Raw genomic sequence first — 70,804 nt, forward strand, 5'->3', positions numbered from 1 at the left:
TGCCAGGTGATGATACAAACATGTATGTTGTTGCCTGAGCCAAGGTTTCATGATGCCGTATCAAAGGCAAGCTATTCACTGCTAGTTGGAGTTCCAAATGCATTGCATCAAACCAAAAAAAGTACAGATACACACAATGGACTATGGTATTAACTGTAAACAGTCACCTTTTATACATCCGATTCATCGTTATGTAGAACACACTCTGTTGTCATGTAAACTTTATGGTATACGATGCTGAGGTACACGTTATTCCACTTTTCAGCAGTCCTCACTGTCCTTCAATGAAAGCGCTCCTTTCTCTGCTTCTCTTCTGTGAAACAGACAAACAGATAAAGACAGATACAATTGGGTAGACGGACGGACAGACAGACAGACAGACAGACAGACAGACAGACAGACAGACATACAGACGGGGGTAGCTAGACAGACATACTGGCAGCCAATGGATAGACAAAGACATTCTAATATAGGCCTACCGCTTTAATTAGTGAGAGAGAAACCTCATGCTGTATCTGGTGCTGCTGTGTCATGGAGGGGTTGGAATACAAAGAGACTAATACAAAACAGAGGGAGACAACAAGTTAGACTTGTTCAAAAGCTGTATTAAGCATCACACCAACCTGCACCAAGTTCAAACACTATTTTCCCAAGGTAGGCTACTCCAGGCTACTCCAACTCCATGTATGCAATTCCATAATGGCACACTGAGACAGCATGAGAAATAATGTGCCTAGTCACATAAGTACAGAATATCCATTCTGTCCTTGCTCACCTGTCCTTCTCTTCTGGTTCCACATAATAAACCCATCTATGCTGATGAGGGCTGGGAGGATGACAGCCAACACAACTCCAATGATGATGGGGCCAGATTCAGGAGGCTTGTCTGAGTTTATGAACACACACACACAGTGAATATTATCGTAAATAATGTATTTCTCTGTCATACTATAAGATATGATTAATCTTACCACTGTTTGTTTTTTTTATCACAGATTGATCCAGTTTGATGGTGATGTTTGCTTTGTGTTCAACCACACAGGTTTAGTTGTTGTTCTCCCAATCCTCAGATTCCATTGTGAGGCGAATACTTTTCTGGAAGGTTCCATCTTCATTAGGGAGTCTCTCCGTACTCCACATCTTCATGGTGATCTTGTCCGTCTTTCTGCCAGAACACCATGACTCCACTGGGGTAGAAACCTGTAGCGTGGCAGGTCACTGGAGAAGATGGGGTCTTCTGGAGCAGAGACACTGAAGGAGGAACTGGAGAAGATGGGGTCTTCTGGAGCAGAGACACTGAGGGAGGAGCTGGAGAGAAGGAGTGAGAGGAAAGAAAAGGGAAGAAAATAAATCAACTATGAACTCAAAACAGCAGTGGAGGAATGATGCTGTTGTGCCTCACGCCAGAAACAACTGGTTATAGATTTGGATTGAATGGGACGCCATGTGTCTCAGTGTCTGTCTGTACCTATCCTCGTCAAAGTGCTGCTGGCGAGGTTCAAAGTGTCAACACACTCCTTAGTGAAGTACCATTTGAGATACTGGAGATCATTGGTGTTGTTGTTCCACTTCTGTTTGATGGTGTCTACCTGCTGTACGGAGACTATCCAACTCATGTTGTTCATGTCCAATGAAATGAAATCCTCACCATCGTATACATATTAGTGGAAATAATCTTTGAGTTCAGTCTCATCATTCCACTCACAGCCGTGCAAGTTGTGGATTGTGTGACCATCTGAGAGAGTGAGAGGAAGAGAATGAAAGAGCTGTCTGTGTACAGTAATTAGTGTGTGTGTGTGCGTGCATGCATGTGTATGTGTGTGTGCGCACACATGTTTGTGTGCATAACTGTGCCTATAGTTTTTTTGGGATACTTTTTACCCCTTTTTCTCCCCAGTTGGTAGTTACAGTCTTGTCCCATCGCTGCAACTCCCATACGGACTCGGGAGAGGCGAAGGTTGAGAGCCATGCGTCCTCTGAAACACGACCCTGCCAAGCTGCACTGCTTCTTGACACACTGCTCGCTTAACCCGGAAGCCAGCTGCACCAATGACTCTCCCGAGTCCGTACGGAAATTGCAGCGATGGGACAAGACTGTAATTACCAATTGGCTATCACGAAAAAAGGGTTAAAAAATATATATACTTTAAAAAACTAAGGGGTTGAACACTTATTGACCCAAGACATTTCAACTTTTCATTTTTGATTAATTTGTAGAAATATCAAAAAACATAATTCCACTTTGACATTATGGGGTATTGTGTGTAGGCCAGTGACACAAAATCTAAATTTAATTAATTTAAAATTCAGGCTGTAACAGGGGCGGTGTGTTCATTAGGGCGATATGGGCGACGCACTGCCAAACGGGAAAAGGAAGGGATTTTTTTTCTAATCAATTATATCACGGCAACAGTAGTTATCAGTGTTCTAATCTAGACGTCTGATCTGCCACTAAATGTCCAATCAGGCTAAAGTCGTGCTTCAAATGTCCCCGCCCGTTTTGGGGCGATTTCAGTCAGGTTGAAAATCGCCCAGAAGTCTCTCGTAGCCTCTAATGTAAAATCAATTTTTTTCAAATATCAGAGCTTTCAATACAATCTCTATGGGTTTCTGAGGGCTTGCACTTACGCGCTTACGTCATACGTAACATAACCATGAACGTAACTAAGAAAAGAGCGGCTAGCCTCATCAATCAATTCACTATTACTGTCAAAATGGCTAGCCTTCAGTGCAACTCGATTATCTCTTTGAAAGAAGTTCCTTTTTGTCGGCGAACAAATCAAGATAAATTGGCAACGAAACAATTAGGACCTCCCAGACCAAATTTAATAATTCAACAGGTTTCTACTAAGCAGAGTCGTGAAAACTGTCTACGAGAATCGAGACGACCTCATAGAATGTTTTGAAGCCATTCGGACGGGTTCATTGGGTTCATTTGACCAGCCCACCGTGAGAGAGGCATCTGGCTACGTGAGGATGCTACATGATGAAGATTTGATTTTTTTCCTGCGGCTTTTTCACAAAATCATGCCCCACGTCGACATTCTGTACCAGAAGCTACAGAAGAAGGACATCGATGCTGTCTTTATCAAACGTGCCCTCGACAGCTTCACAAGCAGTGTGCAGGCCATAAGGTAAGATTAAACAATATCATTCGATCTTTCTCAATGTTCATTTTTACAAATCTATACAATTGGCCAGAATATGGTTGTTCATATTTACAAATCTATACAATTGGCCAGAATATGGTTGTTCATTTTTACAAAGCCATACAGATAGCTGTGTTTACCTTTTCTAGAAATTACTTTCAAATTCTGTTTTCAGGCAAAATGTCTATCACTGTTCATTTTCACAAATCTATACAAGAGGGCAGAATATGGAAGTCTATAAAAAAGTCTTATTACCAATAACTTGCATCAATGTTTTCAGTAGCCTCTATCAAAAGCTCCTGCTTGCTTGTTGTGAATTATGCTCAGGTGCACATATTTCCAATTCAACCATGAGGCAAAAAATGTGGTAAAAGCTCTTGTTGATCCTGCAATCTGAACAAATACCAAGATGCTGTATTTTCAGCTGATATTTCATTTGTTTATGGAAATGCATATTGTTTATGCAGTGTTGAGGAATGTGAAAGAACACCCTTGATTATTTTTACTGTGATAACTTATTTTGATTTTGTAAGCCAACACTTTTGAGATCAGTCAATAAATGCTTCTGGTATTGACTTATATGCTGCCCCTGTCTTCATGTTGTTGCTGGACATATCTTTTAAAAAATGTGTGTAGGTCACCTAAATCATCAGAAAAATTGCCCCCCCTGAGAATTTTTTCAGGAGCCGCCACTGGGCTGTAACACAACAAATTGTGGAAAAAGTCAAGGGGTGTGAATACTTTCTAAATGCACTGTATACCAGATGTGATAAAGGAAAAAGACACATCAGTCTCTTTGTGACAATTGACAATAAAGTCATATACAGTGCATTCGGAAAGTATTCAGCCCCCTTGACTTTTTCCACATTTTGTTATGTTACAGCCTTATTCTAAAATTGATTAAATTGTTGTTTTTTTCTCATCAATCTACACACAACACCCCATAATGACAAAGCAAAAACTGGTTTTTAGATATTTTTTTGCAAATGAATTTGAAGCACCATTGGCAGCAATTACAGCCTCTTCTTGGGTATGACGCTACAAGCTTGGCACACCTGTATTTGGGGAGTTTCTCCCATTCTACTCTGCAGATCCTCTCAAGCTCTGTCAGGTTGGATGGGGAGCGTCGCTGCACAGCTATTTTCAGGTCTCTCCAGAGATGCATCGGCTACAGTGAAGGATGAACAATGCCACAGTGCCATCTATAAGTAGACTGTAACTCTCCTCACTACTGTTTCAAATAAATCACCTGACGAGTCACTTGACTTTTGGGTGTCTCTGTCGCTCCGTGCGTGGTAAAGTTTCCCCTAAGAACAGATCTAGGATTAGCTTCCCCTCCCCCAATCCCAACCTTAACCATTAGTGGGGAAAATGTAAATCTGACCCAAGATCAGCGTTTTAGGGAAACTTCACCCTACTCAGTCTCGGTCATCAAAATAGATGTTGCCTCACCATAAATCTTGGATCAGATTACCCTATTCCTTCTTGCCATCTTGTTTCTCTGCATTCTGCAAACAGTCAGGAAACTCTGTGACATTCCAATTCAGGAAGAATGAAAAACAAGCTATTTAATTTTCTATTTAAAAGGTAGCAGATTTCACCTGTTGACTGGATATACAAGACAGGCAGGGGCTAACTCTTTTATAAAATAATGACCTATCATGTATTAATTCATGCCACTGTATCGAAATCCATGTGACGTTCGTAATTTCGAACAGAAGCAGCCAGCCAGGTATAAACTCTAATGTCCCCAGATTCCAGTTTCAAAGAAATCAAGTGATCTTGACCACTCTGGGACGCGTTTGAAAGTAGTGTTGGAGCACCATCTTGTGTTGAGTGTGCATTCTGCAATGTGTTGACGTCGTCGTATTTCTATGCGCGGCAAATCATGTTGTGCACGAGCTCTCTGAGTTTGTAACATAATTTAGTTTTCACAACATATTTATGCAATTTGTGCCTCATAAAATCACTGTATTGACTTAACCTAATATTGTACACCATGGTGGTTTATCATTATCTATGCCTCGTCTAGCTATGCGCATGTCTGTCTGCAAAATGAAAGTGAAAGTAGTTTCTGCAGGGGAGTTGCAGGCTGCAGGGGAAGTCCGACGACAAAATCATATTTCTCCATGCTTTTTAACAACTTCTAACTACACCAGAACAGTCGGTGACACTTTCGAAGACAACCATGGCCAATATTTCAACAATTTACAAGCTATCGTTTCTAGCCTTTAATTACTTCATACACGGTAAAATTGTCGACTTTTCTTACTGTATTTCCTTTCAACTCTCCAGCATCTGTGTAGCTTTTTTGTTTTTTAAATATTGAGGAATGTTGAACATGTTTAATATGTGATACAATTTGAAACAACTGCTGCTCTGTATCTACTTCAACTGTATTCACCTGTGATACTTTGTTACTTTGTAGCTTAGACATTTAGATCATTGTGTGAAATGACAGCCACACATAAACAAGCATACAGCATATATGCATTCATACGCATGCAATTGTATTTTTATTTATTACAGGTCAATAATAGAGATTTACAGTAATAGAGTAAACTTAGAGAATTTTTGTTTTCACTGTCTGAATACTAAGCATCTCTATTTGGTCTTTTGATTGCCTTTTCATATCCATTCTTACTAAGCTAATATACAGTAGTTTACATCTTCTCAGCTATCCACATTGCTGGTCTCACATATTATTAACACAACATATTAATACAACTTTCTCATGCTTCTCTCTTCCAGTCTATGGGACAAGCTGTCCAGTTCTGGAGTGCTGGTTTGTCCAGGAGAAACCAGGTCGAGGTGGGGGATTCCCTGCTGCAATGATGCAGGAGAAGTCACTACTGTATATCAATACAGACCCAGAGAGTGAAGAAACCAAGTCACAGCAGGGACCATCTGCAGACATCAACCATGATAGAGTCTACTACATCACTGGTCAGTACTTATCATAATACATTAAATAGGACAATCTCTAGAAACTATGACAGATTTGAGTGACAAACCAGTGGCTGTTAAAGGTGCAGTCAGTCAATTTGGTGTTACAGCCCAACAATTCGCCATCTTCTAACACCAGAGGGGAAAAAACTCTAGACCACCTTTACTCCACACCAGTGGCGGCTCCTGAAAAAATTCTCAGGAGGGGCAATTTTTCTGATGATTTAGGTGACCTACACACATTTAAAAAAAGATATGTCCAGCAACAACATGAAGACAGGGGCAGCATATAAGTCAATACCAGAAGCATTTATTGACTGATCTCAAAAGTGTTGGCTTACCAGGGTTGGTGGAGCCCTCAGTTTCATCTTTGCCTCGCAAAGCTAACTCAAACACTCCGCAAAACTTCACACACTGGATTAGCCGGCTGAGGATGTGGCGGTTCTTGCTAATGTCGTAGTAAATATATTTGTTATAGTGAATATGGAATATGATATGTTGAGTAAAATGTTGTGCTAAGATCTATTTAGGTCAGGAGCTGGTTATAAGTTCTGTTCCTATCCAATAACAATGGACAAAAGGGTCCTATCTTGTCAGCCTTGTCAGCAGGTGGCCAAGGACAACACCCACGCCATAGGCCTCTCAGTTCTTCCAACTCACGAGTTCTTGCTCTGAGGACACACACACACACACACAAACACACACACACACACATCATCACTGTTAAACACACACACACACACACACATCATCACTGTTAAACACACACACACACACACACACACAAAAATCCCCTCTCTTAGGCTGAACATTTGAAGACAGAGAACCCGACTCAGAGCCAATGCAACAGTGACAGTAGCCTGGAGGTGACCTCGCCCAACTCATCAGGACCAATCAGAAGATCAGAACTACTAGATTGAACCTACTTCATTTATTGCATAAAATGTCTGCACACAATGTTTCGGGGCTCTCTTCAGATAATAATAATAATATGCCATTTAGCAGACGCTTTTATCCAAAGCGACTTACAGTCATGCGTGCATACATTTTTGTGTATGGGTGGTCCCGGGGATCGAACCCACTACCTTGGCGTTACAAGCACCATGCTCTACCAGCTGAGCTACAGAAAGTGGATACTCATGGATGCGCATTGCAATTGTAAAATATCAACACAATTGGAGACACCACGTCATTTTTGGAGACATGTTATTGACAGTAAACTATTGTAGATGCGACTGCTAACTAAATAAAACATTTTTGCTGGCTAGCTAATCATCTTAGCTAAATGTGGGGCAAACAATTCAGTTATTTACCGTTAATTTGAGGGATTGGGGTGAAAGAAATCGAGTTACATAGTGATACTTTACGATATACTGTATTGACAATATCGCAATATTTTAGCGCTAGTTGGCTGTACCTGCACCAAAACACCATTATTGTTCCTTCATAGCTTGTTCTCAATCTTTTCACATTGGGAGCCAATTAGTTTTCAGCACTTTTATTTCCATGACTGATCAAAACTCGTTCTCATGGCTTTCTGATCCCTCTGCAACAGACATATGGTGCGCAATAAAATCACAGTATCGAATCGCAATATGTATAGAATCATGAGACTCGCAATGCTGATGCATATATCTTATCGTGAGGTTCCTGGCAATTCCCAGCCCAAGTTCATTTGCCACAACAAATCTCTTCGCTAGCAAACGCGATGTCTTCTCCAAAACGACAATGTGTCTCCAGCAATGTTTACTTTTTTGACGTTCTATGGCATCTCCACTTTCCAAGCATATATGACCACATGTAATATTTTGGTAAGTGATGCAAATAGTGAACTATGTAGGGCCAGGATGTAAAATATATGTAGCTGCAGCAATTTCTCTTATCTGATATGGTAAGTAATGGGGCTTAATTTATAGCTCCCTAAGAGTTTGACGAACGGGTCCGTGAACGCGATTCCAGATATATTTACCTCTGAATAAACTGCCTTTATTACACCATATCCACATCCAGTAAACTTGTGATTATCAACACTAACCTCATCGTTGTGGCGGCGGACAGCTAGCCTGTATCCCTCGTCATCCAGTTGAGTGAGTGGCAATGTCTTTTTTCGTTCGTACCAATTTTTGGAAAATCCTCGGGTGTAGGACTTTCCGCCTTTAGTAGAAACCTGTTGAATTATTAAATTTGGTCTGGGAGGTCCTAATTGTTTCGTTGCCAATTTATCTTAATTTGTTCGCCGACAAAAAGGAACTTCTTTCAAAGACACAATCGAGTTGGACTGAAGCCTAGCCATTTTGATAGTAGTAGTGAATTGATTGAGGCTGCTACCTGGTCTTTTCTTAGTTACGTTCATTCGTGGTTACGTTATGTATGACGAAAGCGCGTAAGTGCAAGCCCACAGACACCCATAGAGAATGTATTGAAAGCTTTGAAATGTGAAACAAATAGATTTTACATGACAGGCTATGAGAGACTTCTGGGCGATTTTCAACCTGACTGAAATCGCCCAAAAAACGGGCGGGGCCATTTGAAGCACGACTTTAGCCTGATTTGACATTTAGTGGCTGGCAGATCAGACGTGAACACTGATAACTGCTGTTGCCGTGATATAATTTTTTATAAATTTATTTTAAAAAAATATTATTTTTTTAATTTTATTTTTATATAATTGATTAGAAAAAAAATCCCTTCCTTTTCCCGTTTGGCAGTGCGTCGCCCATATCGCCCTATTGAACAAGCCGTCCCTGCTCCACACACAGAGACGCATACAAAGCTCTCCCTCGCCCTCCATTTGGCAAATCTGACCATAACTCTATCCTCCTGATTCCTGCTTATAAGCAAAAACTGAAGCAGGAAGCACCAGTGATTCAGCTAATAAAAAAGTGGTCAGATGACGCAGATGCTAAGCTACAGGACTGTTTTGCTAGCACAGACTGGAACATGTTCCGGGATTCTTCAGACAGCATTGAGGAGTACACCACATCAGTCACTGGCTTCATCAATAAGTGCATCGATGATGTCGTCCCCACAGTGACCGTACGTACATACCCCAACCAGAAGCCATGGATTACAGGAAACATCCGCACTGAGCTAAAGGGTAGAGCTGCCGCTTTCAAGGAACGGGACTCTAACCCGGACGCTTATAAGAAATCCCGCTATGACCTCCGACGAACCATCAAACAGGCAAAGAGTCAATACAGGTCTAAGATTGAATCATACTACACTGGCTCTGACGCTTGTCGGATGTGGCAGGGCTTGAAAACTATTACAGACTACAAAGGGAAGCACAGCCGCGAGCTGCCCAGTGACACAAGCCTACCAGACGAGCTAAACCACTTCTATGCTCGCTTCGAGGCAAGCAACACTGAAGCATGCATGAGAGCACCAGCTGTTCCGGACGACTATGTGATCACGCTCTCCGTAGCCGATGTGAGTAAGACTTTTAAGCAGGTCAACATTCACAAGGCCGCAGGGCCAGACGGATTACCAGGACGTGTACTCCGAGCATGTGCTGACCAACTGGCAAGTGTCTTCACTGACATTTTCAACATGTCCCTGACTGAGTCTGTAATACCAACATGTTTCAAGCAGACCACCATAGTCCCCGTGCCCAAGAACTCTAAGATAACCTGCCTAAATGACTACCGACCCGTAGCACTGACGTCTGTAGCCATGAAGTGCTTTGAAAGACTGGTCATGGCTCACATCAACAGCATAATCCCAGAAACCCTAGACCCACTCCAATTTGCATACCGCCCCAACAGATCCACAGATGATGCAATCTCTATCGCACTCCACACTGCCCTTTCCCACCTGGACAAGAGGAACACCTACGTGAGAATGCTATTCATTGACTACAGCTCAGCATTCAACACCATAGTGCCCTCTAAGCTCATCACTAAGCTAAGGATCCTGGGACTAAACACCTCCCTCTGCAACTGGATCCTGGACTTCCTGACGGGCCGCCCCCAGGTGGTAAGGGTAGGTAACAACACATCTGCCACACTGATCCTCAACACTGGGGCCCCTCAGGGGTGCGTGCTCAGTCCCCTCCTGTACTCTCTGTTCACCCATGACTGCATGGCCAGGCACGACTCCAACACCATCATTAAGTTTGCCGACGACACAACAGTGGTAGGCCTGATCACCGACATCGATGAGACAGCCTATAGGGAGGAGGTCAGAGATCTGGCCGTGTGGTGCCAGGACAACAACCTCTCCCTCAACGTGACCAAGACAAAGGAGATGATTGTGGACTACAGGAAAAAAAAGAGGACTGAGCACGCCCCCATTCTCATCGACGGGGCTGTAGTGGAACAGGTTGAGAGCTTCAAGTTCCTTGGTGTCCACATCACCAACGAACTATCATGGTCCAAACACACCAAGACAGTCGTGAAGAGGGCACGACAAAGCCTATTCCCCCTCAGGAGACTAAAAAGATTTGGCATGGGTCCTCAGATCCTCAAAAAATTCTACAGCTGCACCATCGAGAGCATCCTGACTGGTTGCATCACCGCCTGGTATGGCAACTGCTTGGCCTCTGACCGCAAGGCACTACAGAGGGTAGTGCGTACGGCCCAGTACATCACTGGGGCAAAGCTCCCTGCCATCCAGGACCTCTATACCAGGCGGTGTCAGAGGAAGGCCCTCAAAATTGTCAAAGACTCCAGTCACCCTAGTCATAGACTGTTCTCTCTGCTACCGCACGGCAAGCGGTACCGGAGTGCCAAGTCTAGGTCCAAAAGACTTCTCAACAGCTTCTACCCCCAAGCCATAAGACTCCTGAACAGCTAATCATGGCTACCCGGACTATTTGCACTGCCCCCCCACCCCATCCTTTTTACGCTGCTGCTACTCTGTTAAGTATTTATGCATAGTCACTTTAACTCTACCCACATGTACATATTACCTCAACTACCTCAACTAGCCGGTGCCCCCGCACATTGACTATGCAACGGTACCCCCCTGTATATATAGCCTCCCTACTGTCACTTTATTTTATTGTATATATAGCCTCCCTACTGTCACTTTATTTTACTTCTGCTCTTTTTTTCTCAACACTTTTTTGTTGTTGTTTTATTCTTACTTTTTTGTTTAAAATAAATGCACTGTTGGTTAAGGGCTGTAAGTAAGCATTTCACTGTAATGTCTGCACCTGTTGTATTCGGCGCATGTGACCAATAAAATTTGATTTGATTTGATTTGAAATATCCCCCTCTCTCTCATCAGACCCAGCAGCCACCCTCTGCAGTTCCTCTCTGCACCCACCAGAGGGTTCAGTCCATAAGCCACAGTGCGAGATCAACCCCTTCATGCCCCAACCCTCCACCGTCCAATGGGCAGTCCCACTCACTGACTCTGCCCACAGTCCTATCTACCTACAAGCTGACTGGTACTCTGCCGCCTTGCAGGGCCTTGACAGACAGCTGGGCCTGTCCAGTGTCATGCGTGCTCCCACGGCAACCAAGGAACCCGCTGGTAAAAAGCCCTATGATTGAAAAGGAATGACATTCTTCTTGAGCAAGGGTTGTAAAAGTCAGACAGATTGTTGTATTTAACCATTACAAGTGATAAAGATGGACTTCTAATCAAAATTGCATACAGTTACCAACACCACAGTGGTAATGACTTATTATTAACCGTAATTGAAATGAATTTGTCATACGCCATGAAGAAAGAAGTATAAAAACCAGTGATGTTTATTACTACGTAATGTCACAGATAAAGTCGTGTAAAAGTGTAATGTCTCTCTCCTACCCCTCTCTCTCTCCCAGTGGTGCTCAGTGTGTCCAGTAGAACGCCCTTGGTCCGTTCCAGACTCGGGGAACCGGTGGTTCTAGACTGTGGGTTCTGGATGGAGGACACTTCTCCTCTCTCTGTCTCTGGCTTCGCTGTGGAGTGGCGCTACCAGTTCAGGGGCGATGGCCGTCTGGTCCTGGCCTACGACGGTAAGAGTGACCGATTTGCCGAGACCCAGGAAGAGGGAGCGGGGCTAGACTTCACGGCTCTGCACGAGACAGGAAATGCATCACTGATCCTGCAGGAAGCTCAAGTGCGCCACACAGGAACCTACATCTGTACGGTGTACTTGCCCTATCTCCTGGCTCAGGTGGCTGTGGAGCTGGAGATTGTAGGTGAGGAGAGATTAATATGCTTGATTAGTCTGCCAATACTAAAGCATTACAATGTTTGTTTTAGAACTGTTTGGTAGAATCTCAACCCCTATGTATTTACATGTATAGTATATTCACTGAAATAACTACTGTAACTCCATATACTGTACATTCTTATAATGGTATGTCATGGTCAACTAAATGACATTAGAATACATGCCATACGTGTGTATCATCCTCTCTTACCTCATTCTCTTACTCCTATTTCTCCCTCTATCTCTCCCAGAGCCGCCGTCCCTCTCCATCTTCCCCTCCCCGCTCCCTCTCTCCGTGCCTGGCCAGGTGGTGAAGGTGCAATGCGAGGCGTCAGGATTCTCCCCCCTCTCCCTGGAGTTCCACTGGGAGTTAACAGGGCTGGACGGTAGGGTCAGGCCCCTGGGTCAGGGCAGCGTGACAGGCCACAGGCAGGGCCCAGACAACACCTACAGCCAGACCACTCGTCTGGAGTTAGACTCAGCCAAGCTGGACCTTGGCCGTGGAGGGAAGGTCACCTGTGTGGCCGTCCACCCTGGAGGCACCCGGCGGGCCAGCGTCACCCTCAATGTCATTGGTGAGAGATCATTTAATAGAACTGCATTGAGTTGATGGATGTTGCCCCTGGGTCCACTGATTCAGAGCCAGATATTTATATCCCTGTAAAGGTAAAGGTTAGGATTGGGGTAAGGTAATCTGTGGTTAGGGGCAATACATGGGTCCATATAGCAGTGTCTCTAGGCCTACCAGTATAATTTCTGATATGCAATTACATTGATCTGAAAAGCCAAATAAATTGGACTTGACACAACACAACTTATCCTGAGTATGTCTTAAATTTACTCCCTATCTCCTCACCCCAATCAGGTATAAGTGGTCCCTCTATTGAGGACTCTATGGCGATGGTTGCCGTGGCCCTGGGGCTCTATGGTTTGATCAAGATCGTCTCCTGGACATTTAGCTCTGGTAACTACAATCGGTTTGAACTAAGATACACAAAAAAATATGTTGAAGCCATAAAGTTACTGTTTCCATCTAAAGAATGAATTTGGATCTTGTGTGTCAATCTAATGCTTGACCTTTTCTTGCCTTTATAGGGTCCGATGATACTAACTCACAAGAGAAGGTAATTGCGCTTTCGTTAATGTTGTCAGACATATTTTGTAGTTAAATGTAACTACTGTGTATCTATGTATATTTCCCAGCTAACACTGTCTTGCCCAAATTTGTTTTATCTCAAGCTGTACCCCTCTAGTTAAAACTCCAGCCCCTGGATTACTATGTAATATGATTACATTATGTTTTATGTATTAGTACATTTTGAATTAGGTTCTTGGATTTCTCCCATTGTCTGTTTTGTTAGTTTATACACATTGGGCTCATCCTTATCCTCTCTCAATTACAGAAAGTGAAGTAAATGTGTAAACACCTGGGATTCCCAGGTGAGTGTGTAATGGAACCAACAAAGCTGGAATTTCAGGAATATAAGTGTACCGTTTGTGGAAGGTGGTACATGGAAAGAAGATATTGAGTTTCTGACCGCAGTTGAAAATGAATGATCTAACAAGGGGTCAGGGGAGAAAAATATTTTAATAGGCGACTGATTTAAATATTGACATTACAACTGTGAATTAATCTCTAGAAGAACTCAAGAGCGTGTGTAAAAAGCTTGTGTGTACATGTGGATGTAGATCATTTTGTGTTTTGTGATTGAACCCTGTCATTATTTGTTTTTTTATGGATTCTGAAGGTGAATATAAGACAAAATCTTTTAAATTGGAATATCATTTTTTTTTTCATCAGAAAATTAGTAATTCCCTGGAAGTGTGTTTATATATTGTTTTCATTTTGTTTGTTTTGGGTAATATTTAATTTGATCTTGCCTTGTATAGACGGTATAGGCTACAGTGAATTGTTGTTTTGTTATTGATGTTCCTACCACCATATCAGAACTGTTAGATTAGTGTATTTGCCAGGAATGAGCAACAATTTTGAGCAAATGAGGACTATTTGTGATGGGATGTAATAAATTCTTCATCTTCAAAACAGTTTCCCACGTTGTTTAATTTCAAATCAAATTGTATTTGTCACATACACGTGTTTAGCAGATGTTATAATTTGTGTTATTGGTCATGTGATAAGTTGATAAGGAGTACTTATCATATGAAAATCCTAGGATCTTTTGAATAGGGGTGCTTCTGCTTCCACACAACTTGACAATGAAAATGACTTACAGTTGAAGTTGGAAGTTTACATACATTTAGGTTAGAGTCATTAAAACTCGTTTTTCAACCACTCCACAAATGTCTTGTTAATAAACTATACTTTTGGCAAGTCGGTTAGGACATCTACTTTGTGCACGACACAAGTAATTTTTCCAACAATTGTTTACAGACAGATTATTTCACCTATAATTCAGTGTATCACTATTCCAGTAAGTCAGACGTTTACATACACCAAATTGACTGTGCCTTTAAACAGCTTGGAAAATTCCAGAAAATTATGTCATGGCTTTAGAAGCTTCTGATAGGCTAATTGACATCATTTGAGTCAATTGGAGGTGTATCTGTGGATGTATTTCAAGGCCTACCTTCAAACTCAGTGCCTCTTTGCTTGACATCATGGGAAAATGAAAAGAAATCAGCCAAGACCTCAGAAAAAAAATGGTAGACCTCCACAAGTCTGGTTCATCCTTGGGAGCAATTTCAAAACGCCTGAAGGTACCACGTTCATCTGTACAAACAATAGTATGCAAGTATAAACACCATGGGACCACGCAGCCATCATACCGCTCAGGAAGGAGACGCGTTCTGTCTCCTAGAGATGAACATACTTTGATGTGAAAAGTGCAAATCAATCCCAGAACAACAGCAAAGGACCTTGTGAAGATGCTGGAGGAAACAGGTACAAAGTATCTATATCCACAGTGAAACGAGTCCTATATCGACATAACCTGAAAGGCCGCTCAGCAAGGAAGAAGCCACTGCTCCAAAACCGCCATAAAAAAGCCAGACTATGGTTTGCAACTGCACATGAGGACAAAGATCGTACTGTCGTATCGAGTACATGCTGGCAATTATTGCTGATAAACAAAGGAGTCCGCTCATACTGAACCTTTGATCATAAGTTTATTCGTATCACAAGCTTTCAGCATGATTTACAGGCGTCATGAGACCCGGAGAGCAGTGTCCTCGAATTGTAATGGCTGCTCTGACTTTTACTTCGTCCAGCATATACTTATAAACAATGCAAAAAGATGGGTTGCTCCCTCTGCGGTCCAATCACCAGTCTCCCCTGGGGCGTCACCCCACAAACGGCTACTTTTGAACTAACATAAACAGTTTTTCAGTTCCACATGAAAAAACATTAACAAAGACATAATCCTAATACACTACAGTACTTTTTGGAGAAATGTCCTCTGGTCTGATGAAACAAAAATAGAACTGTTTGCCCATAATGACCATCGTTATGTTTGGAGGAAAAGGGGAAAGCTTGCAAGCCGAAGAACACTATCTCAACCATGAAGAACGGGGGTGGCAGCATCATGCTGTGGGGGTGCTTTGCTGCAGGAGGGACTGGTGCACTTCACAAAATAGATGGCATCACGAGGAAGGAAAATTATGTGGATATTTTGAAGCAACATCTCAAGACATCAGTCAGGAAGTTAAAGCTTGGTCGCAAATGGGTCTTCCCCAAATGGACAATGACCCCAAGCATACTTCCAAAGTTGTGGCAAAATGGCTTAAGGACAACAGTCAAGGTATTGGAGTGGCCATCACAAAGCCCTGACCTCAATCCTATAGAAAATGTGTGGGCAGAACTGAAAAAGCGTGTGTGAGCAAGGAGGCCTACAAACCTGACTCAGTTACACCAGCTCTGTCAGGAGGAATGGGCCAAAATTCACCCAACTTATTGTGGGAAGCTTGTGGAAGGCTACCTGAAATGTTTGACCCAAGTTTAACAATTCAAAGGCAATGCTACCAAATACTAATTGAGTGTATGTAAACTTCTGACCCACTGGGAATGTGATGAAAGAAATAAAAGCTGAAATAAATCATTCTCTACTATTATTCTGACATTTCACATTCTTAAAATAAAGTGGTGATCCTAACTGACCTAAGACAGGGAATTCTTACTAGGATTAAATGTCAGTAATTGTGAAAAACTGAGTTTAAATGTATTTGGCTAAGGTGTATGTAAACTTCCGACTTCAACTGTACTTGAGGTTTTTCTTTGGTTTTAACCTAGCTGACTAAACTCAACTCCACGACTTACAATGGAGTTGAGTGGCGACGAGTGTGTACATTAAGCCTCAGTCGGTCGATACTTGTAAAAATGTCCATTCTTTAATGCCTACCCTGTACATGTTTGTCCTGTGTCACTGTGTTATTTTCTTTGATGCTGTAATCCATAGTTTTTTTAAATAAAAGTACCGTTTTATGTGACGTCTGTCAAACTGCACCCCATATCCACTGTTTTTCAATGGAGTAGGAAGTTACTTTAAGCACGTACTACCACTCCATACTTTTATCAATATCCATTATTGAATGCTTACTGTGTTTCTGTGCTTTTCATGATTGTTATAGAGTTGTCAGTTAGATTTTGAATCCATCGTTTTTTATTTTTAAAAAAATGCCTTATAGACTATGCATCCCCTGCCAAAACAAAAAGTTATACAGTTGAATGACCGGTTGCTCCTTCTCTGTTAAAACAATGGCTCCCTTGGCAGAGGTCGCGTAAAACACTCATTTTTTGCAGCACTAAATAAAAGAACGCTGATACACAGGACGAACATAGTCACAAGGTAGGCATGAAAGAATGGACATTTTTATAAGTATAGAGTGACAAGTGCAGTTAGCCCACTCTCATCGCTGCTCAACTCCATCGTAAATCGTCGAGTTGAGTTATTGGCTAGTTTTACCATATGGATGTACTCTCAATTGCAAGGAGCGCAACTGTATTCGCCTAATCCCTGATCCCAAATTAAATACACATTATTATTTTTTATGTTAATGCTATTAATATTTATCTTATGAGTCTCAGAAACACAAAATAACAAATTGGTTAAGGTAAATGCCCTATGCAGAAATCGCTCCGCCATTTCCTGGTTGCTAAAATTCTAATAGTTTCAGTTTATGTGATAAAACAAGCAAGTATAGTGTAGAAAATCATTTTACCATCTACTGTAAACCGTTGTGAAATATATTTTCCATAACAATTTTGTTTGTATTTTCAGCTGTTTGAAGCTGGTGTACAAAACCGAAAGTAAAAGACTCAAAAACGTAAGAACGAGAAGCATAGAAATAGAGCACATAGAACAGATCTAGCACTTCTTAAACTTGCTTTCAATGAAGAATGACAGATCCATAACGCACATTTATATGTGAATTAGTTCGGGTCGCCAAAAAAGTGACATATACAGCTTTAAAAAAGCTCACCGGCAAATGTAGACAATTTGGACAAAACACCTGACATGTGAAACTAGAGTAAAGTGAATAGCCAATGATCGACGATGTTACTGAGCGACAATCAGCCAACAACCAATGGTAGGCTTGAATGTTCCCGAGCTCTTCGGGGGGAGAAATTTCGGTATCAAGCGCGTAAGTTGACTATCATTGTTTTGTGCATAGCTAACCGTCTAACCACTGTCTTAAAACAGTAGCTATATTATATACATCTGCATTTCATACGTAAAGCTAGTAAAATTATTTGTTTACATGTTGTCTTTGTCATACCCCTACCATTTTACCCAGAGAGTTTGGCGCTTTCTTAACCAGCCAGCTAACGTTAGCTTGTTGCTAACTAACGTTAGCACGCTAGCTAGCTAGCCAACAAGGAAACAACAAACACAACAATGGTTTTTGGAGTGTTTTTGCAGTAAACAATCTAGTAAATGTGGTATTTTCCTGACAGAAGTTTCAATCAGCTCCATCTCGTTTAATCAAATAAATACTTAGTAATTAACTAGTTAGCAAGAGTTCCCTGATGTTAGCCTAGCTTGCTAGCTAAGGTTACTGTATGAACTGGTGGCCCGTGTCTGTTTTCGTTGTTGATAAGCCTACAAAGTACAAACAATGTTTGTTGTTATAATATTTGTTTTGATTCGTGCTTGTGAAAAAGGACAGGGGTGGAGTTTACAATGGATAATAGGTAGCAGTGGTGTTTGTGCCTGATCCTATGTCATTCTCGTATTGTTAAAATGGTTGACCATAAATATAACAACTTTGAAGGGCGTAGTGTATTGGATAGACTCACTAAACCAACACCACCTTATTTGAGCTATGAGCCACTGAACAGAGCAGACTATAGGCCTATGTTTCAGATGGCATAACAGTGGTATGTTACTTTTGAATTTTCCCAAGGCATCATTTTGATACTGTTATTTTTGCCTTCCCTCAGCAAAGAATAGTCCCTTTCTGATGGCGGTTGCCTCAGCAGCAGTGATGGACAGCATTGTAATCCTTGATGATGATGATGAGGAAGAGGAGAGGCCTCAGCCCTCTTCCTCCACGTCCTCTAAACTCTCAGCCAATCATCGTACTCCCCCTAAAATCCAACAGCCCGCTCCTACTCACATCACCCAATCTCCTTTCGCCACGGCGAAGAAAGAAAGCCATGTTCTTAAAGCAGAGAACCAGAAGCTCTTTACTGAGGTAAGAGGGTACATGGATGGATGGATGGATGGATGGTGGAGATGTTTGGTACAGTCACACTACAAATATGTCAGTGGAGCTGCAACACTGGCAAGCACAACTATGGCTGTGGCTATGAGTCTTTGCAGGCTATTAGTCCATCGCGATCATGTCAGATCACTGAAATCATAAGGAATTGGTGCGTGACCCTTTCGAATTGGGGCCTTCCCACATCACTCTTAATCAGTGTTTTTCAAATCCCATAGTTTTGCAGGCGTTTGCTCCATCCCAGCACTAACACACCTGATTATAACTAATCCACTAATCGTTAAGCCCTTGTATTGAGCTGGAACAAAAGTCTGCACCAACCCTGTGTCCCCCCCCTCCCAGTGCAAAGATTGAAGAACACTCTTCTAAACCCTTCTCCCTCGTTCACTCCCCTCCCTCGCTTTGTTCAGTTTGTAGAGTACTGCTCGGCCCACACGCAGGACTGCCCCGAGGTCATGACCTTCTTGCACGCCAAGCACTCCAAGGCCTCACCGGACTTCCTGGCCTCGGTGGAGTTCCGCAACACGCTGGGCCGCTGCCTGACACGCGCCCAGGCCCGCCGCACCAAGACCTTTGTCTACATCAACGAGCTGTGCACCGTCCTCAAACAGCACTCAGACAAGAGGAGGCAGACTGTCTTGAAGGTGAAGCCTACCGCCGGGGAGAAGAAGGCGATGGAAGAGGAGGCACCGAAGGAGGAGCTACCGTCTACCTCGGGGCAGCAGGAGGAGGAGGAGGAAGAGAAGGAGAAGAAGATGAAGAAGGCTTCCCGGAGACAGGTCAGCAGCACCAAGAATGGACAGTGTCCATGACTTCTCTATAGCTTTATCTCCCTTCCTCTTCTGCCCAAAGTGTGCACTTGGTCTCCCACAAGGGTTTAAAAGCATTGAATTTGGTGTAGATTACTGTAATATTTTGCATCAGATAGTTCATCATCATAAGGAGGAATGTGCCAGGCATATCTTCATCGCTCTCTCTCGCTCTTGCTCTCTTCTCTCTCTCCTCTCGCTCTCTCTCAGATTGCGTACCTGGAGAACCTGCTGAAGATGTACAATGATGAGATCCGGCGGCTGCAGGAGAAGGAGCTGAGTGTCAATGAGCTGGAGGAGGAGGACTCCAGCTACATCCAGGAGCACAAGCTCAAACGCAAGGTCAGCACACCAAGGCCTATTGGTTCCAATGGCTCAGTTGGTTGGGGTGTGACGCTTGTAACACCAGAGCTGTGGGTTTGATTCCTGCATGAGCCACATACTACATTTGTTAACTGTACATGACTTTGATAGATAGAAGTATCATGTTTTTTGAGCCACTGAAAACCTCTCCTTTCTCTCTCTTTCTCTCTCTCTCACAGATGATGAAGATCTATGATAAGCTCTGTGAGCTGAAGGGCTGCAGCAGTCTGACAGGCCGAGTGATCGAGCAGAGGATCCAATACAATGGGACACGCTACCCTGAGGTCAACAGAAAGGTAACTAACACATGACATAATCAACCAACTCATTGTTTATTGACAACCCAATGCTTTTTGACCACTGCTTATTTATGTTATATAGACTATGGATGAAAATGAAATTTAAAACTAACCCCAGTATGAGTGAAATCAAGGAATAAATAGGTAATAAATGCATGAAAACAATAACAAAACATTCAAATCTAAATCAAATGTTATTGTTCGCATACACATATTTAGCCGATGTTATTGCGGGTGTAGCGAAATGATTGTGTTCCTAGCAATTAATTTGGCTGTCCTTTTGTGTTTTGCTCATGATGATCCAGAACACTCTGACCCCTCCTCATCCTGCTCTTCCACTCCCACCCGCAGATTGAGCGTTTCATCAACAGTCCCGAGGCCCAGCTGAATCCACCCGACTACACAGACATCCTGCAGCATATCCGTCGGGCCAACGAGCGCCACGGCCTCAACCTCAGCAGGAAGCAGCTGACCCAGATTGCTCAGGATGCCTTCCGCGAGACTGGCAACCGCCTGCAGGAGAGACGCCACCTTGACATGGTCTACAACTTCGGCTCGCATCTCACAGACCTCTACAAACCAGGTAAGAGAACATAGAACACACACCTCTACATTCCTGGTTGGAGCTGTGTGTTTCCGTCTGTCTGACGTCTGTCTTTCTGTGTGTAAGAATAAAGAGAAATTACACACTAGGGCTTGGAATTGCCATGGACCTCACGACATGATACATTATTATCACCATACTGAGGTGCCGATACGATATGTATTGTGATTCTCACAATTCTATATGTATTGCGATTCAATACTGTGATTTTATTGCGATTCAATGTTCCAAACATATTGCTCACCATATGTCTGCTGCAGAGGGACAAGACCGAGCCATTAGAACAAGTTTTGATCAGTCATGGAAATAAAAGTGCTGAAAATAAATTTGCTCCCTATTTAAAAATAATATGGAGAACAAGCTATGAAGGAAACATACTGGAGTTTTGGTGCAGGTACAGCAAACTAGTGCAAAAATAATATTGCGATATTGTCAAAATGATACAAATATCGTCAAAAATAATATCCCGATATGTAACTACCCCCCCCCCCCCCCCCCCCCCCCCCAATCACTATTACACACTTCACCAAGCTGTGAAAACCTGGTAATTGACACAATTACACAGTGACACCAGTATGCTGCTTTGTGGATATCAGGTCGAACGTGTGGAAACTATTTAGGAAAATTGACTACGAAGTCACTAACTCTCACACTTCCTCTTTTTTCCCCATCTTTCATTTTCCCCGCTCTTACCAGCCACTGACCCTGCCCTGTTGGACCCCACGTTGGCCCGTAAGCTGCGCTCTAACCGGGAGGTGGCTCTCTCCAGCCTGGAGCAGGTCATCTCCAAATACGCCCTGAAGCAGGACGACACGGAGGAGGAGGAGAGGAGTAAACGGATAGAGAGAGAGAGGCAGAAGAAAGAGGTAGGTTTGAAGGAGACAATTTAATTTTTGAAATGACTGGAGATTGAACAATTTTGTGTAATTCTCACCTGTTATAATCAGCCAAAGCTTTTCCACATCTGCTTTGAAAATACATGGTATTTATTTACATAAAATTACTGTATCTGTCACCACTCACTGTCTGTCTTTTCTGTGTGTGTGTCAATGGAAGGGTCAGTCATCTGAGCTGGAGGCCACCACAGCCGATGACAATCCCCTGAAGAAGGGAGAGGATGGTGAGGAACAAGCTGAGGAAGAGGATGATGAAGATGACGAGTCGTCCGATCCAGACATCGAGGAGGAGATCCAGGCCAGCAAATCACAAGCAGGGCCAGGTGATGAGGATAATAATTAGCATTTACACAGCACCTTTCTCAAATTCAGTGTTTGAACCCGGTTTATCCTGGGTTTTGGCGACAACATGGAGAAATCAAATAAAAAATCTGGTTTCAACTGATTTGGGTTTTCTTTTTTTTCAGAGGATGATGATGATGATTATGATGAGGAGGAGGAGGACAACAATGAGGTAGAGGCAGCAAACGAGAGTGAGAACGAGGTGGATGGTGGGAGTGACGGAGACCAGGATGGAGGAGAGGAAGAAGAGAATGCTGAGGAGGACAAAGACTCTGTGATGAGAGGAACCAGCCCCGTCTCCCGGGGTGACACCCCACGGATCTCCTCCTTAGTCGACGAATCCCCCACAGACAGCCCCAGCCAATCAGAGGCGATGGAGGTAGACAAGGGGAACGAATCATCCAATACCAACCTGACAAAGGAAAACATTGTTTCCTCCAATCACGTTTCAGCAGTATCTGTAAGCACAAGTGTGGAAACTAAGGACTCCTCAGCCTCCCCCATGGCGGCAAATCAGGTCTCTTTGCCGCCGTCACCGGTGCTGATTTCGACCAATGAGGACTCCTGCACGGTCATCATTGAGACGAGGTCAGCGAATTGCAGCCCCCGGCCACCCAGTCCCAAAATCTCCAGAAGCAGGAAGAGAAAGAGGAAAGAAGAGGTGGACTCCAGGAAGACTCACAACGGAGGTCTAAGGCACCACAATGGGAGGTAAGGCTGTAGCACCCAAATGAATGATGTAAAAAAAATCCATGGAACATACCTATCCATCTTCAAATGTGGAGACTTGAATTAATGAATTAGCTCTCTCTCCATCTGCCGTGACCGTGACCTCCCTCTGGACATTGGTGTGGAAACCAGGAGCCCCCTGCAGGCGGACTCCACCAGGGCAGACACTCCCACCCAGGAGATGGTCACCAGTTCCCAGTCCACCCCGCCTCCCAAGAAAAACAAGGTGAGAGTAAATGATGATTGCTGATGTTTAAGTATCACGGCACTATACATTTTCCCCCACTTATGCTCAGCATATCATACCCTTGCACTGAAACATGTCTCACCCCTCTAAAACCCCCAAACATCTGTCACCTCTGTGTGTGTCGTGCTCTAGCTCCGCTGCCATGAAATATCACCAAAAATGTTTGTGGCGTAGTCACTTGTGTACAGTATGCAAACCTCTTACCAACTTCCATTTTGTGTCATTTTCAGGTCAACGTGGCCACCCAGTGTGACCCGGACGAAGTGATCGTCCTATCGGACTCGGAATGACCTCTGCCCCCACCCTACCGGGTGTCCAGGCTTCCCATTGCTAGCCTGGAACCAGGTCTGTTTATGCTGCACAAACTGATCTGGGACCAGGCCATCCCATCACTGCCTCTTGACTTCCAAACCAGTGCCTGCTAATGTGAACTCTTGAAAATGCACACATTTTCAGACGGGAGAGAGCAAACTTTTCATTACAGAGTGAAACTGGCGATGGATGTGGTAGTTTACCACCAATGTTTACATTTTGTATTTATATGCCAATTTTTGCCCAGCGTCTGGATTGTGTGAGGAGGGAGCAGCATCACGTCAGGTTATTTTTGTATTTTAGCTGTAAAAATGAGTTCAATTAGATATTATTTTACCCGTTTATATTTTTTTGTCAATTATTTTGGGTGGGTGAATGAATGCGTGTCTGTGTTAGTATTCTAGAATGCTGGCAATAGAAGATGAACCAGCTGAACACAGGAGTACTGTATCTTAAGATTTATACAGAGCCAATACAGGATCTACACATCAACTTTGTCAGGGCAATCATGGATCATTTGTTGTATGGTTGGTGTTGCTGTGTCCACATAGTGCAACCTAATGGCCTGAACACCGCTATTTCGCCCAAGTAATATGCAAGCATAACTAGGTGGCAGACTGGCCATCAATTTGTGTTCAAGATGCCAAACGAACACAATTGAGCAGATGCATTGATCTAAACGGCCAGGTACAGCTTTGCATTAACGTGAAATGTAGTGCAGTGTCCTACTTTATGCAGGCATAACTCCCTGAAGAAATGTTCACATTGACTTTGCAGAAATAGGTGTGTTCAGGCTGATGGGTATTGTTGTAGGGGAAGTCAATCTCAGCATGTAGTAAGCTGGTTGGTGTTTGGGTTGGTTTGCATCAAAGGAACGTTCATAACGCCTCTTGCTTGAGACCAAACAGTGGTAATGATTAATCAGACTCATTATTTTTCAAACCTCCCTAAGAAGCTTTGATTGGATTCCGATGTTTTGACCAATTCAATAAGATTACAGAGGAAGGCCTCTTAATTGTTATCTAATTTTCCTTTTAGTACACTGAGAAGCAAAGATCACATTTCCTTTAAATAAACGTTGATAATAAATTAGTGCTTTGTGGTAAATCTCGTCATTAAAGCAATTAGGTAAGTTGTCCTTTTAACATAATTTATTTAAGAACCACTTTTATCAATTGCCATTCCACCAGGGCCACGTTCAGTTGCCCAACGTTGTTGAACATGGCAGATAGATATGCCACGAATAGAGCCAACATTATTACTTATTCTACATGTCAGAGATGCATGTTTGTTCTACATACCATATTTCTATCTGAACGTTCCAAAACGTTGTCCAGCTGAACACTCCCCAAGTGTTTTGTGGGTAAAGGCATAGGAGAAGGTAAAGTAAAACATGAATTGTACATTTGGAAAACAAGAAGTGACAAATGCAAAAACAGGTTACAGAAATTAACGGAACACTTTATTTTATTGAACCTTTATTGAACTTCCAATTAAGAACAAATTCTTATTTACAATAACGTTCCTACCAAGAGGCAGAAGGCCTCCTGTGGGGATGGAGGATTAAAAATGTAGGACAAAACATATCACGACAAGAGACAACACTACATAAAGAGAGACCTAAGATGACAACACATGGCAGCAACACAACACAACACAACATGGTAGCAACACATGGTACAAACACAAGGACTTTAAGGTAGAGGCAACACATCACGCAAAGCAGCTACACGTGGCAGTAAGTGTCCATGACAGTCAATGTAGATTTGAGTCTTTTTTGCAGCTCGTTCCAGTCGCTAGCTGCATTGAACTGAGAAGAGGAGCAACCCAGGGATGTGTGTGCTTTGGGGACCTTTAACAGAATGTGACTGACAGAACGGGTGTTGTATGTGGAGGATGAGGGCTGCAGTAGGTATCTCAGAGGGGAGTGAGGCCTAAGAGGGTTTTATAAATAAGCATTAACCAGTGGGTCTTGCGTTGGGTATACAGAGACGGACAGTTTAGAGGCGTATAGAATGCAGTGATGTGTCCTATAAGAAGCATTGGTGGCAAATCGGATGGCCGAATGGTAAAGAACATCTATCTGCTCGAGAGCACCTTTACCTGCTGATCTATAAATTACGTCTCCGTAATCTAGCATGGGTAGGAGGGTCATCTGAATCAGGGTTAGTTTGGCAGTTGGGGTGAAAGAGGAGCGATTACGATAGAGGAAACCAAGTCTAGATTTAACCTTAGCCTTCAGCTTGGATATGTGCTGAGAGAAGGACAGTATCATCTAGCCATACTCCCAAGTACTTGTATGAGGTGACTACCTCAAGCTCTAAACTGAGGTAGTAATCACACTGGTGTGGGTGGGAGGGCATTCTTCTTACCGAACCACAACCTTTTGTTTTGGAGGTGTTCAGAACAAGGTTAAGGGCAGAGAAAGCTTGCTGGCCACTAAAAAAGCTTTGTTGACGAGCGTTCAACACAAAATCTAGGGAGGGGCCAGTTTAGTATAAGACACTATAAAGACAACTGAAGGGCTTTAAGAAAAGTTTTTTAACATAGATCACACATTGACACAAGCACAAGGCACAGCTTGCTAAATTGCACCAGGTATTGTTTTATTTTGCCCTTTGATACAGATTAGTAAAGATGATAACATTAATGTACTTAGCCTACAGTAACAATGTCTAAGAAAGACATGTTTTGGTACACCAGAAGTACAATCATTTCCAATGAAACGCCTGTTTGCCTTGCATCATTGCAGAGGCAGTGCGTTCTGTGTGGTGCATACGTTGGATTTATCGAACGTATGCAACAAATTGTATGCGTAGACGGCTTGACAGAAATGGTAGAAGGTGAATGTTGAACTTTTGTTGCACACATTTCCAGATGATGCTGTAGGTGTGATCAAAGCATTAGGCAACAACTCCGGTTCCACACGCATGTGCAACAACAATCATGTGTTCAATATCAAATAATATGTAACCCAAAATATGCACTATTCAGAAGTTACACATAACAGTATATTTCAGACCTAGTTTGCAGTAGCTACAAGCTTTCTACATTTTCCCTCACAATATTCCCTTTATGAAAAAATATATTTGTCCGGCCATAAAGATGACAACTGGATACTGGCTGTTAAGCCTCATACAATGGTACAAATTTTGAGATCAACTGATGAAAAGGTGCTACATGAAGTTGTGATCCTGTGATTATGTGACATAAATGCTATGAAATGCAGCCAGGCAAGTTATTGAACAGTCCTCTATTGAAACCATACTGTAAAAACTTGATACAGTCAATGGAATTCCCTTTCAATATCACACAAATAGCAGCCAACTTGAGTATTAAGAGGAGGGAGTCAATACGAAACTCACTATTGACCAAAAGCACTTTATCTCTATATACAGTGGGGTTTGAAATTGACACCCTTGATAAAGATGAGCAAAAATGACTGTATAAAATAATTCAAATACCGAGCTATATTATATGCTAATACAATTGCTCAGAGAAATAGATTTTGTTTAACGAGAAACTTTTTTTTCCCTCAAAGGTAGGGGTAAAAATGGACAACCTTGTGAGGATAATGGCATTGAGCCTTTTTCTAAAATGTTTTATGAGATTGGAGAACACATTGGAAGGGATCTTAGACCATTCCTCCATAAAGAATCTTTCCAGATCCTTGATATCCTTCGTATGTGCTTATGAACTGCCCTTTTCAATTCAAACCACAGGTTTTCAATGGGTTTCAAGTCTGGAGACAGATGGCCATTGCAAAAAGTAGATTTTGTGGTCAATTAACAATTTATTTGTGGATTTTGATGTGTGCTTGGGGTTATTGTCTCACTGGAAGATCCACTTGAGGCGAAGTTTCCTCCTCATGGCAGAGGCAACCAGGTTCTTGGCTAAAATGTCCTGGTACTGGGTCAAGTTCACGATGCCACGTTGACCTTAGTCAACCCCCAGTCTCCGGATTTGAAACCCATTGAAAACCTGTGGTTTGATTTGAAAAGGGCAGTTCATAAGCGCAGACAAAGGATATCAATGTTCTCCAATCTCATAAAACATTTTAGAAAAAGGCTCAGTGCAGTTATCCTCGCAAGGTATTGAAAACAGGGATGTCAATAATTTTACCCCTACCTTTCTTAGAAGAAAAATATTACTTGTTAAACAAAATCTTTCTCTGAGCAATTGTATTAGTATAAAATAATATTTGCCCTTTTTTTTTTTTGCATACAATATAGCTCAGTATTTAAATTTATTTTATACAGTCATTTTTTATCAAGGGTGTCAATATTTCCAGACCCTTCGCCCACTGTATGTTATATTAAGGCAGTCAAATTAAGTATATAAATTAGTGTTACATAGAGTTATCAAATAGGGAATATTGAACTATCTAAACATAAATATATTTCATTATATACACTATTAGTTTAAGCTCACTTCAAATGCAATTTCCTCAACTGCTGCAATCATGAGACACATTCTACCACATGATTTAACAGATAAGCACACAAACACTAAAAGCAACAGGTCTTTCTCTTAACTCTAGACGTTTTTCTCCTGAATAAAAATATCATAGCCACAACCTTCATAGAAGGTAAAACCTTGGTAAAAACATACATAATCATGGTGGATACTGCTTTGTTTAGCCACCCTACTGTTAATAGTACTCTGTCTCTCAAGGCATGCATTGGAATTTGGCAGTTTGATTAAAGAATGATCTGTAAGTAACCCAATTCTCAGACTAATGCTTTGTAGACTACAATCAATGTTAATGAGGATCACTTGTAAACACACTATACACTGTATAGCTTTGCACCTATCATAATGGTAGCAGATTAGTAACTGATATAATAGGATATATTTACAATAATACTGTACCATAGCACTGGAATTGGACAGTGAACACATCACCCGTGTGGAAGGACATCCTGTGAAACAAAATGGCAGTACTGCAGGGGTCTTCTTCACAGACACTTTTACTTGAAATGCACTCATTCTCTGGCAGAAAAAGGCTTATAATATTGTAGAACACATCACTTACAACAGCAACTTTCCTCTCTATTTCTAGTTTACATTTTGCCAAAGGTGTTGTTGGTGAGTCAGTCTCTTGATTTTTGGTTTTCTTACTAGACACATAGCATGTGCCACAAAACAGTCATACAGAATAAACTTGACATTTAAGAGTATACTGAACTGTAAAATGGTCCATAGCCATTTTCCAAAGGGGGGCACTTTCCAGAGGTCATTGGAATACCTCTCCAAAGCCCCTTGTCTTAAACACTCAAATGGTGTTCACCCGTTTGGTCAAGTGACACTATCATTATCACCAACCTCACACACTTCCTCCTCACACCCACCTTGGCTGACCCCCAGACCAAACACAGAACCTTGACCCTGCAACATGCTCTGAGAGGTTACCCCTAAGTGCGCTCCGGCACTGGCCATGGTCAGGCAAGAGACAGCATTGCTGCTGCTACCTGTACTGGAATGATGTGGGGACAAGACGGAGATCCCACTTCTGCCACCAACGGCACCTTGACCGGCCTCGCTGGTCGAGAGGTGGAGATGAGGGAGGTGCTGTGGGGAGATGCCATCAGTGCGGTCGGACCCTTCCCCATCGTCGCTCCTGCCAGCGGCCCCGCTACGTCTCTCGCAGTGGGCGCGGTGCCGCATGAAGCTGTCACGCCACATGAACTTCTTGCCGCAGCCGTGGCAGTCATAGGGCTTGTGCCCCGTGTGGGTCTTCATGTGCTCTGTCAGGTGGTGCTTCATCTTGAACTTCTTGGCGCAGACCGGGCAGTTGAAGGGCCGCAGGTCCAGGTGCATGTTGATGTGGCGGTCGCGCATGCTCTTGTGGGTGAAGGTCTTTCCACAGTGGCACATGAACACCTTCCCTGAACTCCCGCCACCACCCCCATCCAGTCCATCTATGCCACCGCCCAAACCCCCCTGTGCTGACAAATGGACCGCTCCATGCTCCAGGTTTGGCCCTTTAAATGGTGCCACAGCCATACCACCTCCTATTCCTATGGGTTGAGAGGAGTCTAAAGAGGATTGGCTGTACATGAGGATCTGGTTGCCTTGCATGTCTATGGGAAAGAGCTGAGCTCTAGCAGCAGCAGCAGACTGGACATGGCCTAGTAGGGCAGAGATGGCTCTGCCACCACTCTGACCAGCGCTGTCATGAAGGTGCTGTGGGGGAGTCTGGTCCATCAAACCACTGTCAAACTTGAGGTAGTCTTCAGAAGACTGGCAGTAATCCATCTATGAGAGAAAGTGATTCAGTTTGGTAACGATAAAAAAAAATACAGAAACTGACAGTTGTTCTCCTGATAAGTTAGAATGGTAAGTAGCCACATACACAGAGACACAGACAAACATTTCGCATCAAGGGTTTGACTAACCTGTGTCTCCATCTCATGGTCCGCTCTGCTACTCAGCTCTCCAGACAGAGTCCTGATGTTAGATATGTTGAATGTCCTCTCCCTCTCCAACTCCAAATCTCTCTCCTCTTCCTCATCTGGCCCTTCCTCCCCTGACACCACGATTAGGTCATCGTCCTGGGGTCTCTCCGTCTTCACCACCACCCACTGCTTCCGGGGCATGATGCTGGGCTGGCTGTAGGTGGGTCGCTTCTGGAGAGGGGAGGCGTCCCCGACTTGGTAGGACGACACCCCGAAGCTGTCGCTGACTCCAACCTCTTGGTCCGAGACAGAGGTTGTCCGTTTCCTCCTGCTGCTCCCTCGCTTCCTATGGTACAGGAGCTCTTCTTCCTCTTCTTCATCCTCCTCTTCGATCAGAAAGGCTTCCTCGGCCCCAGAAGGGGTGCAGTAGCTGGGAGTGGCGTTCACGCCTTCCTGCCCTGCAGCTCCAGCTGCTGCCGCTCCCCCTCCCAAGTTGGTGTCTCTGGGGCTGAAGTAGTTGGTGCTGCTGGGAGACTGGCTCTCACTCAGGGATGGACGGCTGGGAGGGTGAGCGGCTGGCTGGGTGTTGCTTCCCCCTGCTTGAGCACTACCAGCCCCTAGGGAGCATTCACTGCTACTGCATCCAGGGTTCCCCTGCGCTCCCCCAATGACCCCCTGAGCTGCGCTCCCACTCCCCACCACCCGTCCCTCTTTTAATAGCTCTGTGCACTTGTCCACGATGTGCCACATCTGCAGCACGCTGCCCACGGTGAGGTAGTTGACGATGTCTTCGCGGAGCATGCGCAGCTGGCCCGTGTAGGCGCAGCTCAGGACGCTCTCGAACGCCAGCGGGTCCATGACGGCAGGGATGGAGACGGTGGACATGTTCTTCAAGAGCACCTGGTGGGGTTGAAGAGACAGTTAATGATGGCTGGCGACGTCCCAATGCACAGAATCAAAGTTATCGATGTCAACTCTCACTTCAGTGCAGCAAGTTGCATAGTGCAATAGGCCTTGGACGAAAACCATCTACATGAGACACTATCAGAGTTAAACTAAGTCCAGTCTGGCTATGCAACGCGCCAGCAAGCAGAACAAGACACACACCTGGTCATGAAAGTAGGGTGAGGATGCAGCTAGCACGCAGCGGTGGGCGTTGAACACCTTCCCCTGGACCTGGATGGAGAGGTCACAGAGCTGGCCCTCCTCACGCTGCCGGTTCAGGCTGTCCAGTACAGACGCCTGGGAGCTGGGGAAGCACACCTGAACCACCGAGCCAGAGGGAGCACCTAAGCTGCTGCTGCTACAGCCCTGCCCCATTGACAGAGAATGCATCTAGGCTTTTGAAGAGATGGAAAGTTAAGTTTGTGACAGAATAAATCAGAGGACACATTATATGAAGTGGTGGATGAATGGTGTATATCCTTTCATTTACCTACAAGTAGGCAACAGTTTTCCTGAGATGAACCCTTTATTAGTGCCTATTAATACCTACCACAATAAATTGTACAACCACATTCCCGAAACAGTAATATGAAATTGCTCTAGGTGGCCACTCAACCAAAAGACTCCTTTAATGTAAGCTAAGCTTTACAAATCATAACCGATTCTTTATTATAATTGACTCAAATTTCTCTGAATGACAGACACCACCTTTTTGTTGGGGAAATGTTACAGCCTACAGATTGGTTCTATAAATCAAAGAAACTGTCAGTAACCAATTAATAAACGTAGTCTCTATTCTGTCACATGCATAGCAAAATAACAGATTGCAATGCAATTAGTTAGCTAGGTTAGCACAGGCTTGCATTCAATCAATTCTAACCAGCTAGCATTTGTAGCCAATCTAGCTAGCTAGTAGCTACAAGCTGGTAGCTACAAGCTGGTGTGTAAGCAGTCTGCGCCGGTGGACATGCGTTGAAAAGGCAGTGTTACAAAGCATAGGTAGTTTCAAGCTCTTAATCATGAGAGCATCATTTAGCTACAACTATAAACTGCCTTCAATGTCTATCTACTGGTAACTAGCTCACGTTAGCTTGCTAAAATGTATCTAGCTAGCAAACTAAACACAACTTACCGTTTTAGAATGTGCACCTTTGAAACAACTATGAAAAGCCAGACTCTCTATCCCGGAAAGCTACCCTCTCTCCGTTGTTTACATATACATTTCCGAAGGTATGATTTGTTTCCCATCATGTTTTGCATACAACCCGTCATGCGCCGCCTTTGACGAAATGCCAGACATACAGACCAGACGACTAAAAAAGCAGCAGGGTTGTCTCGACTACCGACTAGACACTGGAGGTGGCATAGCAACTAAGCTAATACGACCTCTTGTGGCGTTTAGTGAAAGTGGTAAAAAAAAAAAAAAAAGTTAGTTAATTTAACCTGATGTATACTGGACAAAAATATAAACGCAACATGCAACAATTTCTAAGATTTTACCGAGTTACAGTTGTTGGGTTTTATTTTTCTCATAATTGGATTTGTATGTGATGAATACCTTGGAAGGAATGCATTGATGATTAAGCATGAAGGGTTTGTACTGTACTGATATAAATTGTTTCACCTAACAAGCTGTGATTAATGTGAGGAGCTGTTTTAGGGAGTAGGGGGAGATAAGAACTTGTGTCTCAAAATACTAGACCTCACTGCCTCTTTGTGATCTGTGAACCGTCCTTGAACGTAGGTACATAGAGTACAGTGGAACGGTGTCTTTTCGGTGCTGACTCTGCAGGTTATTATCATAGCAACTATGCCTGGCAACAAAAGGAGTGCCAAGGAGTTGAGACCAACCCCCGCGCCAACGGATTGGCTGAAATGGAGTCTGGACCACACTCAGTCCTTTGCTCTGGTTGGCCAACAGAAGAGGTGGAGGCTTTCTGTCAGAGTATTTGAGAAAGAATCTGTAAACAATAATTCTAGTTCTCTGTCGGCCCTGCGTGGTTTGTCAGTGAGCCCGTATACGAACTTTCATACTTATCATACATACATTTTGCATATAATAAATTTAGCTTGGATTGAATATCTCTTGATTTTTCTTATTCCAATACCAGATTTGAATTACGCAATTTACAACAATTGGTGACCTCCGACTGTGATCTGGTAGCGGAACTTCACTTCGCTGGAATTCACCCAGCCTATTGGACATCACTGTCATCGAACCGTGTTTCACAAATTGCCCGGGCTTCTATAAAGGTAAGCAAAACACCTATTGTAATATAACTGAAGTTTTGCACATTGGCTTTATCCAAATTAATTTTGTGAAGCACCTGTTTGATGTAAGTGAACCCTATTCTACTATAAATAACAATTACAGTATACTACTTCGATTTCATAATGTACTATGCAAATGTTTGATAATTGTGATGGTTAAACCCATGGGAAATAGAGGAGGCTGTGTGCCCAAATAGAGGAGGCTGTGTGCCCAAATAGAGGAGGCTGTGTGCCCAAATAGAGGAGGCTGTGTGCCCAAATAGAGGAGGCTGTGTGCCCAAATAGAGGAGGCTGTGTGCCCAAATAGAGGAGGCTGTGTGCCCAAATAGAGGAGGCTGTGTGCCCAAATAGAGGAGGCTGTGTGCCCAAATAGAGGAGGCTGTGTGCCCAAATAGAGGAGGCTGTGTGCCCAAATAGAGGAGGCTGTGTGCCCAAATAGAGGAGGCTGTGTGCCCAAATAGAGGAGGCTGTGTGCCCAAACAGAGGAGGCTGTGTGCCCAAATAGATTGTGTGTCGATTGTAAGTGTGTCATTTATGACTGTGTGACATATTTGACTGTGTGATAGGATTATGACTGTGTATTGTGAGTGAGCGTGATAACTGTGTACTATTTTTGCTGTGTGATAACTGTATACTACGTTTAACTGTGTAATAACTGTGTACCATTTTGGCTGAGAATACAAACAATATTTTAAAACAGTAAATAATGAGAATTACAATTAGGAAATAAAGTTTAAATTGTGCAAACGTTAACAAAAGACACCCATAGGAGGTACTTTAAATAAATAGGCAGTGCGACGCTATGGCACATATCAGTTCAGACTAAATATGACTAGGTTCAAAGGAGACACTTAAAATTCTTTAAGACAGGGGTGACGTATGCATGAGAGTGTGAATGATAAACCTGTATACCTTGATAGAAAACTAATTGGGAATCAAAGAGGTCTGTGCCTGTCCAAACTGTATAAATTTGGGGATAACTGTTGGGTTTGTGGTTGCTTAAACCATATAACCCGTTAATAACAATTAGGAACATAAAGCTAAAGTGATGAATGACTAGTGTGACTGAACTGAAACGTGTGAGCTGATATGATTGAACTGTGGCGTTTGACCCTGCAAAATACTGGTTAAACAATTAGACTGAAATAATTTGGTTTATCGTTTCAATATAAACATGCACCAACTTTAACTAATTAGGTGGGAATGATTTGATTTAAATAAATAGATTAAAATACTTTAAATAACGGCAGAATATTTGGAACACTAAAACGAAAAACAGCTCTTCAAAAAGCCTGCTCTCCTCAAAAGCTGAAGAGAGAGTTGCGAGGGGAGGGGCTGGAGAGAGCGAAACTGTGGCTTTTGGAGCGAGGAAAGACTGGGAGTTGGCTGGGAACACCACGGGGTGATTATTTGAGAGGTGCATGTGGGTTTCTGACGAGGGATGAGATGGGTGAGAAAGTAGAGAATATTTACATTTGCATTTTTGGTGATTTGGCAGACGCTCTTGTCCAGAGCGACTTGCAGGAGCGATTGGGGTTGAGTGCCTTGCTCGAGGGCACATCGGCAGATTTTTCGCCTGGTCGGCTCGGGGATTGGAACCGGCGACCTCTCGGTTGTTGGCGCGGCGCTACTGATCACTAAACTGCCTGCCGCCCCATATGAGTTTAAGGTTGTGGCGTTGTTTGATCATGTGATAAGGTTTAATTTGTAATCGGACCATAACTAAAGTGGTTGTAGAAGTAATGTATAGGTAGGGGAGAGCCAATAGGGGGCTCCATTGAACTATTATGGTTTATTTGGCATTTCAATGGCATAAGGTGAAATCTGTATGCATGAGGGGAATTCGATTATGTATTATTATAGTATTATGGACACTCCGTAATAAATAAACTGAACCAAACAAGACGTTACTACAGCAATAGAGAATAGTTAATGTTGTTACGTTAGTTCTTAAACCCGATGATAGAGGAAAATGCAGAACGCTGTTAGAGTGTGTTTTATTTAGGCTACTAGGGTGTTTGAGACGGAAGGGCTGGCTAGACGGGGGTGATGACGTGGTTGGATGTGCGACGTGAAAGTATTTACTTTGAGAGAATCGTAGATGGTGTGGAGTGACTGGCGATGTCCCTGGTTCGAACACAGGTAGGGACAGTAGACAAAGCTTTCGCAGTGGGGCTATATACCTAGATTACTATGTGAAAGGTTGAATTAGATAGCTTAAATAGAAGTATTCTAGAAAAGTCTATGAAAATATGTTATAGGGTTACCATGCGCTCTCCCCGAAGGAGCAAGGGGAGGGTGAGAGACAGTATAGTTCAGATGATAAGAATGTCATTAAGCGTATGCTGACCAACGATAGCAAGTATTTGTTTTATTAATTAGGGCATAATCAGAGAGAACAGTTAAATACATTGAATAGCGAACTGAAATGGGTTAGCGGGGAAATACAAGATAGATGGACCATTTTGAAACGATAATTTATTTTGGTTAGGATGAAAGTATGCATTGGCTGTTGTGCTGGGGAATGGCGCCAGCCTGTAGTGGGTTATGGATTTGTTACATAAACTTATATTTTGGACTGGGGTGATAAAATAGGCTACAATTGTAGCATAATCAGAAAAAAGACACAATTTAATGTGAATTAGTTATTACAATTGTTGTTGATAGTTGTTACGGTTATTATCATTGATCCAGTAATGATATAAGGATAGTAGAGGAAGGCAGGGGATTTAATCTCATTTAGGGAAGTTATATTAGGAAGAAAATACCATTAGCTGAGGGAACATTTGATGTAACCGTGATTGTATTGGCTAAAAACTCAAATATGACATTTACAGGGGGGACAGGAACAATAGAAGGGGAGAAATATTTTCCTAGGGGGTTGAACAGATAATTGATAATGGATCATTTGAGATGAGATCACATGTAACAGAGTTAGGGTAATCAATTAAATAATCATTGTATACTCGAGGAATTTTGAGTGGTTTTATAGATTAGTAATGAGGAATTAGATTGATACAAACAATTATTGATGGGTTAAGACTGGGGATAACCAGGAGAAAGAGATTAGCTCATCTCGTTGGAATGTTGCCAAGGGCTAGGGGAGCAGTAGTGAAGTTAGGCCGTATTTAGGTCATAAAAGTGAACTACCAAATTAAGGCCTGGCTATTTGTGGTTGTTTTTCAAATTGGGTTTTCAAATAAAAAACAACACACCTAGTATGATGTTTATAAAGCCTTGTTGTTTCAATTTTGGGGGGTTTTCAGCAGGTCAAGGGTGATAGGTCTTAGAGGAGCACACAGTGAATTTTATGGAGTTTTTTTAGCTTTTGGCTGAGTTTGGGGTATATATGATTTCTTATGAGAATGAATGTCATGAGGATTTAATGAACACTTGGGATAGCTAACATTTATGAAATATTTAGAATAATGGTAATGTTTAGTATACTATGGGATTAAACAGTTCGTTAAATGATTTCAATGGCCTCTGAACTCTGTTTTAACATTCTGGTGTTATTTTAATCATCCACACTAGTAAATTCTAAAGGCATGAGAGGAGGACTTTAAGATAGTTTATTTTACTAAGTTGAGGGTAATTTATAGTACAGTGAAAATTGTGAAGAAGATTATAATTTGGTAATAATATATTTGATTTGAACCATAAAATAACAGAAGAGAGAGTGGAGGAATGGCAATTGGATAATGAATTACCAATATTAACTAAAGTGATTGTTTAGATAGGTGGTAATATTGACACATGGCCAAATCATGTGTCAAAAAGGGGGATGGTTGGATTAAATATTAAATATATACGAAGGAGAGGACAAAATACTTAAAAACAAAAAAAAAACATGTATGATAGTTTATTAACCACACCTGTATGTCAGAGGTTTTGTGCCCCACAGGTGAACTAAAGGAGAAGGTGACCCACTCTATCTAACCAGGAGACTGAAGCAGGCCTGGCGGGAAGGGCCCTACCAAGTACTGCCTTTGCCAGCAGAACAGCTGAGAGATCCATCTGGGTGCATGTCACACACTGTAAAAAGGCAAAACCAGCTACACCTGACGAACAAACACAGAGTTAGGAGAAAGATCCGATAACCACAAGGGTCCGGGGGTTGGCTCCTTAACGAAGATTCCCTTACCCTGTCTGATCATCCCTGTGTGAGTTCGATAGAAGGTAAAGCAATGGGTTGGCCTCTGGCATCTGACATGTTCTCAGGGCAAGGGTGGGGATTCACAGGTCTCCCGACGGTAGGTAGCTGTCTGATTGTGGGGGCCATATTCCTAACACACACGGACCCTCCTGTTTCAGCCAGAAGTAGTAGTTAACCTAACACAAATTGAAAAGGCATAGGAGACAGCTAGACGTAGGGAAAGGGGAAATTCTAGAGTAAACCTCTCTGAGGGAGGTAGTGAGACCGGGGCTGTGGTAAAGATAGTGCAAAACTATAGACCTGGAGGAAGTAGTACAGGTGGAAACGGGGTATAGAAATCTTAACCTGTGGTTGGAATGGATTCAGTATACGGCAAAAAACTATGTCTAAAGAGGACTGTTTTGCCTGTGGGACAGCCAAACCAGGGTTGACAACTACTCCGTTCCCCTTGACAGGCTTTGACTCTCTGTCAGGTTTATCCTCCATGCAAGCCCGATAACGGGGTCGTCCCGACCTGGGTTGCCTCAATTTGAAGTCACAGGGGATTCTAAATTGTTTTTCTAGTCTAATCTCTCCTCTTTGTTGCAGCAAGAGGATTATAGGAGCCAAAACCAGGCCCGTGCTGACATCTGATGGATGTGTGGTGATAACTGATTGTGAACTCACCTACATACGCAAACAATCAAACGTGTCAGAGACTGGTGAGTTGTCACATAGAAAGTAGGACCTCCTCCCGGGATCCTTTGATGAAAGGATATATATTGATGGGATCCACAATCAGATCGCAGCTGGGTTTGAATCAAGTATTTTCTGGTGGTCAACAATTAATAAAAATGTAGATTGGATAAATTATATTTAATATAACCAGCAAAATATTTATAAACCACACTCGTGATGCAATAAAGGGATTAGCTGAGCAGACAGCGGTAACTAGCTTAATGACATGGCAGAATAGAACAGCTTTAGATATGCTTTTGGCTGAGCGGGACGGGGTTTGTGTTCTGTTTGGATATATGTGCTGTACTTTCATCTCCAACAATATAGCACCGGACGGGCCCGTGACCAAAGCGCTTGAGTGACCATCACCACGCTGGCGAACGAACTGGTTGAGAACTCTGGTATTGATAGCTCCATAAACGGTTGGTTTGATAACATATTTGGTAAATGGAAAACTATTGTTGTGACTATTCTGGGTGAAGTTATAGCTTCTATGGGTATACTTGTTCTTTGTGGATGTTGTCTTATTTCCTGGCTGAGTGACTGGTTTGGTGAGTACTCTTCTATGGTGGTTACTGGATTTCTGACCCTAGTAATTGTGTTTTTGCTGTTAATGTGTTGTGCTGCTTGCATCGTCCCCTGTCTCAGGAGGTCAGTGGTAGGAGTGGTGCAGGCGTCAGGTATGATGCTGTTGTTACCGGCCCAGGATGATGCGGGTGACTCTGCTACTGACTCTGAGACCAAGCTGGATGATCCATGGTTTGCCTAGTAAAATACATACACGCATTTATTTTCAGTTCTTGCTCATTTATTACCTTATGTTTTTACTAACCACTGTGATTGTTTATTCTTCCTGATGTGAAGGTAAAGGATTCCTGGGTGGCTGGTAGCCAACTCAGTACATGTTAGGTGTAGTGGAGGAATAGAGGGTTACAATTATTCTTTTTTATTTTTTATTAACATTAAATGTTGTGATTTAAATACCATATTCTGTTATTCTTAAGGGTGATTATACTCTGTTTAGAGTGACACCATAAATGGTGTCAAAAGAGGGAATTCTAAAATTTCCCTTTAAAAATCTTTAATCACACCCTAGAGTTTTAATAATCTTGTGTTTTGTGTTCTATTAATCCTGTGTTTTATGCTTTATTAATCAAGTTAGCCATGTGAATGTTTGTCTTTCCTTATGTGATGGTTTGAACTTCTTTGATGACTGGTAACAGTTTGCAAGTTGGGTGTCGATGGAAGGACTGAAGGACTTTTATTATCAAATTGTCTATTAATAAAAGTGTTTATTTTTGTTTGTATTGTATTTTAATGAGTGACACCCTAGAGGGTGTCAAAAGAGGGAATTGTTGGGTTTTATTTTTCTCATAATTGGATTTGTATGTGATGAATACCTTGGAAGGAATGCATTGATGATTAAGCATGAAGGGTTTGTACTGTACTGATATAAATTGTTTCACCTAACAAGCTGTGATTAATGTGAGGAGCTGTTTTAGGGAGTAGGGGGAGATAAGAACTTGTGTCTCAAAATACTAGACCTCACTGCCTCTTTGTGATCTGTGAACCGTCCTTGAACGTAGGTACATAGAGTACAGTGGAACGGTGTCTTTTCGGTGCTGACTCTGCAGGTTATTATCATAGCAACTATGCCTGGCAACAAAAGGAGTGCCAAGGAGTTGAGACCAACCCCCGCGCCAACGGATTGGCTGAAATGGAGTCTGGACCACACTCAGTCCTTTGCTCTGGTTGGCCAACAGAAGAGGTGGAGGCTTTCTGTCAGAGTATTTGAGAAAGAATCTGTAAACAATAATTCTAGTTCTCTGTCGGCCCTGCGTGGTTTGTCAGTGAGCCCGTATACGAACTTTCATACTTATCATACATACATTTTGCATATAATAAATTTAGCTTGGATTGAATATCTCTTGATTTTTCTTATTCCAATACCAGATTTGAATTACGCAATTTACAACACAGTTCAAGGAAATCAGTCAAATAAATTCGTTAGGCCCTAAAACTATAGATTTCACATGCCTGGGAATACAGATATGCATCCGTTGGTCACAGATACCTTTAAAAAAAAAACAGGAGCTTGGATCATAAAATCCGTCAGTATCTGGTGTGACCATTTGCCTTATGCAGCATGACACATCTCCTATGCATAGACTTGATCAGGCTGTTGCTTGTGGCCTGTGGAACGTTATCCCACTCATCTTCAATGGTTGTGCGAAATTGCTGGATTTGGCGGGAACTGGAACACACTGTCGTACACGTCAATCCAGAGAATCCCAAACATGGTCTATGGGTGACATATCTGGTGAGCATGCAGGCCATGGAAGAACTGGGACATTTTTAGCGTTCAGGAATTGTGTACAGGGCAGTGGCGGCTCCTGAAAAAATTCTCAGGGGGGGCAATTTTTCTGATGATTTAGGTGACCTACACACATTTTTAAAAAGATATGTCCAGCAACAACATGAAGACAGGGGCAGCATATAAGTCAATACCAGAAGCATTTATTGACTGATCTCAAAAGTGTTGGCTTACAAAATCAAAATAAGTTATCACAGTAAAAATAATCAAGGGTGTTCTTTCACATTCCTCAACACTGCATAAACAATATGCATTTCCATAAACAAATGAAATATCAGCTGAAAATACAGCATCTTGGTATTTGTTCAGATTGCAGGATCAACAAGAGCTTTTACCACATTTTTTGCCTCATGGTTGAATTGGAAATATGTGCACCTGAGCATAATTCACAACAAGCAAGCAGGAGCTTTTGATAGAGGCTACTGAAAACATTGATGCAAGTTATTGGTAATAAGACATTTTTATAGACTTCCATATTCTGCCCTCTTGTATAGATTTGTGAAAATGAACAGTGATAGACATTTTGCCTGAAAACAGAATTTGAAAGTAATTTCTAGAAAAGGTAAACACAGCTATCTGTATGGCTTTGTAAAAATTAACAACCATATTCTGGCCAATTGTATAGATTTGTAAATATGAACAACCCTATTCTGGCCAATTGTATAGATTTGTAAAAATGAACATTGAGAAAGATCGAATGATATTGTTTAATCTTACCTTATGGCCTGCACACTGCTTGTGAAGCTGTCGAGGGCACGTTTGATAAAGACAGCATCGATGTCCTTCTTCTGTAGCTTCTGGTACAGAATGTCGACGTGGGGCATGATTTTGTGAAAAAGCCGCAGGAAAAAAATAACATCTTCATCATGTAGCCAGATGCCTCTCTCACGGTGGGCTGGTCAAATGAACCCAATGAACCCGTCCGAATGGCTTCAAAACATTCTATGAGGTCGTCTCGATTCTCGTAGACAGTTTTCACGACTCTGCTTAGTAGAAACCTGTTGAATTATTACATTTGGTCTGGGAGGTCCTAATTGTTTCGTTGCCAATTTATCTTGATTTGTTCGCCGACAAAAAGGAACTTCTTTCAAAGAGACAATCGAATTGCACTGAAGGCTATCCATTTTGACAGTAATAGTGAATTGATTGATGAGGCTACCCGCTCTTTTCTTAGTTACGTTCATGGTTATGTTACGTATGACGAAAGCGCGTAAGTGCAAGCCCTCAGAAACCCATAGAGATTGCATTGAAAGCTCTGATATTTGAAAAAAATTGATTTTACATTAGAGGCTATGAGAGACTTCTGGGCGATTTTCAACCTGACTGAAATCGCCCCAAAACGGGCGGGGACATTTGAAGCACGACTTTAGCCTGATTGGACATTTAGTGGCAGATCAGACGTCTAGATTAGAACACTGATAACTACTGTTGCCGTGATATAATTGATTAGAAAAAAAATCCCTTCCTTTTCCCGTTTGGCAGTGCGTCGCCCATATCGCCCTAATGAACACACCGCCCCTGGTACAGGGGCTGTGCATTATCATGCTGAAACATGAGGTGATAGCGGCAGATGAATGGCAAGACAATGGGCCTCAGGATTTGATGCATTCAAATTGCCATCAATAAAATGCTATTATGTTTGTTGTCCATAGTTTATGCCTGCCCATACCATAACCCCACCACCACGGGGCACTCTGTTCACAACATTGACATCAGCAAACCACTTGCCCACATGACCTGGCCGGTTGGATGTACTGCCAAATTCTCTAAAACGATGTTGGAGGTGGCTTATGATAGAGAAATGAAAAATAAATTCCCTGGCAACAGCTCTGGTGGACATTGCTGCAGTCAACATGCCAATTGCATGCTGCCTCAAAACGAGATATCTGTGGCATTGTGTTGTGTGACAAAACTACATATTTTAGAGTGGCCTTTTATTGTACCCAGCACAAGGTGCACCTGTGTAATGATCATGCTGTTTAGTCAGCTTCTTGAGATGCCAAACCTGTCAGGTGGATGGATTATCTTGGCGAAGTAGAAATGCTCACTAAGAGGGATGTAAACAAATTTGTACACAAACATTTGAGAGAAATAAGCTTTTTTGTGCATATGGAACAATTCGAGGATCTTTTATTTCAGCTCATGAAACATGGGACCTACACTTTACATGTTGCGTTTGTATTTTTGTTGTGTATATAATGGGATGCACATATCTCTGCGCTAGGCGGGAAGGCAGGCGACAAGCTTAGGTCTGCATATTAAACCCATAGAAACGCATTGGGCTTATTCTGAACGTATTTAGGGGCATCGCCTCTTCCTCTCTGATTAAATTGTATTCCAGCTTAACCTCTGCAACAGATCTGGAATACAACATTATCAGACCAAATAACCTCTCTCTTTAGCAGGGGCGATTTTAGCATGTAAATCTTGGTGGGGCAAACAATTGTAAAAAATAAGATAAAAAAATATGCATGCCAGCAAACCCACAACACAACACTAAACAATACATTCATTACACTATAACGGTGACAAACGGTGCCCACATAAAGCTGTACCAACAGCAGAGCTTTCTTTTCAGCACCATGGAGTGAATCCTTACCACTGCTACACCTGGCTATCAGCGGAGCCTTGTCTGACAGCGAAACAGTTCATTCAGCCTCATTTACTGCCTTTTTGAAAAACATAGCTGATATGGCTGACTTGCTTAAAATGTGGTTTTAACTGACAATTGAGATGTACAAACTATGGCATAAGGGAACGACGAGCGGATAAGAGGCAATCCATAATTTAGCTTAAGACATTCATGAGCGAGCTAGGACTGATGTAGTCAATAACTAAATGTATTTGTTCAGCACTTTTGAAATGTACAGCGACAGAATTCAGAACACGGGCCGTTCTTACAGTATTCTCCCTGTACACAAAGTCAGAACCGTAGGATAAATAAAGGGGGCATATAAGCAGACAATGAAAGCTCTTACAATATTCGATGATTACATTTCTCTAAAACAGGCTATGGGCTACATGTGCACCACCAAGTCAGAACAGTAGGCTAAGTTATGAGGGAGGAAAGGGACCAAATTATTAGGGTGAGGCACATGGGCTACTAACAGCTTACTACACAACATACACTTCGTATTACTTTCTTAGCTACAGTATACATATCTCCCTGGCATATTACATCATTTATGCAGCAGAATACAATACATTTTTGGACTCACCTTGTTGTGCTGTGCTCACTTGAACAGGAAGGTGGCACGGCGGTCCTTCTTGTGGGCTCTAGAAAGAGGCCCGAAATCCCGACTTAGAATTCAGAGTTGGATGACCGCTCAATTATTTTCCGTATTTTCCCAGTCGGAGCGAGTTTTATCTGAGTTTCCAGTTGTTTTGAACGCGGCAGAAGTCATGCTGGATTGGCAGCAACGTAGTGACCCCTACGCTCCGTATTTTCTGCTGGCTGCCCCACCACCACACAAAGCACTCAGCTAGGCTGAAACACCTGCATTTTGAAGCTGCCTTACTCAAGAAAGCAAAAAAGAGACCATGTTTGTATACAGCTTTATTAACTCAAATGATTTTTAAAAAATACTTAAACAAAACATTTCAGCAAATGGTGGGTAAATTGTTGGGCAAACTAAAAAGGTGGGTAAACTGGGTTTACCCTACACTACAGAAAACATCCATCTCTCAGATTAAGTACAAGACAAACAACTTAAAAAATGAGCTTTTATTGATTGTTGTACATTGATCCAATTGATTAAAAAAGAATAATATAAAATGAAGCCACCAATAAAAAGGCATACGTTGAAAAATCTCAATGTATAGACACCACAGTCAATTTACATTTCCCCTTACAGGATGCACATTTACTTCCGGTTAGCTGATGCTGTGCCAATAACACAATCATTCACCTGCAACAGAATAAATAAACAGTTACAAATATGCCATTGTTATTTCAGATATTTAAACAAAATATGCACAGCATATGAACATGTTCCTGAGTGAATTGAATGTGGTGTTAAAAAAAATTAAATAGTGTGAGGCCACTCTGACCTTGCTGGCAAAACGCAGAGAGTTCAGGGTCTCCGGGAAGCTGTCTGCCTCTGGGGAAATGTTGACAAACATCAAGCTAGAAGAGCAGAGACAAAATGTTACATACTTTGATCCGCTAATCACAACCCCAAGCTTAAAATAACAGTCCATTAACAAGACTAATCTGCTCACAAATTCCATTTAAACTCATAACCCAACTTCAACTTACGTCTTGCTGTTTCCTCCGAGGCAGCTTTGGAGAAGGTAAGTCAGCTTTGAGTTTCTGTACGGGATAAAGCTCTCCTGGAATACAGACAAAGAGTGGGAGGGTAAGTGAACGCAATCAAGCTATAACTTACAAAGCACCCGTAACGCCATAAACAAGCCACTAGCCTAGAGGCATTGGTCTGCAAACATATACCTTATTGGCCAGGGCGGCAATAACAATCCCAAGGTTGGTCAACGAGCCGTTGATGGCTGTCATCTCCTTGAAGCGGTCCCCTTGGGATTGGCTCTTCTGCACCCGCTCGCTGCCAGCCAGGTCCACCAAACACAGAGAGGCTGCAGACAGACACAGAAACAGTCAGGATTCTCATACCAGAATGCAGGTCAGACAACAGGATTATTATTTGTTCTCATTTAACATCTCAGCCTTTGTGTAGTTGCAGATGTACAAAACGCAGACATTTGCACTTGACATCTCTCCCAGAGTTCTCGCCCCCAATGTCAAGCTGGAACACCGAGTGCGAGCGGGAGGAGTGGTCGTTCATGTTGGTCCGGGCTGTGGATCGGTTCTGGTTGGCCAGTGCGATCAGGTTGCAGACCTGGATGGACAATTGGTAAAAATGGACCCATTAGATTAGCCTATAGAATAGGGGATACTTTATTGCAGAGGGATTTGAACCACCACTACAGGTTTATCAGACAACTGCTCTACCTCCCTGTGTTTGACATGTAGGACAATTCAGGTCCTAAATGGGCAACAAAAAAACAAAAAAAAGAGGCTACTTCGCATCATTCCTTTACTGTAGCACTATTGAGGTAATTATTATGCATTTACTGGTATGCATTTGTACATACCTATACTTCAATTCTACACAATTCGCTATGTCTATGGATAAGTGCCATCCAAATTACTTAAAGGTCGACTCAGCGAAACGATGTTGCCTCAAGCAGCACCGCAGATATTGCAATGAGCGAGATGCACAACTTTGCTTTCACACAGTATCTGTGCATGTGCACGGGTTCGCTTCACGCTTTTACGACGTGGTAGCCACGGGACCAAAACAGCGCATCATCACTCTTAGTTGCGGAAATTTACCTACTAGGCAGTTTATTTTCTGCATCTACGTCATATCGCTGAGTCTACCTTTAAATCTAAAATGTACAAATAAAATGAAAGTCTAACAGTCAAATTTAGGATAAAATGAGTGTGGAAATGCCCACCTCATCCTCAGAGTTGACCTTCTGGTAGGTCAGATTGGTGACAGTGATCTCGTTGTTGGTGCTTTTGCGAATCTCATGCTCCGGTCTCTTGTTGGCCTTGCCAGTGTAGAGGAGATCACGCAGAGTTTCGTTGTAGATCTCAACGAAACTGGCAGTAAATGTAAACTGGGGGGGGGGGAAATTGCCGAAATCCAGTCAAAAAAAGGTTGATGTTGCAAGTACCATGCATTTACACCAGCTTTAACTCATTCCACTTAAATAACAAATGGGAAATATACAGTATAATCGGATCTGAAAACCAGAAATACATAGATACAGTAAATGTCAAATCAACGAGTTCAAATTCCCTGTTCACTATAATAGAAATGTTCAGCTACCACTCATACTGATGAAAACCAATGACGTCATCAGTACCTGCCATCCCTGCTCCCGCAGTTTCTTGGAGGCCTGGAAGATCTGCTGAACGGCCCGGGGTATGACCCCACGCATGTCCTCCATCTCACCACCCTCCATGGTGTAGGTTTTGCCACTGCCTGTCTGGCCGTAAGCGAAGCAGCAGACGTTGTAGCCGTCCAGGGCTGACTGCACCAGGAGGGAGATCTCCTCAAACACATCCTTCTGTGGGATGGAGGGCCCAAACACCCGGTCAAAGCTGAAGTTGTAGCTCTTTTGGGTGTCTCCGGAGCGCCCTATGTGTGACTACGTGGGAATGGGGAAGTGATTATTTTTTTGCCGTCTTTGACACTTAAGATTAGAGGACCACACTGAAAAACATACAATTACCTAAACAATGACCCATTTCAAGATTGTGCTTCAGGTGTGTGATTGTTACCTCTTCAGTCTTGGCCAGTGTGAGAGCCTTGTTGTCGTGGGCCAGGAGCTGAATATGGTCAATCTGCCCGCCGGTCTGCAGGGGGCGCACTCTGCAGAAAACTCTGATGTTTCCCTATAGAAATAAGAGAGCGAGCGGTAAGTCTTCTTAGTTTGAGAAGAACATTGCAACTTTTTGTTCCTCTGTCATGAGCTGCAATGGACAGGGGCCTATCTAACAAGAACATACAGTATGTTTGAAGCAGAAATATAATAAAGAAAAAACTAATTCAATAGGCTCTAGATAATTTAATTTTATGCAATACAATCATATCTTCAGGGAATTGAGCATTCCCCCTACTGAAAGGCCCCCCTTGCCTTGAGCTCTTGGATTGCGTTGTGGAGCCCCCTGCGTTCCATCTCTCCACAGTGAATCTCATCTGTCTGGCGGGCCACAGTCTCCTCCAAGTTGCGGACCACGTCCTGGGTCTCCCTCAGGGTGGTCTGGCAACGGGAGAGAGTGGAGGCCTGCACAGAGAGCTGGGTCTGGTAGAAAGAGATAAGTCAGACACTGATGCACTTAAAACCAAAATCTTGGGCTGCAATGGGGGCTGGTGACGAGCCGTAATGGCAGTGGGTTTGAATGAGGCTGGACCAAAGGGCTATGCCAGACTTCCTTAGATATTACTGACCAAGGAGCAGAGGCACGTTAGAAAACCAGCCTGCCTCATTCAATACAGCTATACACCATTCATCTCATGTCACAGCAGTCAAGGTGATCCGTTGTCACAATGAGTAAGCCTGCCTGCCATTTCACTTGTGGGAGAACATGTTCTACCTTCACACTGTGAAGCTCAGCCTCCAAACTCTCCCTCAAGCCCAGAAGAACTTTGTGCTCGTCGGTGAGGTTGCATAAGGTCTTCTCCAGGGAGGCCTTCTCACTGGACACAATGGCCAGCTGCTCTTTGACACCAGACAGGGCAGCCAGCTCCAGCTCATACTGGCTGCAACACAGTAAAACTGGGTAAGATTGGCAAACACCAGAAGGACCAAAAGTTATTATTACAGTACTACTGGCTAAATGCATGCATAAAGTTATGACTAGTTTAGGACTCAAGAAAGGCAAGAAATCATGTCAGCTATAGGCCCACTTGTTTTGCTAAATCAATGATTTCCTTTGACGTTCCTTATGCAAAATAAGTCACTCTTTCCTGTGGTTACAATGCCCTTTCCCATGACACTACACCTATTTTCACATAATGGTCAACCCTATGCATGTTCCTTGGCACTCTGTACCTGAGCTGTGTGTGGAGTTCTTGTAGGTCTGAAGTCATCTGTGCTTCCTTCTGTCTGCTTTTAGCTACAGACTCCTTCAGACTCTCGTTCTCCTGGGCCACCGTTTTGACTTTGCTCTGGTAGTTAGAAATCTTGCCCTCCATGTCGGTAACTTTTCCCTTCAGGTCCCATGCAGGCCGTCGTGAACCCCCAACAGCTGCTGTTGGTGCTAGGGAAACACATTCAACACCCTCATGTCTTAAGATATGGAAGATAATCTTTATGGATACAATATACAGAAAATGTGATTAAGGAAGGACCATGTGAAAAAAAAGGGACTAGGGTACCTACCTGCTTTAGTGACAGAGGCAATGGGCGGCTTCTGAAAACCTATTCGGGGTAAAAAAGTCAGACAACATTGTGAAGAAATATTACCAAACAAGACAGACTTACAAGGCTAGCTATTAATATCACATATATACATCTCTCATGACACAGCATCTCACCTCTAGAGGGACCAGCAGCTATAGTGGCTGCTCCTGTAGGCCGAATCAGTTTGGCTGCTAAGAGAAGAGATACACATACTGGTAATACAGAAAGACAGTGCTAAAACTATTAAAAACAAGAGGTGATGACATTGCCCAACCAGTCGTTGAAGTGTTTGAGGACACTCACCAACAGCTCGCTTGGGTGGAAGGGGCCTCTTTGTTCCTGTCACACTTGCTGCATGTCTCATCTTTGGGTCGGAATCAATCCTTCTCATCTTTTTCTAAAGGAGAAAAACACATTTACTACTGGCAATTAAGGACATATTGGAAACAGAAGAACACGTCTAACTTGTGTTTGTGGTGCATTTCTAAAGGAATTGAACATGTTCATCAGTGTCTGTATTAGTTTTGCAAAAGGTTTTTACACACCTGAGCAGGTTGATGGTCTGAGCAGGAGTTTATACTCTCACTGCTGCTGTTGCTAGTGGAGAGGACTCTTTTACCAGACATGACTGGTAGTCGGGAGGTGTTCTGCAGAGGTTAGTGAAGGAAAAATCATCTAACGTTACAAAGTGATAAGAGAGTGTGCAAAGCTGTCATCAAGGCAAAGGGTGGCTATTTGAAGAATCTCAAATATAACATATATTTTGATTGGTTTAACACTTTTTGGGTTACTACATGATTCCATGTGTTATTTCATAGTTTTGATGTATTACCTATTATTATACAATGTAAAAAAAAAATAGTAAAAAAATAAAGAAAAACCATTGAATGAGTAGGTGTGTCAACTTTTGACTGATAACGTTAGTGTATATCGAAGTCCCACTCACCTCCTTATTCATATGGCTTAAATGTGTACCTGAAACAGAGGGAGCACCATGTAACGTTAACCACAAATCAATCAATGGGATGACATAGGGCTAGCTATAAATAAACCAGCATTGGCCAGTTAACATTAGTAAGCCAAGTGAAGTGGAATGGTGGGTAGAATTAAACCGCAACTTTGTAAAGATTGTAGCTAGAAATCCATGCTTTAGTTGTGTGAATAAACCAATAGCAAGTTGGCAGGGGTGTAACTCAAATTAACTGGCTTAGCTAACTAAAGTTAACTAGCTACTGTACTGTTAACTATCCAACCAACCTAACTAGGTAACGTTAGTTAACACACACCCAGCAAGTTGAGGGAACGGTAAAGCCATAGCAGGAAAAAACAAATTCAAACAGCCGTTCATTTTAACCACTCTTCGTGATTACAACCATATAAACAATACATTTTAGTTTAGCATTATTTACTTACCAATACGCGCATTCACACTGGTTTTGCTGCAGACACAACAGCCGTTTGAATTTCAAATTGAAACGTTTTGGTGGCGCGTTACACCGTCCAAGGTAATTGGTTGACCTTAGACCAATCGCGTTATAGGAAACACAATCCCGCCTTCTTTTTGCCTTACTACCCAATCAAATTTAAATTATAGTCATTTGGGGGATGGCCAATATTCCGCAATTCTATCATTGAGAAACATTGATCACTGGTGGGGATCAATGAAATTAAATATGATATCGAATATAGAATAGAAATATAGCTCGGAATCATCAGCGTGGCTCTATAAAATAACAATATTTAGTTAAATATGAGCAAATTGAATATGAAACTTGAGTCAGATACAGTCAAGATGCAGCTGAGAGAAAACAAAAACAAACAAATTGAATTATTATGTAAACCATTTTTTCTTCTCTGTTTGAATTCATTAAAATCTAGCTTTTCCCCGATAAATATTTCCACAACACATTGCCAAATTGTTTGATTTTTGATGAATTATTATGATGATGATTACAATTATTATTATTAATATTATTATTATTATTATTATTATTATTATTATTATGTTATGGATTAAATACATAAATTATATACATTTTCACATTCATTAAAACCTACTGTTCCTAAAATACATTGTTCTCTCATCATATACTGTTCCCTGTCAAATACTGTTCACCCATAATGTTCCCCCATCAGATACTATTGTTTATGATACCCCGTAAACCCCATAACAACTTTTCACTTCCTATCACATTCTTTTTCGAGCTGTTGTTAGGGAGCTATAACAGGCCTCAAAGACCAGCTGGGTCCTAACTAGGTAACGTTAGTTAACACACACCCAGCAAGTTGAGGGAACGGTAAAGCCATAGCAGGAAAAACATTCACTACAATATAATGGGGGAACAATATCTGATGGAGCTTCATTTCTTTAAAAAAATGTATTGCACCTTGCTGGAAATTGGACCCAGGGACCCAGTTTGGGAACCCCTTTCTTTGCCTGTACTGTGGCATACCTGTATCAGCCATCATTGATAGTTGAAGGCTACCAACAATAACAAGTACATTCCATATCATCATAAATCCATCTAAATAATCATATAATATATGGTCATATTAATTTAAATAGTTCTGTACAGGTCCCCAAAGACCGGAAATCAATTTCTCGGCACCGGAAGTATAGAGCGGAGCAGACCCACAGGAGGGGCAAAGAAAAAAAATCGAGGAAAAAAAAAACGGAGAATCTGAGGGTTCGGGCGGATTTAGACTGAGTTTCCGAACTGTCCCGAACCGAGGGAGCCCCGGGGTTGAGAGGGAATCGCCAACACCGGTAATTAACATCGAGTTATTACTCAACCGTTAATTATTTCTGTGTGACAGAGCAACTCATATGAGCTGCTACTCCACTCTGTCTGGACAGCCGGAAGTCTGCATGAAACTGCGTCTCGCACAGGGGCATTGGCGTCGACGTTTTTTTCTCTGTTTTTTTTTTTTATTCTCTCAGTGTGACGGAACACGGAGAGGGATGGAGGTGTAGGGGTTGTGACATTGTTGTTTTCAAGCGGAAGTGTATTTGTTTATTGTCGACTTAAAAATAGGCCGCATAGTAGCAAGCTAGCTAACAAAAGCTGAAATTAATGGAGGCAAGTTAGCTACTGTAGCTAGCTAATCTCAAGGAGCTAGCTAGCTTATATTTAGCTAGCTAGCTCAGATTTCACTCCTCTGTTGTTGCTAGCTAATTAACTAGCTAACATCAATAGCAGTCTATCAAGCTTGCCACCAGCCATTTAGCTAAAAGAAAGGGTAGACGAGTGTTTTCTTGTAGGTAGTTGTGGCTATCCCATTGCCTGGCATGCTGTCTTATGTGTGCCCTGGCCTGGGATAGGAAATACTATAACTTAACATAACTCAATATTCCCCATCAGAATGCTTAGCAGACACCTCTCTGTTGCTGGTGTATTGAATTACAAAGCTACAATAAATAACTTCCCCGTTATACACCTAGCCGGATGGTTTTCAATGACAGACTTGCCATTGTTCCTTGCTATTTAGAGTGCCCACTCCAGTCATGTAGCTCAGTGAGAGAAGCTAGCTAGTAGGTTCCCGGGAGTTGCATGGCATTTTAAATATTTCAGCTAAATATTCTATTATGCATTCAATACAATGTATCCATACTTATTTGTTGTTATGATCTCATCTGTAGACTGTGCTAGAAGTTATAAGTAGCCATTGATGAAACATTCTTTCTGTACACTCCCACTACTGCGCTCTGCATGCACGTATTTGTACGTATTTGTATGTGAACAGTAACATTTACAATCCTGACCAACAGCAACACTCTCTGTCCGGGGGCCATGGAGACTTGCAATCAATATGGCTCACTCCTCTCTATCTTAGTTAAATCTATTGGCAGTGGGCAAAATGCATGCCAGTGACGAAAACAGTGTTAGCTCAGCATTTGTATTGTTCAACGTTCCCCATTCCCTTGAGCAAAACTAATTTATTTAACTCAACTTCTTGGATATGCTTAGCAGTTGCGAGAGACCAAGAACTTTGGCCAGACATCAGTTGAGATGGGCATGGTCTCATTTCAACTGATGACGAAGATCGAGCAGGTGTTTATAAGTTATGTTGCTTTTCAATTACAGAAATAATGGAAGATTCCCATTTCAACTCATCATACTTTTGGTCTCCCGTTCCCACAGTACAAGGACAGGTAGAAACCTTATTACTGGACCTTATCTTGAAATGTACATGGTGGTGTCGCAAATAAAGACATAATACATGTTAGGTAGCACTATCAAATAATGAGCTTGCACCTTTTGGTGAGGATGGCAAAACATCAAATTCACTGTAATTTATGTGTAAGTAACAAAACAACGAGCCTCCCCAAATGATCACTTCTGCCCCCCCCTCTCTTCCACTTCCCTTATCAACCTCTACCACCTCTACTCATTTCCTTTTGGCATCTCAACCATTCTTTCTATTGCCTGTCTTTCTCTTTTCCACCCGTCCTTTCCTATCCACCTCCCCCCTCCACTATAGATTGAAAACGCCATGTTCCTGAACAAGATGAAGGAGCAGTTGGGTCCGGACAATAAGGGTTCTCCGTCGTTCCCTCACTCCTCGCACTATCCCACCGCCGTGCTCACCATGGACACGGGAGGCCGGGTGGTGCCCAAACAGGAAGGTGGAGGCGGTGGCGTCCAATTGAATGCCGTAGGCGGTCACCTGCACCAGCCGCACACCTCACAGAATATCACGGTGGTGCCTGTCCAGTCCACCGGCATCATGACGGCAGGTAAGTAAACAAGACACACTGCCAGTGTCAGTTTGTCTGGCTATCCTCTGTGGTTGTTCTATGTGTGTCTCCTCCCTGTTTCTGTCTGGCTGAATCATGTTATAGTGATGTCTCTCAAACGTTCTCACTATTTCATTGTGTGTGTAGTGTGTAATGTGTGCCTCAGCTCTCTCTGGGAGGGGTGTGGTGCAGTCAGGTCACCGTCTCTCTCTCCCTCTCAGCGGGGCTAGTGATAACCACTCCCCAAGGCACCCTGGTTTCTCAACCCACCTCCACACAATCTTTCGTGCCCGGACCCCCTGCCAACACCATGATAGTGTCCGCACTGCACCCCACAAACACAGGTAAAACCTCCACCCCATTCCCCCGTTCCCCAAAACCTGTTACCCCCCCCCCGCACTGTGATAGGTTGTGTGCCTGAGTGGCTTGCAAACCTGTCCTTGCTTATCAACAATCAAAGCAGACTCACTTTCACACACTCACATACAGACATACATTCATTTGAGCATTTATTTTTTATTTTATTTAATCCCATAGTTGATATGGGCTGACCCAGCAAGGGTGGCACCACCTTCTAGTCTTTTTTTATCACAAACTTCCATCCTCAACACTCACAGACATGCATTACACACACACAAACACACGGTAACACACACATTGCTGCTTGAGCTAACCCTGGCAACGCGCTGCCAGCAGCCAACTACTAACCCTTGACCGGATCCAACTCCCCCACCCTCTGCGGTGAGAGAGCGAGGGAGCGAGCCAGGTAGTGAGCTCCGTGTGTTGAGTGTGTTCTCCTCTTCTCTCGGTTTCTATCAGAGAGCAGCCAGCACTCCTCTCTCTACTTCTACAGCCACAGTGAGTACCCACCTCCGTCTCCCCTCCACCATGCCTCACCTAGTCCCCTACTTCCTCCCCATATGCCATCATCCATCCCTACTGCTTAGCAGCAACGCCCTGCAGCCTTAGCCCATGGCCAGTCCTGTGGTTGTGTTTACTTGCACTCTGAACTGTTTGAAGCCTGGTTTGGATGTGCAGTTGAGTTGCTTTTTAAATTACTTGTCTGTGTGGAGATACTGTAAGGCAGAGGTTCCCAAACCTTTTTAGCCCGCGACCCTATTTTGATCTAAATTGTTTTATTTATCAACGGCCAATGTTTACTTTTTTAATTGGGGCTATGACAGTCTATAACAAATCAGTCTGACAGTACTTTTGACAGTATTTCAATCTGAAGGAAGTATCGTTTGAAATGACTGAAATGCATCCGAAAGGTATTGGGAAGTTCAGAAGATCATCAAGCAATAATTTTGTATGATCTTCTGTGTAGAATTGATTATGTTTTTTTCCCCCAGTCTGATTTAGAGCCTGGTCCCGTCCTCTCTACTCTAATGAGTCCTGCGTGGCTTGTGGGCATTATAAAGGGAAACATAACACACACATCCACACATGTGGAGTCTTATCTTTCAGTGATGGGGTCATAATGTGTTGTAGCTTAAACCATTCAAAAGATAAAGCCACATTTGTAGGAAGAAAACAGAAACCACTCTGTTTAATACAACCGCATCTAGCGGCTACCAGAGGTTAGCACGACCCCATGTTCAAATCAGGCGACCCCACCGCAACCCCTAGTTTGGGAAACGCTGCTGAAAGCCCTGTTATAAGCTGCAAAGAAAATGTCTTTAAATGTGCAGGATGCTTGGATGTAGTGTTTTACTGAAGACTTTATTTAGATTTAAGCTCACACTATAAATTGCACAACATATTATGAAGATGATCAAATCTGTGACCTATTGATGGTTCAATAGAGTTATATTGACTGCAAAAACCCAATCTGAAAGTCAAAGAATATGATCTGATGCACCCCCACTAATGGTCCAAGGAAGTGATCTGGAGGACCAAGGGAGTGATCTGGAGGACCAAGGGAGTGATCTGGAGGACCAAGGGAGTGATCTGGAGGACCAAGGGAGTGATCTGGAGGACCAAGGGAGTGATCTGGAGGACCAAGGGAGTGATCTGGAGGACCAAGGGAGTGATCTGGAGGACCAAGGGAGTGATCTGGAGGACCAAGGGAGTGATCTGGAGGACCAAGGGAGTGATCTGGAGGACCAAGGGAGTGATCTGGAGGACCAAGGGAGTGATCTGGAGGACCAAGGGAGTGATCTGGAGGACCAAGGGAGTGATCTGGAGGACCAAGGGAGTGATCTGGAGTATGCCGCTGTTCTCTGGTGGTGCAATTTCATCCATGAATGTGATCATCCAAAAGTTGATGAAAATCATTGTCTTAACTTCCAAAACATACAAACGACAGTATCTGGCCCATTCAAAAAAGCTAAATCAAATTTTTTGTTTGTTATGTAGCTGTGCAACACTGTCCAATTAGGCAGTTGAGTGTAACCAATTATTTTTGCAGCGATGAAGTCTGTCAGGTGTTCCAGTATATGGGTGAAGAGATTAAAATGCCTTTGTGTTATGGGGTGATGTAGCACTCACACGTTGTTCCTTTCACCATTGCATACCAGGAGACACCGCTTTGGATGATACTCACCAAGCAGAGAGGCCCATGGGATATGTTGTGTGGTTTTTGGTCTGTTTTAATCAGAGCCTTATTCTTCTCCTCCGTTCTCTCCCCTTCCCTCCATCCCTTGTTTATGTCCCTGTTTCAGACAAGAAAGAGGATTTGGTCATCCCTGCTGTTGTCATGCCAACGCCTGGGAAGCGGGGCAGGAAGAAGAAGTCGATGATGCCGAGGGCTGGCGCCAACCTCCCCCCAGGAAGTGATGCGTTGATTCTGGCACACCTGGCTGCTGGGGGGCAGGTGATTGAGATATTAAGTGATGTCACATAAGAGCTAACATGCTGACTACCCGGGCATGCGCGTGCGTCCGCGTGCCGCATCGCGTACATGTTGATTTTGTCCATCCACACCAGACACGGTCAGGACACGCAGGTTGAAGTATCAAAACTAATTTGAGGACAGGTCGAAACACAAATGAAACATTCATGGACATTTAGCTAGCTAGCTTGCTGTTGCTGCTATTTTGTCCTGGGATATAAACATTAGGTTGTTATTTTACCTGAAATGTACAAGGTCCTTTTTGTTGCTGGATCTTTGTAGAATTTTGACCCATGTTGAGTGACACAAAATCATGTGTTCTCTACTCCAACAATCAATCCACAGATAAAAGGGGAAACCTAGTTAGTTTCTAGTAATTTCTCCTTGTTCAGTCTTCTTCTGTGGATTTTATATGGCTGTTGGCAACCGACTTTAAGGTGCATTACTACAACCGACTGGACTGGAGTGTGGACCTCGTTCATCTTTCAATCACCCATGTGGATATATGCCCCTAAAAATGGGAGAGGCGGGACTTGCGGCACGTCAAGCCTCTAAAATAGAAGCAAGTTCTATTTTAGCGCCTGGCTACGCAGACGATCGTTGACGCGCGCGAGCAGTTTGGATGAAATAATTGAATAACATGCATGTGTACATTTATTTTGCAACGCTCGCGCCCGCAACGCGGCCAGTGTGGTCAGCATGTAAGCCTCTACAGAAGTTATCTTCTGTATTACGTTGTGGTTAGATCACTGCATCTCCCCATTCAATCCAATCCATAATGATAAAATGTGTTAAGGCTACATATTGTAGTGTCATTACTTCAGGATTAGTGAAGCAAAGTGTTGATTATAAAAAACAACAACATTGTTTTGTGTTTGTTTATAGCACCACAATGCCGACCATTATGACTTATCAAATGATGAGGATGAGCATGGGAACAAAGATGGCACCAAATCATACAGGTAGATTACAGGCTTTGTGCTTACATACTTTTTACTCCTTAACTCTCACCATTTGCTACGCAAGTTAACCCTGTATTTTATTCCCCATTCAACATATCCTCATCTCTAAACAGCATATCTCTGTTTCTCTCCATTTCCACCATTTACCATTCTCTCTTACCCATCCTCCAGGTGCCGGATGTGTGCGGTGACGTTCTTCAGCAAGTCGGACATGCAGATCCATGCCAAGTCTCACACGGAGGCCAAGCCGCACAAGTGTCCCCACTGCTCCAAATCGTTCGCCAACTCCAGCTACCTGTCCCAGCATATCCGCATCCACAGCGGGGCCAAGCCCTACACCTGCTCCTTCTGCCAGAAAACATTCAGGCAGCTCAGTCACTTACAGCAGCACACACGGTACTGCTGCCTCCCCGGCGTGTGTGTGTGTGTGTGTGTGTGGTGGTTGATTTAAGGGAATAGGTGACTGCAGAATATAGATTGTCACTAGAATGGAGGATTGGTAGTAAAGACAGTCACTATCACTACAAATTCAGTGCTAGTGATACCAATGTACTTTTCTACATTTGGCTTTGAATTTGACCATTACAATATGAGTAACCACTCTGCATTAGATACATAGGGTTTTATTTTGACAAACCAAATGAGACAGTATTACTCCCAATAATACTGATTTCAAAAACTCTTATTGTACTACATCTATGACCGCAGGTTTAGAATAAACAAACCCAATATTTATATTTCTGGTGACGTGTGACAAAGCAGCACCGCCTTTTTTTCTCTGTCGAAATGTCACAGCTAGTGACCCTTTTTATAAGGAGAGTGGGTGCTGTTTGAAATGTTTTTTTGTTGCCAAGTGTATCTGCGTTGTTTACTGTCTTGGCGGCTATGGTTTTTATGTATGGTTTGCAGATTTCTTTGGGAATTCAAGATGCTTATGTTATTGATAAACAGAATCTGAGTACCGTATTTTCCGCACTATAAGGCGCACCGGAGTATAAGCCGCAGCAGCTAAATTGAATGATATTGAATGATGTGTACATATATAAGCCGCACTGGACTATAAGCCGCAGGTGTTTTAATGTTTAATTACCATATGTAAGGGTTCGTGCACAGAGGGGATTGTCGGGAAAGAGACAAACTGTCTCGCTCTCGTAATGTCTGTCTGTCTTGCTCTCGTACCACTCTCGGTTCCACTTTTACTTTTGCGCGCTACCTGTCTCACTCTTTTCCGGCCTCCAGCTTTTCATGCTGGAGCCCGCCGCTTAAAGGTGGGGGGCGCGGACCGGTCATAGAGCCCATAGAGTTAAAGTTGGTGGACTGTAACCTGTAAAATCCATAGATTTAGGAGGTCTTCTAGTGGCCGTTAGCTGTAAAAATCCATAGATTAGCCGCACCGTTATATAAGCCGCAGGGTCGAAAAATGGGAAAAAAGGCGCGGCTTATAGTCTGAAAATTATGGTAGTGTTGATGCGTTTGGTAAACTAGAAATAGTACAGGTTCAAGAATCGATCCCTGTGGAACACCACATTTGATCTGAAGGGTTAACTCCTTGACAGATTGCATTCTAACCTTTTTAGATAGCTGGAAAACCACAGCAAAGACTAATAAGTCACGTCCATCCTTGGGGAAAGGATGTCATTTTGGGTAAACTATCCCTGAAACAGCTTCATAATGTTAAACAATTATGTCATACAAGTGATCTGTACATTTAGCTATCCTACGACCACAACTTTCCATATTGATTTCTTCCTTTTCTTTCGCTGCCTTTCCATGACACTTTCAGTTCTATTTGTGCACCATCTCTTCAATCAGTCTTTGGTTTCTTGAATGTTTGAGTAATGAAATGAATGGCTTTTCCTTCCTCCCCCTCACCATTGTGTTGTTCACGCTTTGCTTTCTCTATTAGGCTACATATCCTCCCTCACATGCCCCTCTCAATGTTTAGCCTTAGGTTTCAAGATAAATACACAAGCTTGCCTTCACTCAAATTCTTTAGCAGTAGGCCTCTGTAGGATTACCACACAATATCGGTAGCACACGATAGGTGGAGAGACAGAGAGAGAGAGAGAGAGAAAGGAAAGGGGGACTGTGCCTGCTGTCTGTTTGCGTACTGTGTTTCGCAACTCAGACACAGCAACAACAAAAAAGTGCACACTGTCAATCCAACTGCGCTAAACTTGATTTGGAGTGATTTGATTTAATTATGATTTGATCTCCGGATCATTCGCCGCTGATTTGATACGTTATAAATCTCTCTCTCTCTTTTTCTCTCTCTCCATCTCCCCATCCCCTTGTTAGAAACCACACTGAGGGCAAACCGCACAAGTGTCCCCACTGCTCCAAATCGTTCGCCAACTCCAGCTACCTGGCCCAGCATATCCGCATCCACAGCGGGGCCAAGCCCTACACCTGCTCCTTCTGCCAGAAAACATTCAGGCAGCTCAGTCACTTACAGCAGCACCACAGGTAAACACTACTAAACAGGGACAGTGGGCAGTCACGTCAGCACACACCCTCTCTGCAGTCACGTCAGCACACACCCTCTCTGCAGTCACGTCAGCACACACCCTCTCTGCAGTCACGTCAGCACACACCCTCTCTGCAGTCACATCAGCACACACCCTCTCTGCAGTCACGTCAGCACACACCCTCTCTGCAGTCTCGTCAGCACACACCCTCTCTGCAGTCACGTCAGCACACACCCTCTCTGCAGTCACGTCAGCACACATCCTCTCTGCAGTCACGTCAGCACACACCCTCTCTGCAGTGTCGTCAGCACACACCCTCTCTGCAGTCACGTCAGCACACACACTCTCTGCAGTCACGTCAGCACACACCCTCTCTGCAGTCACGTCAGCACACACCCTCTCTGCAGTCACGTCAGCACACACCCTCTCTGCAGTCTCGTCAGCACACACCCTCTCTGCAGTCACGTCAGCACACACACTCTCTGCAGTCACGTCAGCACACACCCTCTCTGCAGTCACGTCAGCACACACCCTCTCTGCAGTCACGTCAGCACACACCCTCTCTGCAGTCTCGTCAGCACACACCCTCTCTGCAGTCACGTCAGCACACACACTCTCTGCAGTCACGTCAGCACACACCCTCTCTGCAGTCACGTCAGCACACACCCTCTCTGCAGTCACGTCAGCACACACCCTCTCTGCAGTCTCGTCAGCACACACCCTCTCTGCAGTCACGTCAGCACACACCCTCTCTGCAGTCACGTCATCACACACCCTCTCTGCAGTCACGTCAGCACACACCCTCTCTGCAGTCACGTCAGCACACACCCTCTCTGCAGTCACGTCAGCACACACCCTCTCTGCAGTCACGTCAGCACACACCCTCTCTGCAGTCACGTCAGCACACACCCTCTCTGCAATCACGTCATCACACACCCTCTCTGCAGTCACGTCAGCACACACCCTCTCTGCAGTCACGTCAGCACACACCCTCTCTGCAGTCACGTCAGCACACACCCTCTCTGCAGTCACGTCATCACACACCCTCTCTGCAGTCACATCAGCACACACCCTCTCTGCAGTCACGTCAGCATACACCCTCTCTGCAGTCACATCAGCACACACCCTCTCTGCAGTCATGTCAGCACACACCCTCTCTGCAGTCACGTCAGCATACACCCTCTCTGTTTCCATCTACTCCTTTCACTCATTGTCTCTCACATCCTCTTATCTTCTTGCTCAATTTCAAAACGACCCTAATCCCCACAGACTTCTTTAATTAAAAGTCTCATTAAAGTTGGCTACATTTTCTGGTGCGTCCCTCATGTCAGCATCGGTTTGGACATGAGGCTGTAGATAATTTTAGGCTTTTTATTTTTGTAGCCTACATGAAAAATAGATATGAATATTATTCCAATGTTGGCCTCTCCCATCCAATTCTAATCAGAGCAATTGTTTGATATTGGGATTTTTTTTATTTTTTTTGTCCATTCGGACAGTTTAAATATATATTCTTCTTGTCCGAATTTTTTTTAACAACCTTTCCCGGACAAGGGGACAAGCGTTAATGTCGAGCCCTGTTTTTGCTCATTCAATCATAGATCTGAAAGGACTGGTTGGATGTACCAGGAAGCAATATGGTGGAAACTCTATCTATGAAGGGACATCAAGAAATCTCTATGGATAGTTTGTTTGATTTGGGATTGGATGTCTCTCTTTCCATCGTTCCTGTCAGTTCCTTGGAGTGAGTGACACTGTAATGAAAGTAGTCAGTCTACTGGGGTTTGTGGGAGCTGTAGTTCATTACAGACTGTGTTTCACTTCCATAGGATCCACACTGGGGACCGACCTTACAAGTGTATCCATCCTGGCTGCGAGAAAGCATTTACTCAGCTTTCCAATTTACAGGTAGGCCTACTACATCTCAACATCCAATAGATCTCAATTTCATCTCAATTTCTATTTATTTGATTGTAAGTTTCACATAGCAAAACTTCACTTAGCTCTAAATGAATGACGTCAGTTAATAACAGAAGCGTAATGATATGATAACATCATAGTCACAGTAATCATAATGTATTAACTCTTTCATTGCTTCCCCCAGTCTCACCGCCGGCAGCACAACAAAGATAAGCCGTACAAGTGCCACAACTGTAACCGCGGTTACACAGACGCGGCCAGTCTGGAGGTGCACCTGTCCACTCACACGGTCAAACACGCCAAGCTCTACTCCTGTGGCCTGTGCAACCGCGCTTACACCTCGGTACGCCTGCCAGTCACCCTAAAACTCCTCCTTCTACCCTCCTCCTCAACGCCCCACCCCTTTAAAAGTGTCACACCCACTTTTGCTTTCTAGATGCAAGGCCTCAACTTGTGATGTTCAGCAATGTCATCATTTAGGGGAGGGGCTAGAGCATTGTGAGGGTGGAGACTAATTAATTGTATGTACTTCTTTCAGTAACTGCAGTATTAGATTACTTGAAGGACTACTTCAGGTACTGTAAGTTGGTTGGTAGTGAAAACAGTTGAACAACCAGTAGAAGAGTAGATTAACATGTACAAGTAGTAGTCTGGCTTGATGGTAACCGATAGGGTTGTATAGGACTGTAGAGGTAGGCTTTGGCTATGTAGTTAAAACCCCCCCCCCCCTATTTCCTCCCAGTCATTTGCATAGATTACATATTACTGAGTTTGTATGTAGGTGCTGCCAAGCCCTTGTGTTTTGTTCCCTAGACCCACTGCATGGTAAGTGTTCACTGCACTGTCTACCTCACTCACCCTCTTTCTCTCCTCTCCTCTCCTCCAGGAGACCTACCTGATGAAACACATGCGGAAGCACAACCCGGACCCCCTCACGGTGGCGGCTGCCGTCGCCGCCCAGCAGGCTCAGGGTCACACTCATGGAGGAGGGGGCAGGGGGAGGGGCCGTGGCAGAGGAGGCGGGGCAAACACAGGAGGAGGCGGTCCCGGAGGGGTGAGTCAGAACCAGGGTCAGAACCAGCCCCAGAACCCTCAGCAAGGCAGCTACCCGCAGACGGAGGGCGTGCCGTGCCCTTTCGACCTTCACCAGTACAAGACAGTGTCGGCCGGCGAGATCCAGTACAAGCCAGTCAGCGTCGCCGACCTGTCGGCCCATAAGGACCTCTGCCTCACCGTGTCCACCTCAGCCATCCAGGTGGAGCACATGAACTCATAGAGCGAGAGGATGGACAGAGGGGAGGATGGACGAGGGGAGAGGGAGGGAATGGAGGCTGGTGTCACTTTAAATGGGAGGATGGGCTCATCGTAATGGCTGGAATGGAATGAATGGAAAGGTGTCAAACACAGTGAACACATTAAATGTGTTTGATTCCAGCTATTTCAATGAGGCAGTCCTCCGATTTCTCCTCCCACCAGCCTCCACTGTAAAAACTACACTGCCTTGGGGTTGGCGAAGGAATGGGATGGAAGAATGAGGTTTGGAGAGGCAAGACCCAATCAGAGAATAAGGAAAGGAGGTTGGTGAAGGGACTACCTGAGATGAAGAGGAAACATGGGATATGTAGTCCAGTATTGAATGAAGAGATGACATATGAATGGTTCAAAGAATGCACTTAAAGGAGAAGACACCGAAAAGGGAGAGGGATATGAAAAGAGGGGGGGGGGGGGGGGGGGGGTCTGATATAAAGAAGGCACTTGATCAATGTTGTATTTTTTCGGTTTCTCATCGTTTCATTTATTTGTTGTATGTATTTTTCTACCAACAGTGGAGTGTGTTAACGAACGGCGTGGGAAAGCAAAAAGATTGTGCAAGGAAGGAAGTGAGTGAGGAGAAACATCTAGAAACAGAGCAGATTTTGTATTTAAGAATGATAATTTTCTATATTCCCAACTCATTTTTGCAAAGCAAGGGGCGTGGGGGAGAAAGGCATATCGTGTTGAAACAATGAAATGGCTGTCAGGTACTGTTAACTAGTTTTTGTTTTGTTTTTTTAAACCTTTCATACGGAATATTACTACCTTCATTATTCTTACTGTATCAATGTTATCGTTATTATCAATTGGAAGATACTGTAATCTATGTAGATATATATAGAAATGACTTTTTTTTATTCAAAAAAGGGAATGATGTACTTACTACTCTCTGCCTCGTTAAAGTAAAACAGAGATCTAAATGCATATGAAAAGGAAAACAAAAGAACTCCAAAAGTAACGAATCGTTGACGTGTATTTCTAACCCGTCCAATCACAGAGCTCTATTCTGCTCTGTATTTATTGGCCGGTTATCTTATGTATACTCCTTGTACTTCATTATGTGTCTTTTGAAATAACACAGTTCTCAATATTCGTATTAATGTTTTTATCGCTCCTAATACCGTTATTAACTACCCTTATGCTACACTTGCTGTATATGCATAGGACACATTCATCTGAAGAGACTGTTTCTCCTTGTAAGGACAAAGTGAGACAGTCGGAGATGACAAGCTTGCTGTCAGATTCTCCTTTTACTGCATGCAGACATGCTGTGGAAAGTCAGTTTGAAGGTATTGTATCAATGTACAGTACATAGGTAGATTATACATTAAAATAATAGAAATATTATGTTGTATGTTGGAATGGTTTGCTAGGTGATTGTGTTTGGGACACTAATTTGCCATACCCTGTGCCATGCCCATTTCATGACCTTCCCACACAAACACACACCAAAGAACACGAGGGTTGTGGTTTTGGAATCAAAGGAATTATGTATTTGATATAATGTAAGGGTATACATTTCCTACAAAATACAGATGTCTAAGGTTCTTCATGACACCAGTGCACAGCAATTGGAAAACAATGGAGGCACATTCCAATTTTGGCAAGTCCTCAAAAACAAAGTCAACAACACACTTCTAATATAACTCAAAGAAAATGAAATCAGTCCTGGATACACTACTTGCCATGGAATTCGTCCTATTCTTTTCATTAAATGTATATTAAGTCACTTTTCCCCAAGTTTTGTTTGGTGTTCACTGAAATAAGCTCAACATGCCATTTAAGAATATATAATAAGCAACTATTGGTATTATTTCTTGCTAAAACAAGGGACAACCATGAACATAGATGATATCCTGGTTAAAGTAAGATACAACACAGAAACATGGTAACATTGTGTTAGTAAGGATAAGGATGTTTGATTACTCTGATCTTATGATGCAACTCAATGTAACCCCAGGCCAGCAGCTGAGCTCAGAAGGTCCTTCATAAATTAAGATAAATGTGACAACTTGACATAAGAAAATCATATGTTTCAAATCAGCTTTTTATCTTTGCGTACAGAAACTGTTTCAAGCTAAATTGAACAAAAATCGTATAATACTTCACTAAAATGGGTAGAGTAGTGGCATTTCTACAATAATTACATCTAAAATATTCCCATATTTGGACCCTTTGGCCATATTTGGAACCTCTGGTTCAGTCCCTGGTTTGGTTACTGAGCTATAACAGTAGCACCTGGTATGGCTCATGCATTCAGGCTCCTGACAAATCATATAGAAAAAAACACACTTCAATATAATAAATCACATGCATGATCTCGTGTTTCACATAAACAAAACAAAACACATTTTAAATTAAATATAAAATTTAATACATTTCAGACTATTCGGTGTAACATCATCAGTTCATGAGAGGGAGCTTGTGTGGCGACGGCGAGGTAGAGGGTGACAGTGTGTGGGGATAAGGCAAGTTGGTTGTCAACCTCACTTCCTATACTGAGTCAGTCGTCTCACTAGACCCTACAATGCCATGAGACACACATGGCTAGCAAGCTATGCTCTCTGAATTATTTCCATTGAACATACTGATCTGAGGCATTGATTGAACCATAAGATAAGATAGTACTTTATTAATCCCCCAGAGAGGAAATTTGATTGTACCAGCCAATACATACAGTGATGAGGAATGACTGCTTGCCTTTCCTCTGGTGAAATGCAATGTCATGAAATATGTGCCATGTACTCAATACTTGTATATCATGCTATTATGTACTAGTAGTTACGTCTATTAGTAGTACAATACGGCACAGCTAGCTTTAGTTAGGGCTGCGAAAGGTTCTCAAATAGAAAAAACAACCTGCTTTCAGAATTTCTTCTTTATACATATGACACCTCTCTTTCTACTTCTGATGACAGTCACTTTTTTTCTAACCGAAAATTCCTCCTTTAATTAGTCATTAGCGCAGCTACCATTTCTGTTGATCTGAGGACCATCTTAATAATAACGTAGCTTCAATGCTAACAGTACATCTCAATTAACATCAATAGTACAACTTGACATTATGTAGTGTTAGGCAGAAGTGCAATAATTCCATGATTATAACGTCATATTACCATTTTGACAGCTATAGCAGAGCAGTAAACCAGTCCCCTAGCACTCTGGACAAAATTAATACAAGTTACATTTGTGAGAGCTGCTACATAATCTTCTTGACTAAAAGGTCCTTTCTAAAGACTATCGATTAAGGAGGATAATTCAGTGTGAGAGACGCAGAAAATACAACGAAAAAACAACATCAAAAACACGTAAGTTACGTGTTGTAACAGTGAATGTAGACACACATAAATGGTACACATTTCGCAGATAGAAATCCATAGAAAATTATAATATATAGAGAAACAAAGCTGAGTTGACTGGCCTATTCACACTACATCTCCCAAGACCCTTTGCAGGTATAGATTAGAATATTGGATACTTTGAATGGTTCATATTTTGTACATTCATTGTTACTCAAACATAGTACCAACAGAGCAATGAGATTTCTCTGAAACATGGATTTGGTCAGGTCACCTTTGCTTCTGATGAGTAAGACTGAGAATAAGAATACTGGGTGGAGGATTTGACTGTGCGTTTGACCAGTTAAGATGCACTTAGGGTTTTGCAGCAAGGCAGTGGACACAGGCAGTTATGAAGGAGGGAATCAAGGGCCAAATATACACACACAGAGGTGAAAGGTGAGACAAGCAGAGAAAGACACATGGAAAGATGAGGGGGTTGAGAGAAGGGTAGATACTAGATACAGTGCCCTCTCTAATTATTGGGACAGTTAAGCATTTTTCTTTTGGTTCTATACTTCAAAAGTTTGGATTTGAAATCAAACAATGACTGGGAGGTTAAAGTGCAGACTGTCAGCTTTAATTTGAGGGTATTTTCATATTGGGTGAACCTTTTAGAAATTACAGCACTTTTTGTACATAGTCCACCCATTTTAGGGGAGCAGAAGTATTGGGACAAATTCATTTATATGTGTATTAAAGTAGTAAAACGTTAAGTATTTGGTCCCATATTCGTAGCACGCAATGACTACATCAAGCTTGTGACTCAAATGTGTTGGATGCATTTACTGTTTGTTTTGGTTGTGAATAAATTGTGAATAATGATGAGTGAGAAAGTTACAGACGCACAAATATCATAACCCCCCCCACAAAAATGCTAACCTCCCCTGTTATTGTAATGGTAAGAGGTTAGCATGTCTTCGGGGTATGATATTTATGCGTCTGTAACTTTCTCACTCATTATTATTCAGAATTCATTCAGGATTATCCGTAATCATGGTAGCATCCACATTAATGTAGAAGTGTTTAGAAACATATTCTATTCTTATTTACAATAAAAGTGACTCCATAATGACACAATACATTATTTACTATTCATTTTGATTGGGCACAAAATAATCTGAAACACAACCAAAACAAACAGCAAATGCATTATTGGGTTCTAATTTGAAATACCTGCTATGCTAGAAGTGTATGGTTACATGTATGATGAATGTATATGGTGGGGTCAATGGAGGGTGGATAATAAGTAGGGGTCTGGAAAGTTACAAAGTAAGGGAAAAGGCAATCACTTGATTGCGGTCACTGATAAGGTTGGATAGCTGTGGATTAGTGAGGAATGGGGGCCGAGGTCAGGTCAGGTTAAATGAAGGGAGAAGGATCAGTTTTATTACACACATCACTTAACTTCCTGCCTAGCAACAAAGATGTAGTGTTTAGAGGTGCAAGGAGGAGACTCCGCCTAAAGGAGGGTATAAATACTTGTGCTGGTGGAAACATGTCTTTTGTCTTTTCAGCTGTTTGACCCAGTGGGTGAATAAACTTGGTTTGAGCTTTGACTAGCTTGATGTGGTCATTGTGTGCTATGAAAATGGGACCAAATACTCAACGTTTTACTACTTTAATACACATATAAGTAAATTTGTCCCAATACTTTTGGTCCCCTAAGTATGGGGGGACTATGTACAGAAAGTGCTGTAATTTCTAAACGCTTCACCCGATATGGATGAAAATACCCTCAAATTAATGCTGACAGTCTGATTTCAAATGCAACCTTTTGGAGTATAGAGCCAAATGAAGAAAAAATTATTCACTGTCCCAATAATTACGGAGGGCACTGTATGTTTTTGGTATAACATACTTGAGGAGAAAGGGTAAGGCTGTGATAGTAGGCAGGGGTGTGAAATAGGTCTGCCTGAGCACCGGAGCCTCTCCTCAGCCCATACGAGTTGTCACCTAGAGAATGGAAGGACAGGATGAGAGAGAGGGATTTGGAGAAAGAGAGAAAATGAAGTCTTAACATAGAACACCAACAGGAGCCGGGATTCACAAAGTAGGTTCAGTGAGTTAGCCAACTAGGTTTACTAACATTACTAACAATACTAACCGGAAATGTGCATGATATACTATCTTGTACTTGATGCTTACGGTGCCCATATTAACATTTAGCATTCTTTATAAACTGTAACATTTAGAGTTATACATGTACATGCGTGTTTGTCAACGTTATCTGGCAAGTTATTCATATATCCTATTCTGTGAAATATAACTCCGGATCAGGGGTGGCAGGTAGCCTAGTGGTTAGAGCGTTGGGCCAGTAACTGAAAGGTCGCTGGTTCAAATACCAGGCGGTGTACTACTATGGCTGACTCTGTAAAATAACAAATTTCACTGCACCTATCCGGTGTATGTGACAATAAAACTATTTTTTGGGGGGTAACCACTGGTTAATGAATTGGAGACCTACTGAGAATTTTGTTATTCAGACAAATAACAGTCCTCTAGTTATATAATACGTCACACATCGTTGGTTAGGCTGTTTCACCTGTGAGATGTTGACTCCCGTCAGTTTCTCCACTGTCGCTGGAAGGCGGGTCATGATGTCTAGCACCTCCCCTGTGAGCTTGGCCGCGCCCACCTCGGCGTCCCCGCTGGAAACCATGGTGATCTTCTGAGCCTGCGCCAGAGGCCTGCTGATCTCTTCCGCCATCTAGAGGAGAGCAGAGGAACATAGAGGTGTTCGTCCAGTTTCTCTGTCCTAAAGCTCACCCCAGTGACGAGTGATCAGAATATTGGACTCTATAATGATGTGTATTCTTGTATTCAAACTAACTTTATATGAGTTTTATGACTTTTTCATGCAAATCTTCAATTCAATGCATGATATACGCAATCTTTAAATGCGCTCATCTCAAATTAGGATTCTGTGTGTTTGAGCTCTATCTCATTGAAGGTTTTCTCACCAGTGGTAGTTGCTCCAGCAGCATGTCCACCATGGCTCCCTCCTTGTACTGCTGGAAGGCTTCGGCCTTCTTGGCCATCTGCTCTGCCTCGGCTCTCCCTTTCGCCTCCACAGCAAAGGCCTCCGCATCACCCTTCATCTGAGAGACAGAAGAACATTTTTGAAGGTTTTATTGTATTATGACAGTCATACTATGTTGTTACAGCTTCCTTGGGTGTGACTTATCGTAAGTTAACTGCAGGATTTAGTAGTATTGATTGAACAAGCTAAACGACTTGAGTGTGGTAAACATGGAATTCTATTACTATTAAAGTACTCTCTGCTTATACGAGTCACAGACACAAGAATTAACTGCTTTTAGGGGTAAAACAAGCTTGGAACAGTAACAGTCCTATAGTAACAATGTACTTTTGCTTTTCAGAATTTGTCTGGAACAATGTGATACTTATAGACACACTCACCCTAATGGACTCTGCCTCAGCCTCAGCCTCCATAATGAGCTGTGCACTGTGGGAAAAGAAACATATTTTGTTTGGCCTGTTAGGTGTACATTATAAAGTACATAGTACATACAGTATTCAGTATAGTTTGTATATTTGTTTGTTTGTCTGTCTCATACTCCATGGAATGCATTAATATCTAGTATATTTTCATTGTCTATGCAATACATGGTTCACAAAATACAATATATAATTTGTGAAAGGTCATTTGGAGACGTGTGGTCATTTGGAGACGTGTGGCTGGTACTAGGGTTGGGGCGATATTTGGGGAGATCTCTTCTACGATATGCTACTCCAAATATCGCAATATCCAATATAATCGTTTTACGCCGTTAATGACTAGATATTTCCAGACTGTGCAATTTTTGTGCTTATTTTACGATATTATATTCACATTCTAATTAAATAACCTTAGTATGGGAAAACAATAAGACTTATTTCATTCATTTAGACTTCATTTTCAACATATTGATACAGCCTAACTGATAAAACTGCACTGTTTTGATTTGAAATGTTCAAATAGAGTATAGGAGTGGAGGGGTGCGTCACTTGGAGGGGTGCGTCACTTGAGTGGGTTGAGTCACTAACGTGATCTTCCTGTCTGGTTTTGTGCTTTGGCAAAGTGGGTGGGGTTATATCCTGCCTGGTTGGCACTGTCCGGGGGTATCATCAGACGGGGCCACAGTGTCCACTGACCCCCCCTGTCTCAGCCTCCAGTATCTATGCTGCAATAGTCTATGTGCCAGTCTGTTATAGCTAGTGTAATTCCCCTGTCTTATCTGGTGTCCTGTGTGAATTTAAGTATGCTCCCTGTAATTCTCTTTCTCTCTCCCTCTCCTCCCGAAGGACCGGAGCCCTAGGACCATGCCTCAGGACTACCTGGCCTGATGACTCCTTGCTGTCCCCAGTCCACCTGGTCGTGCTGCTGCTCCAGTTTCAACTGTTCTGCCTGCGGCTATGGAACCCTGACCTGTTCACCGGACATGGTACCTTGTCCCGGACCTGCTGTTTTCGACTCTCCCTCTCTCTCTCCCCCTCGCTCTCTCTCTCTATCGTACCTGCTGTCTCGACCTCTGAATGCTCGGCTATGAAAAGCCAACTCACATTTACTCCTGAGGTGCTGACCTGTTGCACCCTCTACAACCACTGTGATTATTATTTGACCCTGCTGGTCATCTATTAACGTTTGAACATCTTGAAGAACAATCTGGCCTTAATGGCCATGTACTCTATAATCCCCACCTGGCACAGCCAGAAGAGGACTGGTCACCACTCAGAGCCTGGTTCCTCTCTAGGTTTCTTCCTATGCTCCTGACTTTCTAGGGAGTTTTTCCTAGCCACCGTGCTTCTACATCTGCATTGCTTGCTGTTTGGGGTTTTAGGCTGGGTTTCTGTAGAAGTACTTTGTCACATATGCTGATGTAAAAAGGGCTTTAAATACATTTTATTTGATT

General features: G+C 42.8%; 6 protein-coding genes and 1 pseudogene across 8 annotated transcripts in view; 3 read left to right on the forward strand and 4 right to left on the reverse strand.

Annotated features, from left to right (window-relative positions):
* Positions 1 to 281: 281 nt before the first annotated feature.
* On the reverse strand, positions 282 to 1,834 carry LOC311106882 (major histocompatibility complex class I-related gene protein-like; annotated as a pseudogene). Its single transcript has 5 exons — positions 1,831 to 1,834; positions 1,469 to 1,735; positions 972 to 1,263; positions 776 to 886; positions 282 to 313 (listed from the first exon to the last, which is right to left on the reverse strand). The product of its transcript is annotated as a major histocompatibility complex class I-related gene protein-like (transcript).
* Positions 1,835 to 5,206: 3,372 nt separating this feature from the next.
* Positions 5,207 to 14,292, forward strand: LOC311110575 (tapasin-like). The gene is made up of 8 exons (XM_084153086.1): positions 5,207 to 5,398; positions 5,901 to 6,095; positions 11,325 to 11,573; positions 11,870 to 12,229; positions 12,495 to 12,818; positions 13,109 to 13,207; positions 13,339 to 13,367; positions 13,647 to 14,292. The coding sequence occupies exons 1-8, from the start codon at positions 5,338 to 5,340 to the stop codon at positions 13,656 to 13,658; spliced, it is 1,329 nt and encodes a 442-aa protein (XP_084009212.1). The 5' UTR covers positions 5,207 to 5,337; the 3' UTR covers positions 13,659 to 14,292.
* A 3,461-nt stretch (positions 14,293 to 17,753) lies between these two features.
* On the forward strand, positions 17,754 to 24,615 carry LOC311112672 (uncharacterized protein; the record flags this gene model as incomplete). The annotated part of the gene is made up of 11 exons (XM_084155807.1): positions 17,754 to 17,841; positions 18,641 to 18,894; positions 19,332 to 19,700; positions 19,941 to 20,072; positions 20,273 to 20,389; positions 20,744 to 20,975; positions 21,693 to 21,862; positions 22,053 to 22,215; positions 22,360 to 22,945; positions 23,096 to 23,189; positions 23,441 to 24,615. The coding sequence occupies 11 exons, from the start codon at positions 17,754 to 17,756 to the stop codon at positions 23,498 to 23,500; spliced, it is 2,265 nt and encodes a 754-aa protein (XP_084011933.1). The 3' UTR covers positions 23,501 to 24,615.
* A 4,202-nt stretch (positions 24,616 to 28,817) lies between these two features.
* LOC311114183 (zinc finger and BTB domain-containing protein 22-like) lies at positions 28,818 to 31,255 on the reverse strand (the record flags this gene model as incomplete). Its single annotated transcript, XM_084157160.1, has 3 exons — positions 28,818 to 29,780; positions 29,921 to 30,820; positions 31,028 to 31,255. 3 exons carry the CDS (start codon positions 31,253 to 31,255, stop codon positions 28,821 to 28,823), a joined length of 2,088 nt encoding a protein of 695 aa, XP_084013286.1. The 3' UTR covers positions 28,818 to 28,820.
* Positions 31,256 to 43,928: 12,673 nt separating this feature from the next.
* Positions 43,929 to 49,792, reverse strand: LOC311111332 (carboxy-terminal kinesin 2-like). The gene is made up of 17 exons (XM_084154053.1): positions 49,729 to 49,792; positions 49,262 to 49,290; positions 48,861 to 48,962; positions 48,619 to 48,712; positions 48,450 to 48,506; positions 48,295 to 48,333; positions 47,965 to 48,172; positions 47,507 to 47,672; positions 47,047 to 47,214; positions 46,691 to 46,804; positions 46,273 to 46,557; positions 45,859 to 46,023; positions 45,098 to 45,236; positions 44,834 to 44,973; positions 44,642 to 44,715; positions 44,434 to 44,509; positions 43,929 to 44,291 (listed from the first exon to the last, which is right to left on the reverse strand). Exons 2-17 carry the CDS (start codon positions 49,271 to 49,273, stop codon positions 44,247 to 44,249), a joined length of 1,884 nt encoding a protein of 627 aa, XP_084010179.1. The 5' UTR covers positions 49,274 to 49,290; positions 49,729 to 49,792; the 3' UTR covers positions 43,929 to 44,246.
* A 1,134-nt stretch (positions 49,793 to 50,926) lies between these two features.
* LOC311123208 (zinc finger protein 384-like) lies at positions 50,927 to 64,272 on the forward strand. 2 transcript variants are annotated; one of them, XM_084158152.1, is made up of 12 exons: positions 50,927 to 51,082; positions 52,401 to 52,468; positions 52,798 to 53,053; positions 53,275 to 53,397; positions 53,873 to 53,911; positions 55,717 to 55,868; positions 56,772 to 56,848; positions 57,020 to 57,244; positions 59,147 to 59,314; positions 61,146 to 61,224; positions 61,421 to 61,579; positions 62,123 to 64,272. In XM_084158152.1, the coding sequence occupies exons 2-12, from the start codon at positions 52,406 to 52,408 to the stop codon at positions 62,510 to 62,512; spliced, it is 1,731 nt and encodes a 576-aa protein (XP_084014278.1). In that variant the 5' UTR covers positions 50,927 to 51,082; positions 52,401 to 52,405; the 3' UTR covers positions 62,513 to 64,272. The 2 variants fall into 2 exon arrangements, with proteins under 2 accessions (XP_084014278.1, XP_084014279.1); XM_084158153.1 differs by lacking the exon at positions 59,147 to 59,314 and having other exon boundaries at positions 50,929 to 51,082.
* Positions 64,273 to 67,783: 3,511 nt separating this feature from the next.
* Positions 67,784 to 70,804, reverse strand: part of LOC311106894 (flotillin-1-like) — a gene marked incomplete at its 5' end in the record, with an annotated part of 7,051 nt that continues 4,030 nt past the window's right edge. The window contains 4 exons of the mRNA XM_084149279.1: positions 67,784 to 67,844; positions 68,434 to 68,598; positions 68,852 to 68,989; positions 69,312 to 69,357. Coding sequence (XP_084005405.1) covers positions 67,824 to 67,844; positions 68,434 to 68,598; positions 68,852 to 68,989; positions 69,312 to 69,357 — 370 coding nt within the window. The 3' untranslated portion in view covers positions 67,784 to 67,823. The remainder of the gene's footprint in view (positions 67,845 to 68,433; positions 68,599 to 68,851; positions 68,990 to 69,311; positions 69,358 to 70,804) is intronic.

Source organism: Coregonus lavaretus (genome assembly GCF_964263955.1).
Source record: "Coregonus lavaretus genome assembly, chromosome: 3".
NCBI classification, from domain to species: Eukaryota; Metazoa; Chordata; class Actinopteri; order Salmoniformes; family Salmonidae; genus Coregonus; species Coregonus lavaretus.

Bases quoted from the DNA above. Each gene is read 5' to 3' on its own strand.
- LOC311110575 (XM_084153086.1), top strand. From the start codon at position 5,338: ATGGCCAATATTTCAACAATTTACAAGCTATCGTTTCTAGCCTTTAAT. The intron at 11,574-11,869 runs GTAAAAAGCCCT...TCTCTCTCCCAG, and splicing joins GGCAACCAAGGAACCCGCTG to TGGTGCTCAGTGTGTCCAGT. The intron at 13,208-13,338 runs GTAACTACAATC...TTGCCTTTATAG, and splicing joins CTCCTGGACATTTAGCTCTG to GGTCCGATGATACTAACTCA.
- LOC311111332 (XM_084154053.1), bottom strand. The intron at 48,334-48,449 runs GTGAGATGCTGT...TACCCCGAATAG, and splicing joins AGCTGCTGGTCCCTCTAGAG to GTTTTCAGAAGCCGCCCATT. The intron at 48,173-48,294 runs GTAGGTACCCTA...GTGTTTCCCTAG, and splicing joins TGCCTCTGTCACTAAAGCAG to CACCAACAGCAGCTGTTGGG.
- LOC311123208 (XM_084158152.1), top strand. From the start codon at position 52,406: ATGGAAGATTCCCATTTCAACTCATCATACTTTTGGTCTCCCGTTCCC. The intron at 53,054-53,274 runs GTAAGTAAACAA...TCTCCCTCTCAG, and splicing joins CACCGGCATCATGACGGCAG to CGGGGCTAGTGATAACCACT. The intron at 53,912-55,716 runs GTGAGTACCCAC...TCCCTGTTTCAG, and splicing joins TCTCTACTTCTACAGCCACA to ACAAGAAAGAGGATTTGGTC.